Genomic DNA, 72,089 nt, shown 5'->3' on the forward strand with positions numbered 1-72,089 from the left:
ACATTCACTAAACAATGAAAAAAACTCCCACTTTTCTGATAAGACTCCTTTAAGCTTCAAACTGATATCAGTTCCAGACTTTGCAAGAGACTATTTACCACATCAAAATGTGAGATATTCCATTATTCACATACAAAACCATCCTGGTTACTTTCGTATCCTCCTTTCCCTGATGGAGGTACTGAGACGTTGTGTCGATGTAGTGACACTAGGGGTCACCCTTGGGAGCCCCAAACACCTCTGATCTTTGAGAAAAGGCCAATGGAAATTGGCGAGTGGAATTTGCATGCCACTCCCCCGGACAAACGGGTATAAAAGGAGCTGGCTCACAACCACTCATTCAGGTTTTTTGCTGAGGAGCCGAGACAGGGTCCCGGCCATTTCAGCGGATAGTTCAGTGTTGTGGCAGGAGGGACACAACATCTCGTTCACTCCATCAGGGAACGGAGGTTACGAAAGTAACCAGGACGTTCCCTATCTGTCACTCACACGAAGTTGTGTCGATGTAGTGACACTAGGGATCCCTATACGAAATGCCACAACTAGCTGAACTGTGTTACGTGGACTGGCGGTGTGAGACAGGCAAACCATTGCGTGGTTCATATAACCTCCCCCAATGCTCCTATGAGCGTTGTATGGTCCCTTGCACCTCGGGGACAAGTCGACTGCCCAAAATGGCCACAGGCCGCCCCAGCCGCGGCCTCTTCTCTTCTTTTTTCTCCCCAAAAAAGAGTGGAAATCGTTCAGCTGGGGGCCATAAATGTCCACATCAGGGGGGTGTCCTTTCCCAAAAGGAAGACACCGTGGAGATCACACCCTGCCCGAAGGGGAGGCAATTGTGTGGAAATACGTCACATGGTCTTACCGAGTCTTGTCGACACTGTCGCATGTGGAGAATTCCCCATGGTACATCATACCCAGAGGGGATGGAGCTCTACAAACATGATAACCAGTGGCAGAGGGGGACTCTGCCCAAGGAAGACACGGGTTTACCAATGGGGAAACCGTCTCGTGGAAGATACATCACACGGGTTTATATACAGGCAACCAGCACATGTGGAGCACCTACCCCAGAACAGGGCCTATTAGCACATGTACTGGGCCGGCTTCGAATTTCTCCATGAACTCACCTGCCACAGGGCTAAGGAGGAAGGACATCCAGGGTCCACGACCTTGTGAACATGGCTTGGGGGAAAATAGCGCACATCTTCTCCTCCAGGAGGGGAAAGGGACTGTATGCAAGCAGTACACCTGGCCAGTTGTCCTGCAAACTTACCTGTTCGTACCTGACAACACAGGGAACAAAACCAGCTCAACCCGGAGATTGTAGAACCTCACGAAGGTATTGGGTGTTGCCCAGCATGCTGCTCTACAGATGTCTGCTAAAGAGGCACCATTGGTCAGGGCCCAGGAGGCCACCACACTCCTGGTAGAGTGTGCTCGTAGCCCCAAGGGGGGCGGCACGCCCTGGGCATGATATGCCAAAGCAATGGCATGAATGACCCAGTGGGTGACCCTCTGTTTGGAGACAGTCTAAAGCTCTGTTTGCGATCCAAATAGATGTGCAAAGCACGCATCGGACACAGCAACTACATGGCTGGGTCTTCTTCCTCCCGGGGCAGCGCTTGCAGGTTCACCACCTGATCCCGAAACGGGGTCATGGGAACCTTGGGCACATAGCCCAGTTGGGGTCTCAAGACCACGTGAGAATATTCCAGACCGAACTCCAGGCATGTGTTGCTGACAGAGAATGCCTGCAGGTCCCCTACCCTCTTGATGGACGTGAGCGCAGTCAGGAGGGCAGTCTTCAAAAAGACCACCTTTAGATCCCACGAGGGAATGAGGCGCGGTCTGGGAGGATTCAGCCTCCTCGTGCCTCTAAGGAACCTGATGATCAGGTCATGCTTCCCGAGAGACCTACCATCAACTGCATCATGGTGCGCTGCAATAGCAGCCACGTACACCTTCAAGCCGCCCCTTCAAGCCACCCCTCCAGCCTCTCCTGCAGGAAGGAAAGCACCGACCCAACTGTGCATCTCTGGGGGTCTTTGCGTCAGGAAGAACACCACTTAGTGAACAGACAGCACTTCAAGGCGGCACTACAGGAGCCTCATAGAGGGAGCCTTAGCCTGAGTGATCGTGTTTACACCATGGGTGGTAGGCCACTTAGGTCATCCACGTCCCATCCAAGGGCCAGACATGGAGATTCCAGAGGTCTGGTTGCGGGTGCCAGATGGTGCCCCGTCCCTGAGAGAGGAGATCCCTCCTCAGGGGAATTCGCCAAGGAGGGGCTGTCGCGAGGAGTGTGAGGTCCGAGAACCAAGTCTGGGTGGGCCAGTAGGGTGCTAATAGGATGACCTACTCCTCATCCTCCCTGGCTTGCCTCCGCAGCACCGTGCCTACCGTAAATGTGCGGTGTCCGGCAATTGTGATAACGACAGCTGTAAAGACCAGGTGTGTGACCCAGGGAATGAGGAAACTGCTCTATTTCGGAAAATGTGGGTACCGCAGCCCCTCGGGCATGCGGCAAAATCAAAAGAAATGGCAACAAAAGATTCTCCTCCCGGCCCTCCACAGGGGGATGGAGTGGTCTGCTTACCACCTCCAGGCCTGTAGCGGGTCTCCACATCCCTGGGTTGCCCATCTTAGGGGCGCTTAGAAGCCTTCCTCAGGTCCTTGGCGGCGGGCCGTGAGACGGGGACATCTGATTTCTGTGGAGCCGGTGTCATTGGTGCAGGGGGATGCCCCTGGCAACAAGCAGACGGGGTGTGGTATCTTGATCCATGCTGGGGCAGGATATGCTGGATGGCCTCCATCTGCTTCTTAACCGCCAAGGACTGCTGTGCAAAGTCTTCGACGGTGTTGCTGAATAGGCCAACCTGGGAGATGTGGGCATCAAGGAACCGTACCTTATCAGTCTCTCTCATCTCGACCATGTTGAGCCATAGGTGGCACTCCTGGACCAGCAGGGTGGATGTCGCCTACCCGAGAGTCCACGCCGTGACCTTCGTCACCCAGAGGGCGAGATCGGTTGATGAGTGCAGCTCCTGCATCAATCCCAGGTCAGAACTACCCTTGTGCAGTTCTCTCAACGCCTTGGCTTGGTGCACCTGCAGGAGAGCCATGGCGTGCAGAGCGGAGGTGGCCTGTCCAGCGGTACTGTAAGCCTTAGTCACCAGTGACGACGTAAACCTACGGGCCCTGGATGGGAGTCTCGGATGGTTCCGCCAGGTGGCAGCGTTTTGCGGGCACAGGTGCACCGCAACTGCCTTATCCACCTGGGGAATCGCTGAGTACCCCCTGGCAGCCCCACCATTGAGGGTAGTGAGAGCTGAGGAGCTCAGAGATCAGGTCCGGGCAGTGAAAGTTGCCCGCCATGACCTCGTGAGCTCCCCATGCACCTCCGGGAAGAAAGGGACCAGAACGGGGCGCGGCCTTGAGTGGTGCTCCGAGCCCAGGAACCAATGGTCAAGCCTCAAGGGTTCAGGGCAGGGCAGAGGGTTCCACTCCAGCCCAACGCTCGCAGCCGCCTGGGCAAGCATGGCCAGCAGCTCCACATCGGCCTGCGACTGGGCGACCGCACCCGAAGGTGGGAGCCCAGTCGAGTCCTTGCTGTCAGACTGGACCAGCCCACTCTCCGATGCTGCGATCGACAGCTCATCCTCTTCGCGAGCCCCGAAAGAGACCGCGAACTCACCCTGAGACTAGGCGGCAGTCTCATCCCAGAACTTGACCGGGGCGAACGAGCATGCTGGGGAATGGGAGGTCCGTGGGGGGTTACCCGGCAGAGTGGCTCCCATTGGGGTCCCCAAATCGCCCCCAGTGCTAACCGACGTGGCCTCATACCCGTAGGTGGAAGGACCGAGGCGGGGAGCTGCTTGGGTGGCTTTCCCTCTGACGAAGGAAAGCCACGACCGCAACATTGCAATGGTCATGTTCTCACAGTGAGGACATGACCCGTCCATGAACACTGCCTCCGCGTGGCCACTGCCCAAGCATGTAAGACAGCGATCGTGGCCATCGAAAGCGGAGAGGTAACGACCGCAACCAGGAATTAAACACAGACGGAAAAGCATCTTTAAAAAGATGCTCTCCATCAGTGCCACTCTTTTAGTAGGAAAATATACTCTCTTAGACTGCTGAAGTGCTCAGGGGCATTCTTTGCACTCAACCGGTGCACAAGGGGGAGAAACCGCTGTAATGCGCCATAAATCCAACAGCTTTCTATCAGAGATGAATGAAACAGCAGAGGGATTCAGCTCGCTGAACACAACCGCTCGGCTCCGAAGAAAAAATCTGAATGAGCGGTTGCGAGCCAGCTCCTTTTATATCCGTATGTCCGGTGGAGTGGCATGCAAATGCCACTCGCCAATTCCCATTGGCCTTTTCTCAAAGATCAGAGGTGTTTGGGGCTCCCAAGGGGACCCCTAGTGTCACTACATCGACACAACGTCTAGTGAGTGACAGATAGAGAACTCATGTCAAGATCCACAGCTTAGTACAACCCTCTTGTTTTATGAGAAATTCATTGGATCTAAGGCATTGGAAAGCCTCTTAAAGTGATTGTTTAAATTCTCCAGGAATCAAGCTTTGACTTAAATTCAGCATATGGCCATGTTTCTGTTTGATCGCTGTCCATGCCATCTGCAATAGATCAGTCAGACTGCAGAAGTGTATTAGGCTGCATTTTCCATGGCAGTGTTCGCAGCCATATGCGTAGGCACACAGGGCTTTTTTGTAATGAATGAGGTCTATAGTCCAAAATGGCACTAGTTAAAGGTGTGTTTATTGGAAATGCAATATCAGTCTGTTTAGGAGTTTTAATCACTGATGTTAGGATAACTTGCATAAGCAATACACACATATCTTCACAGAACACAAACAAAAATAATCACACTGACACATACTTTCCTGCTCTTCAGACAGTGTATTGTGGCTATGTTGGTGTGGCTATCCTTATGAGGACTCTCCATAGACATAATGATTTTTTACTGTACGAACTATAAATTATATCCCCTAACCCTACCCCTAAACCTAACCCTCACAAAAAACTTTTGGGTTTTTACATTTTCAAAAAAACATTGTTTAGTATGTTTTTTTAAGCGATTTGATGGGGATACTAGAAATGTCCTCATAAACCACATTTATAGCATAATACCCTTGTAATTACCAGTTTGAAACCTTAAAATTTGTCCTCGTAAACCACCCAAACCTGCACACACAAACACACACACACACACATGCTGGTGCGGCTATCCTTATGAGGACTCTCCATAGACATAATCATTTTTATACTGTATGAACTATAGATTCTATCCCCTAACCCTACCCCTAAACCTAACCCTCACAAAAAACTTTCTGCATTTTTACATTTTCAAAAAAACATTGTTTAGTATGTTTTTTAAGCGAATTGATGGGGACACTAGAAATGTCCTCATAAACTACATTTATAGCATAATACCCTTGTAATTACCAGTTTGTAACCTAAACAAAAGTTCTCATAAACACCCAAACCCGCCCACACACACACACACACACACACACACTCACTCACACATACACACACACACACACACAGATGAGATTTTGTGAGCAATGTGGTATAATTTTGTCAATGATGAATAAAGATGAGATTGATATGGCCAAATTGATCATGGCCAAAAATCATTAGTTTGATTTTTCCCCAAAATTTGGATAAGATCATCTTCAGATATGCCGTTCAAACGTTATTACTATAATGCGTTTTTATTTCTGTAGCTGGTGGGTTGAAAAGAATCACCACAGGATAAAATATATATATATATATATATATTTTGGGCTTTTATTCTGATGGCTGTTAAACAAAGAAAAAAACAGCGGTCGATAGGTCTACATAGAAAAAGAGAACAAAAAATTATTAAAATATAAAACTGTATTTTGTACTTATTTGAAGGATGAAAAATTGGATTACAATCCAGGAGTTTTCTGATAATTTGTAAATGTGACTCAAAAAGAACAATGTCCCAAATGAGAGCAAAAATTATTCAGTGAATTTCAGCACAATTAAAATCAGTGGAATGACATATGGTAGAGGCTAATGTCAAAATAAAACACAAACAGAGCATTAGCCTACCCATATGCTTCAGCGTACATGACCTTCATACAAACATTCACAGCATTTTATACATTAAACACATGCTTAAACACTCCCAGTATTTTATGCATTTAACACATGCTTAAATCACTTAAAGCATTTCATGCATTTCCAACCAGACTTTAAGGACATATACAACAGTTTAGAACAATACAGTTCTCATTACACGTGTTCTCTCATTACACAGGTTTTCACATATATCACGTATTACAGTTATTCACTAAACTGGAAAACACTCTGGGCAATAAATCATTAATGATGCAATATGTAACAATTTTCATGTAATATTCGCCATTTTTTTGCCAATGTGTGAATGGCTTGTAACACAACTTAAAAAATGAGCCCTTCCCGGACTTCCTAAATTACTTATTAAAGCCTGTAGACTGATTTTCATGCGAAGGGAGCGGGTTGCTTTTGCCAGGAAAATCCAAAGGATGTGACGTTTATGCGTGCTCCCGAGAGCCTTGCCTCAGTGCTTCCGCTATTCAACAGTGACAACAAACTGCAACACTAGGTAACATTATCTTAGAGATGGAATTCAGCAAACATCCGGCTCCCAGCACAACACCGACTCATACACAAATACCATTTGAATTGAAAAAAAAAAAAAAAATACTGAATCCCATCTGGCTAAGCAGGAACGTGATCGTGGTCGAGCGAAAACTAGAGTGAACATCGGCAGGGCATTTGATTCCTGGAGGGACCTTCGTTCGGTTTAGAGTATCAAAACCGACCCTGAATTGCCGTTCTTCTTATTGGACAGGTAAGCTTACATAACTGCAAAGCATGTGAAATATAGTGCCATCAGGATTGATCTGTGTAATTTTAGCTAACTTGATCTTGCCTGCTAACGCCGACGAATTGCAAGCTACTTTGCTTCGTAACATTCAAATAATTTCAACGATCTTCTCTTTATACTAAAAGTCAGATAACAGGATAAAGTAAATACACTGGTTTCTTATTCGTAGTACAACATATGACATACAAAACATACAATAGTGCAACATAACAGTGCAACAGTAAACTGTCTTGTATTGTTCGGTAATATGTAGCTGTATGTGTGTATCAGTATGCTATGTTAGCTGATAAGTAATTTTAGTTTAGTCTCAAAATTTGTAGTAAAACAATCATAACTGTAATTTTAATAATGCATCTGTCAGCATGATGCCGGTGAATCACGTTCAGCCTCTTTGTACATTACATCATTGTTTTGGTCGATGCTCGCTCGCTTGCGTCACTATGGAGTGTGTGCACAAGCACGAGCGTGAGCACGAGCAACAGGTAGCTGGCTGCAGTTCACTTAATGGCCACAGGTGTCATTAATAACAAGGGTTTCTGAATCTTACACACTGCACCTTTAAATGAGATATGATTTATAATAAATGTACATACCCAGTCCTACCTGTGTGCACAACCGTGGTCAAACTCCACACATGCAATCCATATGCATCCCAAAGAATAATAAACCGATGAACAAAACCGGGATCTCTCTTGCCCAATGGATGCTCTCATGTTCTAACCAGCACACGTGTGCAACACAGCGGGCGTTGCAAAACTCTTAAAGGGGCCACTTCCAATTTATGACCAGAGTTAAATTAAATTACATTTCTCCACTTGGCTACATTTGTAAATGGTATAACACTGTCAATAAGAATGCATATTTTACTAACTCTACCCTCTTACCTAAACCCTAAACCTAACCATCAGTGGAGTTAAAAGACAACCTCCGTTAATGTGAACATGAGTACTTTCTGATTCTCACGGGACCATAACCCATGTTTTGAAGGTTATGCATTATCATTAGCACTGGAAAATGTGTTCTAAATTGAAAATGTCTGATAGGGGATGGCGCTTGTCAGTTATTCCCGTGTGATCATGTTGAAGGGTGCCATGACCACACAGTTTAATGCAGTTTTACAAGGTACTGTATATACCACAAATCTACTCAACATTACAAGTATGATGTGTAAGAGTGCTTGCCCCCCTTAATTGCTGCTTGTAGATATACTTTTATTTCTAAATTTAAGTTCCTAAATTTAATATAATTGACTTGTTCATTATCACACATACAACAGAGATACAACAGCTTGTAAATTTGTGAGGTTGCGGATAAATCACCAATACAAAAGAGCACATTATTTTTAATTACCGTGTGCACACTGAATGATACACAATTAACTTTTAGTTGGCACAATGAGCATTGGGTGGTTGTGTTAGTGTTACTAGTTGCTTATTTATCAAATGTTTTCTATAATTATTGCTGTGCTGATTCTGCAAAAACTATCAGGAGAGCAGCCATTGGCATGTTCATTCAGCTAGAGGATACTATGGACTTACCCCTTTGGAGACTGAAATGTGCACATATGCACAAACAGTTCAGGAGAAATAAACAATTCAGACAATATATGCTTTCAGTGCATTTAGATACTCTTTGTAGACAGCTAAGACATACATATGTGTATGGATATATAGGATATGTGACTGACTAAGATGCTCTTTCATTATGTACTAGAGTAGATAATTTGAATTGAATGAGTCATGACTCTTGAATGTGTGTGACTCAGTACAAACTAAAAGTTTAAATATTTGTCCACTGAGTGCATCATTATTCACTCTATGCAACTGTAAGTGACTACTAAGTAAAAGTGTGATTCTATATATGCAATTCCTAAAGGGAATTAACAGTGCTTACAAAGAAGCAAACATTAGCACCAGGCAGGCCAGATGTCCAAAGGCCATAAAGACATCATGACTGGCCGTTGAATTTTGAACGCTAAACACTCGTGTAAGTCAATGGATGATTTAAAACCATAATTTTACATTTAACTCTTGACTGTCAGCCCATCCTGGGAGTTTAATAGCTGAACAGCTGGAGGGAGAGATGTGATACATGCCGATGGCCAACGGATAAGGAGTATTGCCATGACTGGAATGACATGAACACGTACCACCAACACTAAGATTTTTTCATATTTAAATGGTTTATTCAAATGTCTTTCATCATTAAAATTAAATTATTTATGTTGTATTAATCATGGAGGACACTGCCTTCACTTGACAACACACAGCATGGGCGTTTCCACACATTTATTTTCTGCAGAGTCTGTCTTAGGTTTATCACATCAGATAAACTCTCAAATCCAAACCACAAATGATGTCAAAAGCAAATACCAGGAAAGGTTTGTATGAGAAACCCCACCAGATGGCAGTACTGAATAACAGAGAGAGACAAAAAATAATTTTGGTTCATTCAACAACTCTTGGAATAAATTTAAGATGTTTCAGTGGAAATACAAGTTATTCGGTTTGGTCTTGGCAGACTAGATCTGCTTACACTGCTGTTGCAGACCAAGTATGCTGACTTACTACTGCTAGTGCATACACACATGCTGTATTTAGCATGTAGGACATGCTGCACAATTAGACATGCATACAATCACCTTGAAGCAGATACGTGAAAACGTGTAAAGAGAGAACACGTGTAATGAGAACTGTATTGTTCTAAACTGTTGTACATGCCCTTAAAGCCTGGTTGGAAATGCATGAAATGCTTTAAGTGATTTAAGCATGTGTTAAATGCATAAAATACTGGGAGTGTTTAAGCATGTGTTAAATGTATAAAATGCTGTGAATGACTGTATGAAGGTGATGTACGCTAAGCATATGGCTGAACCATGACTGAACTAAGAATCATTCTGTTTTAACTTTGTTGGCATTTCAAGTCTTCTCAGTAGAACCACTTCTTAAAACATTAGCTTTTAACTCTCTCATTAAGACACAAGACAATGCTGGAACATATACCATAATAAAGTATACACTTTCCCTTATACATTCCTCTACAACCTTAAATCTTGATGTTGATAAAAGAAAACAGAGGACTGAATTCATTTGAAATATGTCTGGATGGATTCAATACATTATTTGATTTGGTTGAAGACTACTTTAGCTTCTACATTAAATCCTGCTGGCTTTCTTATTGCTTTCAACCATCCACAAAAGGTCTGTAATGTACATTACACTCCCTGTTTTAAAAGAAACAGCAAACATTGTAACTCAAGGCAAAGTTGTACTTGTCCCTGAAACAAAGTAACTTCCGAACAGAGGAGATGAGGTCCAAACAGTTGTTTGATTTGATTTCAGAAACCTCAGCACTGTTATTTTCCAGATGTGTTGGCCACTGTATATCACTAGAGTGCATCCTGAATACAGCAGTGCAAAATCTGCTGGTGAAAGTACAAGCCACATGCACAAACCTCAGCCCAAATAACAACCAGAGCCTTGTACTGACTGAAACAAAGTACTTTAAATGTACATTCACTGGCAAACAACACAGTTATTAATTGTCTTTTTAGATCTGTTTTGCAATTTGATATGACAGAGCCACAGTCACATGAAACATGAAGTCTACTGTGCACTGAATTGCCCTTACTGTGTACGCAGTTTCATAACTCAGAGATGATCTGTATTGTAACTAGCATTTCCAAACGTAATATTATAATATATAATATTGTGGCCAATCATTCATTAGAGGGCCGATATTACAAATCTATATTCTTTTGGTTGTTATAAAAAGCAGTGTTTGCAATGAATTTCCAATCTAGAATATTTCATGCTGCAAGATATCAAAATATTTAAACGCTTGACAGAAAAGATGGATAACTGTTTTGTTCTTCTGTAACATTGCATAGAGTATACCATTTGAATTGAAAAAAATTAAATAAAAAATAAAATAAGCTGTAATTTTATCTAAGATATTCCAATATCATTTTGTTCAGACCAGTAATAACAAAATGCTAAATATTGGCCAATAACAGTATAGTCACCAATTTATCATTCATCCTACTTGTTTATAATGTAGTCATTAGTTTATAATGAAAAGTCATTCATGCTCCACAGTAGCAGCTATGTGGGTGAATAATGTTAATAATGCGTTATTAATAAGATAATAGCACCCTCTACTGGAGAATTCATAAAGTACAGGCTTTACAAGAAATTTACAAGCATTAGTGTCTTGGCTTAAATGCACCACTGTTGTAAGACCTTTTGGTGACAAGTCATCCATTAAAACAGGATCAATTCTCATTCTCTTACACAATATGAGGACCATCTTAGGTGTCCATAAAGAGACTTTGCCACTAATTAAACCACTAATCTCAATATTGGCTGGGACATATGCCCCTCAATGTCTATGGTGGTTAACACCCCTTGATTCTTCATATTCCTTCAGGTTACTGTGGTGGCCTCAGAAACTCCCAAAGCGTGTTCTTCTCTGGACAAAGATCCAAAGGTATATTTGATCGTTTATCTTTCACAGCTTGCAAGGCTTTCACCAGTAGCTCACACACCTCCAGATGGCCCTGCTCAGTAGGCTGTGCGCACATACAAACCCAAACTCACTAGGAAACTTACACAATCAAATAAAGTTCCACACACTAATCTTAAAGTGATAATGATAGTTAAATTCTGTCATCATGACCTGTGGAATATGAAAGGACAAATTTAATTTAATTTATAATTCCATATGTGTTCCATGCAAGAAAGACAAATGGATTGTGGAATGTAAACGATGACAACATTTTCATTTTCTACAAACAATCCACTGCATATGCTATAAAATCGATTAATAATAAAATCTAGCTGTGTTCATCAGTAGTACCTTATGTAGGGGTGTAGCTCCATCATCATCAGTCAGGCAGGAATCGGCACTGTGGTGTAACAGTAGCTTGACCACATTGCAATGGCCGCAGTAAGCTGCCCTATGAAGGGGGTATGCACCACCGTGGGTCTGGACGTTAGCACAAGCTCCACAATCCAAGAGTAACTCGCACACTGACAGGTGGCCTGCTCAAGCCGCATAATGCTTCAACCACAAAGAAAGAAGATCTGTAAACTGGGTTGTGTGTTATGAGATGATCAATACTACAAAAGGGTATTGTGAAGGATAATTATGTTAGAATAAAATCTTTGGCTGATTAATAAACAATGTCAACAAGTCAATGCAACTGCACAGGTAAATGGCTCCATTGTTTTTCATGAGTGTTCTTTAGGGAAGAAACTTGTAGATTCAGTTTTAGATGTGAGAAAAGACTCAGTGGTGATTTATAAAACGCTTACAAACCAAAGCAGTGTAGTTTGCCTGGTCTCCCATATTTGGATCAATCCCTTTTTTGAGAAATGATCTAACTCTCTCCAGATCTCCAATCTCCATCAATAGCAGCTGACCAAATACATGCAAACAGACAGTTCACATTGTATTGTGTAAAAGGATATATAGGAATGTCATCAAAACCCAGAACATTCTAAACTAACAAAAGCAAAACGTTATTACCATTTATTTATTTTTACCATGGAATACCATGGTTCTTTGGGCATGTACCATTGTGAAAGTACCTTAGACCCCTAGGGAGCTGCAAGGGGGTGATAGGGGGTCCGCAGAAAATTTGAGAGAAAGTTAAATGATTTTTCAAAATGTTAAATATATATATTATTTATTTATTTTTATTATTATTATTAAGTGTTAATTTGTCCTTCCTTGCACTGTAGATATGTTTATAAATAGATATTAAAAATAAACAATTAAAAAATATATATCTTATATTCTAATATTGGGTGGAAAATAAATGAACATTTTGTCAAAAATTAATTAATTAATTAATTAAATACTTCCACGTGACATTTTAATAAAGTGTTTTGGCTTCAGAACAATAAAAAATAAAAGCAATTATTTAATTTTGGAAACAACATTGTCTTAAGATCACTATTTTTCCTCAGAGAGTAAAAATGTATACTGTAAATGCCTTTATATTTTAGAAAGGGGGTCCTGGCATTAAAAGGTTGAAAAGCCCTTCCTTAGATTACCATGTAAAAACCAAGGTATATGAATATGATAATCAATCAACACCATGGTATTACCATCTGATACCATTAATGTATAATGGTACCACCACAATGCTTTTGTTGTTAGGGCAGATATGCACCTCTCTCAAAGTCCATCTCGTCCAGGGTTTGATGGACGCTTGGTGTTGAGCGATGAGCGCTGCAGGTGCACTGACTGCCGTGGGAATGGCATTTGGTTTAAGTAAACAAGCAAACTGTTGAATAGAGACCAAACTCTGTGTAAAACTGCCATTACCTGCACACGAGCTCAGGGTAAATAACGAGCCATGATGGTGAAACTAGTTTTTACCATAGAAAGCGCGTAACGGTCAACTCGCGTGTTACGACAGTAAGTCACTGTGTGCGGATACCATACAAATTAATGGGGAGAGCCGTAAACTAAAACCTACCTGTCGCAAAATTGTCTGTATCTTCTCTTATAAAACAGCAATTTTACTTTCCATATAATTTATTCTAAAAGGATTGTTTAGTGTAAAACATGGTGAAGATATCATGTTAATCAATTCATTAAGTGACGAGCTGTTTCCTCACAAAACCAGTTTATTCAGGGCACTCAAGAAGTCCTCCATAGACATCCATTGACAGACAGAGAGAGAGAGAGAGAGAGAGACAGAGAGAGAGAGAGAGAGAGAGAGAGAGAGAGAGAGAGAGAGAGAGAGAGACTTTTTAACTTTTTACATCTCTTTGTTTTCAAAAAATTAAAAAAATAATTCACATCCTTCATCTATATGCTTTCATGAAATACAAAATAATACACACATATATATATACACATATACACACATATACATACACACATACACACATAAAAATAAAACTTACATTTTGCAATGATCCTTCGTTTAAACATTGATCTTCAAAAAAACCATCAGAGTCAATTTCACAAATACATTGGTTTACTACCATATATTAATAAAGGTTTCCAGGTCTTCAACCAAACGATAAAAAGCAAATTCCACTTTTAACCTTGCTTTTATTAAACCCTTTAAAATTAAGACAACATCAGTTGACCCCTCACCATTAATTCTATTTTTTATGTGCAAATTGCCATTTTGGCTTGTCCAAACAAAAAATGTATTAAAGCATGAACCTCTTTTCTACTCCGATTATATTTGGGCCCGTAAATAAAAAACACAGGTGAAAACACTTCCCCAAAAATCTGACACCACACTTCTAATTGAAAAAAACAATGGTTGAAGTCTCACACGATGAACAAATAAATGATAAACAGTTTCTGGACACTCCTCCCCTACCTGTGGATCAAGGTGTGCTCTGTGTCTGTTTGTAGGTATTATACCATGCACAGTCCTCCACTGAAGGTCTCCGGACCTTTTCTCAATGGGAGGCGTGTACAAGGTCCTCCAGCTACCCCTTGGGGAAGTATCTGATCTGAAAATCTCCTGCCATTTAGATTCCTTAAGTCTCTCCAAAGAATGAAGATGTGAAACCTTAACACACACTGTATACAGTGCTTTTTTCCCAGTATCACTAAAAATTCCAGTTGAGGAGTTCTAAAGGTAAGCAAAGCCCCCTCTGGTTCTTGAAAAGTCCCAACAGCAGGTGCAACTCTTATCTCTGGGAAGAAAGAGTCTCTGTCTTCATCAAGTGTTTCCAAAGCAATTTTAAAATCCAGAGGTAAAAATTCTAAAAACTTTTCAACAGTCTCTGTGTTAGGCGGACTGATCTAACACCAAGCTTAGCAGCCAGCGTCTCAGCAGACATCCATCCTTCTGTTGTCATCAAATGTCCAATTTTGGTAACCCCTGCACTTTTCAGAGCATTCCTCATAGGTGACTGTAAAATCTCCAATTCCACGACAGGATTATACAACAATGGTTCTTATTTCAGCCAAAGGCTTTGAGTATCTTTAAGATTCCTTGAAATACTGAAAATCCTCCATGCTTTCATCAATGAATGATAAAAAGGTGATAGTCCAGTCAAATCATAACTTTGATTGTCCATAAGGAAGAGATGTCGGTCTAGCCCCATCCTACACGCTCTCTTCAAGAGGGCACAGGCTACCCCCGACCAGCTTACATTCTCTCCATAAAGGAGTCTCTTAGCTATCTAAAGTCCGAAAGCCATTACTCTGCTAATGTCCACTAATCCTTGACCTCCTTCTTGTCTGATGAGGCTACAAGGTTGTTACAGACCAACACCCTTCCCCTGTAGGATAACTGGGGCAGCAGCCATTGCCAGCAAGACAACCGAGCACACACCTTCTCTGCCAGGCCCTCCCAGTTCTGTTTCTTATACTCTTCCCTTCCTAAAAATACCCACAACTACTTAAAATCAAGTCATCCCCACTGCAGTTTACTTGGAAGCAGAGGTCTTCTATCATCCAAGCCACACCACAATGCATCACTTTTATCCCAGTTTACTCTCTAACTCTCTAAAATCCCTTTCAATAAATGAGCATCTTTTCTTATAACAACTGTAATATCATCAGCATATGCTGAGACTTTTATATCATCACTTGAAATTAAAGCATTTATTTGTATGCCCATTAACTCTTTTCTCAGTTTACAGAGGAGGGGTTCAATGGCTAAACTATAAAGCTGCCCTGAATGTGGGCAACCTTGTCTTATACCCCTCTGCACCTTAACAGAGACACTAAGCCCACCCGCCATCTTTATCATACACGTGGCATCATTTTAAAGTGTTTTTATCATTGAGATAAATTTATCTCCAAAACCAAAAGCCCTCAGAGCATTAAAAAGAAAATTTCAACTCTGTCAAAAGCTTTTTCTTGATCTAGTGATAAAATTCCCATGTTGATGACATCACCTACCAAGTGCAAATTATTGGAATTATATGTCTTTTATACAGTATGATTGATCTTTATGTACAATTTCATGTAATACCTTGTTTAGTCTGTTGGCAAGACACTTTGATATTGTTTTATATTCTGAACATAAAATTGCGACTGGTCTCCAATTCTTCAATAATGTGAGATCACCTTTCTTGGGCAGTAATGTTAAAATTGCCCGTTGACAGCTCTTAGGTTGAAACCCTACATGAAACACTTCCTCTAGTACTTCAAATAGATCAGTTCCAATAATAGTCCAGAAGTGTTTATAAAACTCGTCAGGAAGTCCATCTATACAAGGAGTACGACCTGAAGACAGTCCCATTATTGCGGCGCTCACTTCTTCAAAGGTGGGTCCAGACTCTAGAGCTTGCTTATGCTCAGATGATAAACAGTGAAGATTCTGTAATAGTTCGTTTTGACTCTGCACATCTGTGTTTTCAACAGCATACAACTGAGAATAAAAATCCAATTGCTGTATATACAACTCTGTTTCTCATATTGTTTGATAAATACAGTCTATCCAAATGTGCTGCTGAGATCCTCCCATCATTAACCTTAACCCAAGTGTATTGTTTTACCGAGGGATTATTTTCTCTCCACATATCTGAAAAATTTAAAGTTTCAATAATATTAGCTAAAACAGTAGATGATTGAACACGTGGTTCTTCTCCATTTCGATCAACAGAAAAGTCAAGTGTACAGTTCCAGTCCCCCCACTAGAATGATTAAATCACCATCCTGCTGTTGTTTTAAAAAATCTCGCAATTTGTTAAAAACATTAACCCTATCAGGCCCTCTATTAAGTGCATAGATATGAACAAACACAACATCAACAACAATAAAAAGACCATTAACCTCAGCTCTAACTGCTAATAATCTCCCTGGCTCAATTTTTTTTTTTTTTGACAGAATTTTTGGTTTAATAAATGAAGAAAAAAAGAACTGCAACTCCTGCACTCAAGTTCATCCCGTGACTAAGAAAACAATCATTCCTCTACCACAGTCCCCAATCTACCTCATTATTCATGTCACTATGGGTTTCCTGCAAAAATATTACATCTAATTTTTTCAAATTAATAAAATGTAACAGTGTGTCACTCTCCTTCCTATCCCTCATCCCATTAACATTAAGGGATCCCATCCATAAAACCTCCATAAGGAAAAGAAAGATAAGAAGAAAACAAGTCAGGAAGAAAGAGAGCATATTAACCGTAGTGATTAGTTAATTTTTCCCCTCCTTAGCTTCACTTTTCCATTTTTTTTTTCCTTGTCGAATTGCAGTAATATATTTCTTTAACCTGAATCGTTTCTGCTGTGAAAGCTCCTCAAGACTACTTACTCTCTTTGCCCACATTATAGTTCCAAAAATTTGTCTAAATCTAGAAAAAAATTCACTCACTTCAATGCTTTTGCCCTTTGTTTAATCAATAAATGCATTGATTTAATCCACAGTGTACAGGTCTCCTTTTGTTACTTTTGTCATCTCAGACCCTTAAGACGAGCAAATCTTCAACACTCATGCCGGGCTCTGGCACACACCTGCACCCATTACGAAGGGACAGGTGTGGCGTTCCTTGTACAGGATCAGATGCCATGCCGGCTCACGAAGATTACTGCGCAGAGCGCGTCCAAAAACACACAACTCTTCCTTACTCTATATTAGTATCAACTAAAGAGAGGAAAAAATAAAATTTAGAAAAACACCACAATTTTCCACATTCGCTCTACCACGCTCCACACTCAGATCAACCCACTCCCAGCATGCAACAGAGAGAGAGAGAGAGAGAGAGAGAGAGAGAGAAAGAGAGATGTAGACATCTATATCTCATCTGTAGAATACTGGGGTAAGCCATCTGGACCACCAAAACACCTCACTTTATTTCACAATAACTTCTTTCACCATAAGCTCTTGGAATATTCAAGGCCTCTACTCCACAATCTGAGGGGCCAAGACTTTAAAAACAGAGTTTCTGAAAAACATTTATAACCAGGACATCATTATTCTACAAGAAACATGGTGCAGATCAGACGTGGACAGTCACTGCCCTTAGGATACAGGGAAATTGTATTGCCATCACTTAAAAACTGTAACGTGAAACTCGGAAGAGACTCTAGTGGGGTCATCATTTGGTACAAAGGGTACCAATCATGAAAAAAGACTCAACACATGTTTGGCTTAAACTCAAAAAAGGCATCATAGACTGCGATAAGGACTTTTACATCTGTGCAGCCTACATACCTCCATCAGAATCTCCGTACTACAAGGACAATCATTTTGATCAGCTTCAGATGGAAACCAGCCAATTCCAGGCCCAGGAGAATGTGATGTTATGTGGGGACCTAAGTGCAAGGACAAGATCGGACATTATAGATACCCATGGGAATAACCACAAACTGAAAGCCAACACACATCTATCCCCCACCACTACAACACGGAACAATTCGGAAAGTACAGTCAACATAAACGGTAAGGAGTTAGTGTGTCTCTGTCGAGGCCTGGGTCTGTATATGCTCAATGGTAGGAACCGAGGGGACTCTTTAGGTCGATTCACATACTGCTCAGCTCTTGGGGCTAGTGTAGTCGACTATGCCATTACAGACATAATGTCTGTTCATAATGTCTTGTTAAATGCTTATTTTATTTTATATTGTATAGTGTATATTGTTATTATAGTTTTTATTTTATTTTATTCATTACCTGGCACCTTATTTTAATTCTATTTTTATTGTTATTTGTTACGGTTTTATTATTATTATTTGTCTTGTCATTATCTGTTTTGTGTATTAATGCTTTGGCAATATTGTATGTAAACACAATCATGCCAATAAACTACTCTAAATTGAAAAATGTAATTGAGAGAGAGAGAGAGAGAGAGAGAGAGAGAGAGAGAGAGAGAGAGAGAGAGAGAGAAATGGCCTCTTGTCTTCTGGCTAATGTAACTATACATTGCTCTGCTTGTGGTTTTGATAAAAGGGCTCTAGCAAAAAGCGACCTTTCATAATAAAAGTCCTGAGTAGTGTTATGCCCATTTTTCCATCAGAATGATATATAATGTATATGCTATTTTAAAAACTAAAAACAACATATAAATGAAACAAGAAAGGTAATATTATTATCATTAATTGTAGTAGGAGCAGCAGTAGGCCTTTTTAAATGATGGAGATAATGATGGTTAATAATAGTAGTAGTAGTTTTGGTAATAGTTTTATAAAGGGTAATTAAAGGTTTCACATGCAATACTGGAGTGTTTCAATACGCTACTGAAACATTATTGAGAGTTTTGATTGCTCTAGACCAGTAGCCTATATCTATATTTTATTTGCCCAAAAATATTTATTTTACATATAATAATTAAACATTACCAAATTCAAATTCAAGGTTGGAAGCCAAAATGTACCCTCAGCATAAGAAATATAATGCAAACTGTTCTTATGCTAAATGTTGTCTGTAAGTTATATTGTACGTGCAGATATAAATTTACACAGGCAATTCCAAACAGCTCAAATATGTGCACTATAAATATATATATATATATATATATATATATATATATATATATATATATATATATATATATATATATATATAAATATATACACAACCGGTCAAAACCTTTTAACCACTTGACTGAAATTTTTCTCATGACCTTAAAAATATTTTAATCTGAAGGCGTCTGCTTAAATGTTTGAAATTAGTTTTGTAGACAAAAATATAATTGTGCCACCATATTAATTTATTTCATTATAAAACTAAAATTTGTTTAAAAAAAATAGTTTTTGAAATTGATGACTTGGACCAAATAATAAAGAAAAGCAGCCAATAAGTGACCAACATAGATGGGAACTCCTTCAATACTGTTTAAAAAGCATCCCAGGGTGATACCTCAAGAAGCTGGTTGAGAAAATGTCAAGAGAACATGTCTACAAATTCTAGGCAAAGGGTGACTACTTTGAAGATGCTAACATATAACATAGTTTTGAATTATTTTGGATTTAGTTTAGTCACAACATAATTCTCATAGTTCCATTTATGTTATTCCATAGTTTTGATGACTTTACTATTATTCTAAAATGTGAAAAAAAAAAAAAAAATGATAATAAAGAATGTGTAAGTGTTTCAAAACTTTTGACCGGTAGCGTGTATATATATATATATATATATATATATATATATATATATATATATATATATATATATATATATATAAATAAACTCAGCAAAAAAAGAAACATCTCACTTTCAACTGCTTTTATTTTCAGCAAACTTAACATGTAAATATTTGTATGAACATAAAAAGATTCAACAACTAAGACATAAACTGAACAAGTTTCACAGACATGTGACTAACAGAAATGGAATAATGTGTCCCTGAACAAAGGGGGGTGGGGTCAAAATCAAAAGTAACAGTCAGTATCTGGTGTGGCCAACAGCTGCATTAAGTACAGCAGTGCATCTCCTCCTCATGGACTGCACCAGATTTGCCAGTTCTTGCTGTGAGATGTTACCCCACTCTTCCACCAAGGCACTTGCAAGTTCCCAGACATTTCTGGGGGGAATGGCCCTAGCCCTCACCCTCCGATCCAACAGGTCCCAGACGTGCTCAGTGGGATTGAGATCCGGGCTCTTCGCTGGCCATGGCAGAACACTGAGATTTCTGTCTTGCAGGAAATCATGCACAGAACAAGCAGTATGGCTGGTGGCATTGTCATGCTGGAGGGTCATGTCAGGACGAGCCTGCAGGAAGGGTACCACATGAGGGAGGAGGATGTCTTCCCTGTAACGCACAGCGTTGAGATTGCCTGCAATGACAATAATCTCAGTCCGATGATGCTGTGACACACCGGCCAAGACCACGACGGACTCTCCACCTCCAAATCGATCCCGCTCCAGAGTACAGGCCTCGGTGTAACGCTCATTAATTTGATGATATACGTGAGTCCGAACATCACCCCTGGTGAGACAAAACCACGACTTGTCAGTGAAAAGCACTTTTTGACAGTCCTGTCTGGTCCAGCGAGGGTGGGTCTGTGCCCATATGCGACGTTGTTGCCAGTGATGTCTGGTAAGGACCTGCCTTACAACAGGCCTCTCAGCCTATTGTGGACAGTCTGAGCACTGATGGAGGGATTGTGTGTTCCTGGTGTACCTCGGGCAGTTTTGTTGCCATCCTGTACCTATCCTTCGGATGTACCGATCCTGTACAGGTGTTGTTACACGTGGTCTGCCACTGTGAGGAAGATCAGCTGTCCTTCCTATCTCCCTGTAGTGCTGTCTTAGGCGTCTCACAGTACGGACATTGCAATTTATTGCCCTGGCCACAACTGCAGTCCTCATGCCTCCATGCAGCATGCCTAAGGCACGTTCACGCAGATAAGCAGGGACCCTGGGCATCTTTCTTTTGGTGTTTTGGTGAGTCAGAAGAAAGGTCTCTTTAGTGTCCTAAGTTTTTATAACTGCGACATTAATTGCCTACCGTCTGTAAGCTGTTAGTGTCTTAACGACCGTTCCACAGGTGCATGTTCATTAATTGTTTATGGTTCATTGAACAAGCATGGAAAACATTGTTTAAACCCTTTACAATAAAGATCTGTAAAGTTATTTGGATTTTTACAAAATTATCTTTAAAATACAGTGTCCTGAAAACGTCCTGGTTACTTTCGTAACCTCCGTTCCCTGATGGAGGGAACGAGAAGTTGTGTCGATGTAATGACACTAGGGGTCACTCTTGGGAGCCCCAAACACCTCTGCTTTTTTTTTTTTTAAAAGGCCAGCTGTCCCGGAACTTACCTGCTCGTGCCTGCCAATATACGGGATGAAACCAGCTCAACCTGGAGATTGTAGAACCTCATAAAGGTGTTGGGTGTTGCCCAGCCCACTGCCCTGCAGATGTCTGCCAAAGAGGCACCACTGGCCAGGGCCCAAGAGGCCACCACACTCCTGGTAGAGAGGGCTCGTAACCCAGCAGGGGGTGGCACGTCCTGAGCCTGACATGCCATCACGATGGCGTCAATGACCCAGTGAGCGATCCTCTGTTTGGAGACAGTGCTTCCTTTCCGCTGTCCCCCAAAGCAGACAAAGAGCTGCTCGGAGCTTCTAAGGCTCTGCATGCGATCCAAATAGATGCGTAAAGCTCGCACCGGACACAGCAACGCCAAGGCTGGGTCTGCCTCCTCCTGGGGCAGTGCTTGCAGGTTCACCAGGTTCACTCCAGGCATGATTCACTGACAGAGAACACCTGCAGGTCCCTTACCCTTTTGATGGAAGTGAGCACAGTCAGGAGGGAAGTCTTAAATGAGAATGCCTTAAGCTCCAAGGGCTCAAAGGGAGCTCCCTGTAGACCCTGAAGGACTACAGAGAGGTCCCACGAGGGGGACGAGGCGCGGTCTGGAGGGATTCAACCTCCTAGCGCCTCTCAGGAACCTGATGATCAAGTTGTGCTTCCCCAAGTACTTACCATCTACTGCATCGTGATGAGCTGAAATAGTGGCTACATACACCTTCAAGGTAGAGGGGGACAGCTGCCCCTCCAGCCTCTCCTGCAGGAAGGAAAGCACCAATCCGACTGCGCATCTCTGGGGATCTTCGCGTCGGGAAGAACACCACTGAGCGAACAGACACCACTTCAAGGCATACAGGTGCCTCGTAGAGGGAGCTCTAGCCTGAGTGATCGTATCTACCACCACGGGTGGTAGGCCACTTAGGTCTTCCACGTCCTGTCCAGGGGCCAGACATGGAGATTCCAGAGGTCTGGTCGTGGGTGCCAGATGGTGACCCGTCCCTGAGGGGTCTGTGCAAGTAGGCTCACTGGGGGAAACGCATATTTGCGAAGTCCAGGGGGCCAGCTGTGTGCCAGCGCATCTATACAGAGAGGTGCCTCGGTCAGGGCGTACCAGAGCGGGCAGTGGGAGGATTCTTGGGAGGCGAACAGGTCCACCTGTGCCTGCCCAAATCGACTCCAAATCAGCTAGACCACCTGAGGGTGGAGTCTCCACTCTCCCCTGAGGGTAACCTGCCGTGACAGCGCGTCCGCTGCAGTGTTGATGTCGCCCGGGATGTGAGTGGCTCGCAGCGACTTGAGATGCTGACTCCAGAGGAGGAGACGGCAGGCGAGTTGACATACAACGGGAGCACAGACCGCCTTGACGGTTGACATATGCTACCGTTGCTGTGTTGTCTGTCCGAACTAACACATGCCTCCGCAGGGCGAGCAGAATTGCCAGCAACTCGAGGCAGTTGATGTGCCAATGCAGCCACGAGCCCGTCCATAAGCCGGCAGCTGCGTGCCCGTTGCATACAGCGCCCCAGCACATTTTGGAGGCGTCTGTCATAACCACGACGCGCCTGGAGACCTGCTCTACGGGAACGCCTGCCTGTAGAAATGTGAGGTCGTTCCAAGGGCTGAAGAGGCAGTGACAGATCGGCGTGATGGCCAGGTGATGTGTCCCGTGGCGCTATGGGTCAGGCTCTATCACACCCTTCCGTAGGAGGGTAGCGATCTCCGCGCACAAGGTAGCAGCATTCTCGCACTTCACCGAGGTGAAGTGGATACCGCTGAACGTGGGTCGGACGGTCCGGATCAGCCATCGCGACGGATTGGAAAGCGCAAGCCACGCGTCCAAGTTCCGGGCGAGGGGGACCAATGGGACAATCTCGTCGGACATACCGGTGGGTGGGGCCTCGCGGCAGGGCGGAGCCTGAGGTGCCACGCCATGTTGTGGCCGGGCTGAGTTCAGGGACATCAAAGCACTTACCTGGCTCCTTGTGACCACCCCCGGAACAGCCTGGGATGGGGGAGGAAGAGGCCTGTCCTCGTGACCCGTGGAGACTGTCACATCAGGGGCAGATTTGTGCCACAACTGGGCGCGCAGGGGCGGGGAGACCACCGCTGGAGCGCCAAACTTGCCAAAATGGAATGGTGGACGGTGGTCATGATGACGGCCGTGCACACCGGGTATGTGACCCAGGGAACAAGGAAACCGCTCTTTTGCTGAACTGTTGGGTACCGCAGCCACTTGGGCATGTTGCGAAATTAAATGAAAAGGCAACAAGATTCTCCTCCCGGCCCTCCACCGGGGACCAGCCATGAGACGGGTGGCGTCTACTTCCTGCGGTGAGCTCCACCCCGAGGCTGGGCCGAAGGGGCAGGCTGCGGCGGAGCCGGTGCAGTCACTGAGGGGGACGCCCTTGGCGACGAGCAGGCGGGTTGCGGGATCTTGAGCCGCGCCGAGGCAGGATGTGCCGGATAGCCTCCGTCTGCTGCTTCACCGTCGAGAACTGGGCAAAGTCCTCGACGGTGTCGCCAAATAGGCCAACCTGGGAAATGGGGGCAGCAAGGAATCATGCCTTTTCAGCCTCTCCCATCTTGACCAGGTTGAGCCAAAGGTGGCGCTCCTGGACCACCAAGGTGGACATGGCCCGCCCGAGAGACCGCGCCATGACCTTCGTTGCCCGGAGAGTGAGGTCGGTCGCCGAGCGCAGCTCCTGCATCAAATCTGGGGCGGAACTACCCTCATGCAGTTCCTTTAGCGCCTTGGCTTGGTGGACTTGCAGGAGAGCCATGGCGTGCAGGGCGGAGGCGGCTTGTCCAGTGGCACTGTATGCCTTGGCCATCAGGGACGACGTAAACCTACAGGCCTTGGACAGGAGCTTTGGGCGCCCGTGCCAGGTGGCGGTGCTCCGTGGGCATAGATGCACCGCGATCACGTTATCCACCGGGGGAATCGCCGAATAGCCCCTGGCCGCCCCACTATCGAGGGTAGTGAGGGCGGGGGAGCTGAAAGATCGGGACCGGGCAGTAAAAGGTGCCTCCTATGACCTTGTCAGCTCCTCGTGCACTTCCGGGAAGAAAGGAACTGGAGCGAGGCGTGGCGTGGCTGCCCAGGAAAGCTGTCCGTCATTTCTGCGTCAGCTTGTGACTGGGCAACCGTACCCGAGGTGGGGAGCCCAGCTGAGGCTTCTGCGTCCGACTGGATGAGCCCGCTCTCCGATGCTGTGCTCGAGAGCTCTTCAGCTTCGAGGGCTCCGAACAAGAGGTCGAACTCGACATGAGACGAGCCGGCGGACTCATCCGGAAGCCCGATCGGGGCAGACAAGCGTGCTGGGGAATGGGAGGTCCATGGGGGGGAACCCGACGGAGGTGGTCACACTGGGGTCCCCAAATCGCCCCCAGTGCTAGCCGCGCTGGCCTCATACCTGTAGGTAGAAGGACCGAGGCGGGGAGCCGCTGGGGTGGCTTGCTTTCATGGTCATGTTCTCACAATGAGTACATGATCCATTCACGAATGCTGTCTCCGAAAGACAGCGATCGTGACCGTCAGAAGTTGAGAGATAACGACCGCAACCAGGAATAACACACAATAGGAAAGGCATCTTTAAAAAGACGCATCTTTAAAAAGACGTTCCATGTGTGCCGCTCTTTTAGAGAAATATACTCTTTTAGAAAAATATACTCTCTTATTTCTGCCGAAGCGCCCAGGGGCGTTCTCTGCAGCGCACCAGTGCAGAGGAGGGAGAAGCCACTGAAATGCGCCGTCAGATCCAGCAGAGGTGAATGAACAGTCAGCTCAGTAAACATCGACCGTTCGGCTCCGAAGAGAAAATCTGAATGAGTGGTTGCATACCAGCTCCTTTTATACCCGTATGTCCGGGGGAGTGGTATGCAAATACCACTCGCCAATTTTCATTGGCCTTTTATCAAAGACCAGAGGTGTCTCGGGCTCCCAAGAGTGACCCCTAGTGTCACTACATCGACACAACATAGAGTGAGTGACAGATAAGGAACTAGAAATAAAGCACACAAGTCATATGGTCTACTTTTATGGTCCTTTTTTCGTCATTTTTGGAACTTGACAGATGTGGTTTCTATGAACTGTTGATGAACTGGAAGATACATTTCTCCTTTTGTGTTCCACAGAAGGCAGTATGTCATACAGGTTTGTAACGCCATGAGGGTAAATGAATGATGACAAAACACATTTTTGGGTGAATTATCCCTTTAAGAAAGGCTTCATATGAATTGAAGAGGGCCAGAGAAAAAGAAACAAGAGAGATGTTGAGCTCACATCTAGGTTGGCTCCAGACAGGTCTGCTCTCTCCAGGTTTGAGCAGCAAAGGTTTGCATAGGTGAGATTACAGCGACTCAGATTCACCATTTTAAAATTAATATACCGCAAATCCAGCCTAGAAAGATCTGCTCCAATTAAATTTAGACCCTGAATGGGAAAAAGCAAGAGAGGATGAGTAAAATAAAATAAAACCCAATTACCAACCCCTGGGAGATCTTGGAAAACATGATTAGACAAATAATTCAAGGACAATGTCCTCTATCTGACAGCGCAGTTCTGATTTGGTTGGTGTAGCCAGAAAAAACCGAACAAATTCCCTCCGAGAGAGTGGAGAATGGTCTTCAGGTGGATTAGAACTCTGTTGTTAACCAATGGAATTAAAAATGAAATCAAATATAAAAAGGAGCAAATTTATAACAAAGCATAACATTGCTATACTATACAGTTTGCAAGAAACAAAACATTTTATTTAGAGGTTGAACTACAGTGGATTTTGCTGACACCCATAACTAAGGTGATGGAAAAGGCCAGTAGCCGTTAAATCGGTAGATAGTTGTTTTTATTTCTTCATTTTTCCTTACTATGACGGGCACAGACATAAAGGCTACAGGAGTCAAAAATAAATAAAATCCCAAATGCCGTTTAATGTTCAACCAAATTCCCAATAACAACCAGAAACATTTTTGATTTGGTCCAAACAAGCCCGCAACAAATCAGGGTCTCTTGTTTTGAAATTGAAAATTGGCTCCATTACAATGCTCTATATTTATGTTTTTACCAAATTAAGCCTTTATAGCCTATATATTCACCAGATGAAGGGTTTTGTATATGTATAATTCACCAGATGAGGTGATATGAAGTTGGAGACGGCAATGTATATGTGGACGGCCCTTGCTTGCTTCAGTTATGAAAACTTGATTATCTAATCAAAATAACAAAATATGCAATGAAGTGAGAATAAAAATACAGATACATATTGTCAATGATGACAGATTTAGATGCAGCAAATCCCAACATGATTGTTTTATTTTACCTCTATAGGCCGCTGTTATACTGTAAGTCATTCTAATTGTAGACTCCTCCAGCGCCAGCCACAGAGGAACTAGGAATAAAAATGTTTTATTTTTTAACTATTGAGAACTATTGGCATAAATTTTAGCTGATAACTGATAGTTAGCAATTATCAGCACCAATTAATTGGTAAAACCGATATATCAGCCTACCTCTAATTATATTACCTTAATGGCAACCTCTAGCTGTTCAGCCAGCTGCTCTATTCCAAAGAATCGAGCTTCTTCCAGTACTCCTAAAAGTAACATACTAATATTCCATGAACTGAAGAATAGATCATATTTAAGGTAAATCATCATAAGTTTAGCTGAAATGATAGACACTATTACATTTAATACTACAATACTGACATATAATCAAATAAATACATGTAGTTTTTGTTCTAAAATCTAATTGGAGGAGAAACGTTTGAAGGCATCGCAAATTAATAATAAGCTGATATACTGTATGAATGATCTTTGTTATTTTGTTTACATTCACTTATGTTGATGTATGTTGTGTTTGTGTAGGCATATATGTATTCTAGTAATATCTCTGAATGCATACACAGCAGTTGTTTATTTAAATGTATTTAAATATATTAGACTATATTAGACAAGCCAACTTGTAAAAATTTGGAAATATTTATTTATTTTTAATAAGCAAATGTTATTATTTGAAGAGGTTGTACTCCAATGTGATAATTATATTTAACATGCAACAAAAATTGCATCCAGCCCTGAATGTGTAGCTGATAAACTAGACACAAAATTATCAAATAAAATAATAAATAATCAAGGGCCTTTCGCAGATACATTAGATGAGACTTGTTCATCAGGGAATGCCTTTGGTGCTATCTGAGTTTCACTCACCCAGTAAGTTTATGCCTTCATTGACAATGATCTGGCTGTGCCTTTGGTAATTCAGAATGGGCTTGAAGTACTCTGGGCTGTGATCAATGAGGTAAGCCCCCCTTTCATCCTGCGTATTACCCCATACATCTGCAGTTCAAGCAGAAGAAAAAACTCTGTTCCAAACTGATGAGCTAGCACAACACACAATCCATGAATCAGTCAGTGTAGACTCAATTAAACTTACTCTCTTCTCTAAACATATGTGCCAGCATACTGTCAGGCTCCTTACTCACAAGAGTACTCCTGAAGCAAAAGAAAACAGAAAGACCAGACTTTAAATAATGTCATGACAATGTCTAAAGAGCAGACCGCCAAGCATCTCCAGAAAATGCATTATATTTACAATTATATACAATTATAGATTCTTATAAAACAGATAGTTCTAGTTCTGATTGATGACCAATGTGTGAAGAGCTGTTGTAATATAACCAATTTGTTTGCCACGTACCAAATTTTGCTTGGCAAACATCAACAGCCTATTTTTTTTTATTATATATTCTCCTCCCTGTCCAGTAGGTGGCGATATGCATGAAGAATGTGAGTCATCAAAAACAAAAGAAGAAGAATGTGAAAGTGAATGTGGAGATTTATAGTAAAAAAGAACTTAAATATTGAACTGTTTCTCACCCACACCTAAAATATCTCTTCAGAAGACATGGATTTAACCACTGGCGTTTTATGGATTACTTTTATTCTGCCTTTATGTACTTTTTGGAGCTTCAAAGTTCTGGTCACCATTCACTTGCATTGTGAGGACCTACAGAGCTGAGATATTCTTCTAAAAATCTTCATTTGTGTTCAGCAGAAGAGAGAAAGTCATACACATCTGGGATGGCATGAGGGTGAGTAAATGATGAGAGAATTTTCATTTTTGGGTGAACTGTCCCTTGAACATTAAATAAATAGATTTTAAAAACAATCGGTAGCTTAATTGGTAATCGGTCTTTTCCACCACCCTGGTTATCGTATTGGCAAAATCCACTATCGGTCGACCTCTACTTTTAACCAGGGTAACATCATTGTAATGCACAGCCTTTTTATGGCTTATTGTTTTTTCCCCACCCACTTATACTGTACATTTATCAATTAAAGTAACTTTTGCAGTGTATAAGAACTTGCTAATAAATCTCAGTAAATATCAAGCCAAAAGACAGCAAGGCTTCCCACATGGTTACCCAGTGGTTGTGAAGAGATGCCCACCAATATTCAGCATCAGCCAATCAGTGTGCAATCCTGAGTTATCATCAGACATCTTCCCATCACTTTGAGGATCTTAAACACAGATATAGTGATAGTATCACACACCGCCCTGTATGAATGGTTTAAATTTAAATTTGAGGAACAAAATCACAGCCTGACTATACAAGAGTTTCAAATATTATAGCGACTCACCAATGAAGGCATCTCCTTCCGACACATATAGCACATCATCACCTCTGGGGAATACATACACAATTAGCAGCCAATATTTCCAGTCACATGACCTATATGACACTAATTTGTCTGCCCCACTCAATAAGTACCAACTAGCTCACCATAATCTTGACAAGCTGTCATATATTCATACTGAACTCATGGAAGAATAATAGAAAATAGAGTTATTAATCTCACCGGATGAGGACAATGTCATCTATAAGACCACCTTTCCCATTATATAGGTTACTAGCCCTGATTCCCAACTTATTGCTGGCGACTGTCAAAAGTTCGGACAGAGTCCCATAAACTGCTACAGCCTGCAAAATAAATAACGGCATGGTGATACTGATAATGCATTGCATTGGCAAGCTGTCTAGATTAAATATTTATTAAATATTTAAATAAATATAATTGAATATTTAATCCTTACGAATAAAAATAATGTAAATATTAATAATTTATAAATGATTATACTAGTTATAGATAAATCAACATTATAATCATCATCAAATAAAATCAACTAGCATTTACCTATTTATATTTATGTACAAAAGTATGTAATAGATCATATTTATACATTTATAATTATTATCTAGTATTATCTAAGAGCCTAGGTAGGTAGGTATTCACTCACCTTGCCATTTTTGGAGGTTCCGTTGACAAAAAGTGTAACCCTTCGCATGCTTTGTTTATAAAAAATTAATATAAACGTTTTGCCGTATCAATATATTTACAGCTCACGCACATATCTATGTTTTAAAATAATATCCACGTAAAAGGAGGAGGAAGAAATCATTGTATCAAAATGACGAAGCAACTGTCCAATCAAAACGCGGATACTGTAACCGAACTCGGCGATAGACCAATCACAGAGCGTATATCACAGACTGGTGTTGTGGTTCGGACCAATCAGACACTTTTGTGGTGGAACCCTTTTTAAAGAAAAACTTGTCTTGCGAGAATGGAATTTTGACGGATGAAAAATGATTATTTCATTGACTGTGGGCTGCTCTACCAAATCTGCTCATTAATTTTAAAGTTATATGACTACGGGTCTCTGGCAGTCAACGCTTAAACAAAACAGTAAGCACAGTAAACAAAATGTGAAGGCGAAATAAAACATAATGTTCTATTGCAATAGTTAGAATTTTGAAAACCTCGAAAAACGTTTAGAATTGCACCTTTTGCAGTTTTATGTCTGAAAAGGTATGGATCAGATCATTTTGACTTTATTCGAAGCTCCATGAGCAGCAGCCTTTTATACACTAGGTGGCGCAATAGGATATATGCATATGCTGTAACATTTGACTAATAAAAGTGAGCAAGATTCCCTGAAAGTCACTGAAAAAAAAAAAATGACTAGTAAGATTTAATTTTGCACAAGTAAATTTACTCAACTTTATGCCATAATATTGATGAAAGTGAGTGAGTAAATTAATACAAGATTTTTTTACTTACAAATCTGATGTGCATGGTACTTGAATAAACTTGAAATATTATAATATTTAAATGAACATTTCATTAGAACATTTTACACTTTTAACTTTACTTATTAACATGTTTAATCATGTACCGCATGGCAAACAGAAGCCTTCCACGGGGAAGCTTGATGCACACTATGTTGTCAATTATACAACATCACTATGCATTCCAGTTAAATGAAACAATATACAGAGATGTGCACATAGGCCTGAACGATGTAGGTAACAATCAAGAGATCATTTTTTAAAATCATGAACGGGTAATTTTGAGCAGAAAAATAAACTTCAGACTTCACAAAACTATTAATTACCAAACGCAACAACAAAATCAACAATAAAAACCGTGTAAATACTCTTGGAAAGAGTGAAAACATGCAAGCATATTACAGTAATTATTCAAGCCCAGTGCATGCTGGAAACACCAGCTTCGAAAAGTTAAGTTATTTATTGTTATTTATTTATTAGCAAATAAATATGACAGAGTTTTCTACTTTAGGATTGGTGCATGATGATGCATTGTAAAGATAACAAACAATCATAAACAATATTTACTTAAAAGCAAGATCAATCATTTTGACATTTTTGAATTGAGTACAAATGTAGAATTTACTTAATATTTTCAAGTTCTCACTTAAACTAACTTATTCAGTGTAGAAAGTACTTAATCTTTTCTGCTATATTTACTTCAACACAAAATATTTTTTCAATGTTCATGGTGTGAAGTTGCCACAAAAGTTATTTGTACAGTAAAGCCACACATTATATATATATATAAAAGTCAAACCAATTTGCATTTAAGCTATTTGATTGAAAAAGAAGTACACTTTTCAGCAAAATATTTCACACACACACACAAAAGTTTGTTGGGTTTTAAAGGAACAAAATCAAAAGATATTCTATTTAAAAGAAAGAGTATCTGGACTCTTTCTGGTTGTCAAATGTAAGCGGAACATGACATTGCTAATTTGGACAATTCATACATCCAGTAAAAATCTCTTTGATGCCAGTTTTTAAAGGAATGACAAAAGAAAAAAAGGCATATCATTATGAGAAAAGGTCTAGCATAATTTGTTTGCGGATGCTGCTTGGTTTGATATTTTCATCTATTGCAATTTACTTCACAATTTAAGTGTGGCTTAATTGTCCAAATCATTTTTGGGGCTATTGTATTTTTGTATCTTAATATATTCTGTCTATAAATGTCTGATCTGAGAAATGTATTTGCATATATATTCATAGTCAGAGTCAGAGTAGCTTATACTGTATGTTCACTAAGTTGTGAAATCTACTACCATAATTAGGATCTCATTACTGAAAATGCAATTGGAAACTCGTAATCCCAGCATTACATATGCATATTTAATGTAACTTCAATAGTATTTTTGAATCAACAGTAATTAAAAAAACTTGTTTCACATAGGCTTTTAATAATTATACTTGCCAACAGATGTGTTTGATTATGAAAAAACGGAAATAGGGCATATGTAGAGTCATTGATAAGATGTAATCAATATGGCTGCAAGTGATACTCCTGTTTATAGCTGACTGATTCTGACATGGTGGCCACAATCTTATCTTTTGTAAAAAATAAAAATAAAAACTTTCTTCTAGAATGCTCACCATGTCTGTAACTGCCCACATGCTCTGCAAACAAACAGGTCCGATAATCACTTGTCTTGCAGACTACACTGTTGACAAAATGTCCTCTAGGTGTGTGGGGAAGTTTCCAGTTCTCCCATGGCTTCATGTTTGGGTTATTTGGGTTGAGTATTATCATCTTGAAAAATAAATTATATAAGGGGCCATCTGTACACACACTGAATAGAGTGTTTATTCTTTACACACGTTAACAGAGATAACACTAATACATATTTAAAGTCACTCTCAAGGTATCATGCCGCACAACTGACCTTACAAGGCTTATAAGCTGTGCTGTTAATTGGGATGTTGCCCAGATTCCATTTTATCAGACTGTGTTTGACTGATTAAACACTTGGTAAATATATTATGTGTGTTGAATGGAAGCCCAACTGTAACTGTAAGTCTTTGACTCCAAAAATCAAAATGACTTGGCAGCATACACCAAATCCATTCCAAAGCCTCCGCCTTACCCTCTCTAAACATTTAGATCCAACAATGAACATTAAAAGTCACATTATCTTCCAAATTGGACTGATGGAGCATGACAGCAATAAAACTTTAACCTTAAAAGGATTTGGGAAAAGATTGAAACCATTTTTTTAGAGAAGTAATGGCTTTGGACTCTCTGCACAAAATACAACACTAAAGGCCTCTTGAGGTTAAAGGCCCTTTTGATTTTCTTTTCTCAGAGAACACTAAATAGAAACAAACACCACCACAGCATTTTTTAAAACTCCTGTTTGTCATTATGCACTTTTTAAATTTCTTAACGTGCATCTTACCCCAAGGGTCAAACTTAAACTTGTCACTTCAAAATAAAAGAGACTGCAAAGATATCAAATAAGAAACAACTGCAGCCTCAAATATTTTATCTTATAAATACACCCTAGTACTGATCTCACAGTGAAATTGGAAAGTAGGTTAACTTTCTTTAGCTAAAATCGGTCTGTGCTTACTGAAATTCGAAACACTGCCCCCAGTGGACAACGCGGTAAGTGTTGTAGGGCATATGGACACGTGTGAGCTCCATTTTCCAGGTAAAATGTCCATGGAGGGGCACCAAAAGTGAGTTGTGAAGTGAGTTCTTTCAGCTGTACAGGATACAGTGTGATACAGTGAAGAGGAATGCATATTTTATAATCTGTACCCCCAACCCAACCCAAGCCTAAACCTAACCATCAGATGAGTTAAACTGTAATGTTAGAATGGAAAATGAAACCTCCAGATCACACTCATCACTGATTATGTGAATGCAATTACTTATTGGTTTCAATGCAGGATCTGAACCCAGGTCTCCCACACTGCTGATGCAACTTGCTTCTTGTCACACCACAGGGGAAGTTAAACACACTGGAGCCGACACACAAATGTGGCCAGAACTCAGAAAACAACATGCCGAATTCCTGTGTGATCATGTTGCAATCGACTATATTGTCTTTTTTTTCTATTTTTATTTCACCCGTGGAACATATTTGTTCATATTTGTACGGCAACCCGGTCTCATGACAAGTTCTAATTAATAGTACATGATGGCGAAATCATAAGAAATCGTATGAGCTGGCTCGTACAAAAACGTCTTTTATTCCCAAAGGAAAATAAATGAACCAACGAACAATGTTATTTCCTAATTTTAACCCCTAACCCAAATCTAAACTTAACCATGAACCCCGTACCTAAACTTTAAACCTAAACCAAGGTTTTACTTGGAAAATCACTGTTTTTGAATCACGGAAGAAAGAATACATTGGGGCTTGAACGAGCTGAGAAAAGATTATTACAGGTTGTTGACATCCATCAGTCCTTCGTATTGCAGAAATAAATATGAAATGACATTTGTCTTATTTCTTAAAATAAAGTGTTTGATATGAGGCTAGTTTAAATTTGATGCCTGTATTGCATCAATTTTAAATTCTGTTTGTTGATTGTTCGTCTCTATGGTATTTAAAGACACACCTTTTTGTACAAGTGGGGTCGTATAATATCTTATGATTTCACCATCTCATGCATATTACGAGTTGTCATGAGACTTTGTTGCCCTTTTTATTGTGTATACATGGCAAGACCTTTTGTATACATGGAAGATTGCTATATGGACATAAATGTTTTGTATGTTGTATATTTTATCCTTGATGCTATATTGATCTCAATAGATTTTTCTGTTCAGTTTTCATTCAGTTTTAAATAAATGTTGCCTGAAAAACAAAAAATAATTTTTGTTTACCAAACAAAATGACAAAATGTAGCAAAATGTCCTAACCCTCCTGGTTTCTGACAGCAGTCATAGCCAGTCTATAAAGTGTTTTGAGTGGTGAGAAAGGAAAACCTGTGATGAATATTTTATAAGGTGCGATCATTCAGCAAGTTTCTGTGCATGACAGCTGTGAGGACTCCTGTGCTCTTAAAGCATCTTTTCTGTCAAACAGAATGACATACAGGAGAAGATGATAGTAGTACTATGCAGTCTTTGTGGATTCAAACAGCAAGAGGGATCTTTAAGTTTAGTGTCATGCTAAGAGACTTCCTCATCAGAAACCCTCTCCAAGTCTTCTCATAAAGAGAAAGTTGAAGTAGCACATACACATGCAACATTCATTCCACAATAAAATTCAATAATGTCTATTGATTTTTTTGTTTGAAAATCTCCCTCCACGGGATGTAATATGATAGAAACCTTAAATTAGAGAGCGTGTTGTTCTCTGTCAAGGGAGTTTTATGTAATGCAATATAAGACTTATACGTTGGAAGCTGTAGTATCCCAGAAATCATTATAGAGATCATGTCCATCGCTTGTATTGGCTGACATATCAGACTGAGAGGCAATAACCGATGATGTATGGTGGCTCTGTGTGCCTAATCCTGATATTCATGACTGTTCTCAATCATTAAAGTGATAGAAAGTCTGCGTTCCAGTTAAAAAGAAACATACCCATACCATTTTGTTCTTAAATATAATTCATCATGAGCAGTTTCAGTGGCAGGCCATTTGCCTTTTATGTTCACATGATGGGATACTGATTTTCGTCTGTCTCCTAACTTCTTAAAATACATTTGAAGGTACTGTAACTCATTCAGAAATGTTTGAGATTCAGAATGTTTGATAAAGTTTACCTCTCAGGAGGCAATGTTTTGGAGGGGTTAAAGCAAAATTAAGGGGGATTTTGTGTCATTGATATGAGCTTTTAGTTTGAAGGCCTTGTGCTGTAATTTAGTCCTTAAAGACAACACAAACAGAAGTTGCATTATAGTAAACTGCCTTAATGTGACGTATTTCTGAGTGAAACAGAATATTTAGTGTGAAATAAGGTAGTATGGGACTTACATTCCATTGGGATTTGATTTGATATTATGAAATATTTGTAATAATATAATGTCAGTAGTTTGTATGTTAATGTAATCTTGTATAGAAGAGGTGAACTTGTTAATTTATTTGGCTTGCTGTCCATATACTGGAGGGCTCGGAGCTCGAGACTCAGCTTGAGTCCTGATTACCCCCCAGACTTTACTTATTTCGATAAATGATGAATCTAGAGAACCTGTGCAGATGGGGTGGAGGAGGGATGTCAGGAGAATTGTCACGGGAAGCAGGTAAGCAGCTAAGCAGCTGCTTATATACTCCTACTCGCGGGGCCGTGATTTGTCAGATTAAAATTAAAATGCTCCTCCCGAACCTCTGTTAATTAACTCCATAATATTATTGGTTAAAAAAACCAATTTATTTCTATTCTTTATATTATATATATTCTTAATATACAGTACTGTGCAAAAGTCTTAGGAACATAAGATGTTTCACAAAAGCATTTGTCTTAAGATGGTTATTTATATCTTCAGCTTTAGTGTGTCAATAGGAAATATAAATGTTAGACTCCCAAACATTACTTTTGCAAATAGAAAATATTAGAACAGAAGAACAGGGAGCCCTGCAACAGATGTCATGGCCCCCACAAAACCCCCCACTGAACATTGTGTCTGTCTGAGATTACATAAAGAGACAGAAGCAATTGAGACAGACTTAACAGAACTGTGGCGAATTCTCCAAGAAGCTTGGAACATCCTATCTGCCAACAACCAAGAAAAACTGTCCAGGTGTACCTAGGAGAATTGGTACTGTTTCAAAGGCAAAGGTGGTCACACCGAATATTGATTTAGCTTTTTTTATGTTTACTGGACTTTGTATGACATTAAGTGATAAATGAAAACTATTTATGTCATTATATTTGAAGACATCCTCACTATGCAACATTTTTCACAAGTGCCTAAAACTTTTGCACAGTACTGTATATATATATATATATATATATATATATATATATATATATATATATATATATATTATGTAGCATTGATGAGTACACCCCCTCTGAACATAAAGATATACAGTATATCTTTTTCTAAATGATTACTATTACAATTCATGTGAAGATGACAAAATAAAATGTATTAAACACATACTTAATTACAAAATAGAAAGATATGTTATAAATATCAGTAAAATAATTAAATTAGGCAGCTTTGCTTAAGTAAAGGGTTGCAAAAATGAGTACACCCTTGAATACTGTAAATTCAAATAGTGTGCAATATTTTAGTACTTAGAAAGTCCTCCATAACTTTTAAATACTGCTCTGACCCTTGTTGACATCAAGTGTACAAGTTCATGACTTACTGTCACGTCTATCCTGTTCCACTCCTGGAGAATGACCTCCTTGAGTACTTTGATGTTTAATGAGTGGTGATGCTCGACTTGCACCCTACAGGTGCTCAAATAGGGTTGAGGTTGGATGACATACTATCTTGTTTATCCATAGGAATGCAGCAGTGGCTTTGGAATAATGTTTAGGATTGTTGTCATGGCTAAAAATGCCAAACAGCCCATGGTGGGGAGAGATGGTGGCATCTTCTCTTTTAAGATTTTGCTGAACATCTGTGAATTCATGATGCCATTAATTAAATACAATTCCCCCACACCTTCAGCACTCATAAATCCCCAGATAAGAACTTTACCACCACTGTACATCACTGTGGGTACCATGCACTTCCCACTGTACTCCTCCACATGTGACGCCATGCATTTTGGATTCCATCAAGTACAAAATAAAATAAAATAAAATAAAATAAATGACTTTTTGCTCATGAGACCAGCTTATAGATTCTCAAAGGTCAGCACCTTTATCAGTATGGGCCTTGGCTAAGGCTAAATAAGCGTTTTTTTATGCTTTGGGGTCAGCAGTGCCTTCATGCGTGGATGACAACCATGCATTCCACTTCTTTGCAGAGTGTGTCTTACTGTGTGAGATGAAACAGTCACTCCAGTATGGCTTCCCAAATCTTTTGCCAGCTCTGAGGCACGTATTTGGCGATTGTTAGCAAAAATCGCTCATCATGAGGTGAAAGCTTACAGCAACTTTCTGAACATTTCAGGAAGCTTGTCACAAGTCCATCCTTTATAAATTTCTATGTCACTTTTGCTACTGTGATTTGACTCAGTAGCAGTGACTTGCTAATACTCTTGTTCTATTGTCCCCTTTTATGCAATTAAATCATTTTCTTTCTTCATTTACTTGACAGTTCTCTCCCATCATGTGGTCCATTTGTTGTCAGCATTAAATCTGAGAGTGTTTCAATGGGTTAAGTAACACTTTTACACTTCAACCAGTTAAGTCTATTTGAGTGTGATAGTTCAAAAGAATAATCTCCTGATCAATATCCCTCAGCTAGCACTAGACATTTTTTAATTATATTTTATATTGTTACTATCAGGAGGATGTACTCATTTATGCAACATAAGCTTTTATCATTTTGATAAGAAAGTGTTTTTTTTTTCTTGTTTAGTATTGACATGTTTCATTAGTATCTGATAAACCAGAATTGCTTAAACATTACATTATATATGAACACCAAATATGTCTTATTTGTAAAGAGAAAGAGTTGAATTTGTTAGGTTTCAGAGGGGGTGTACTCATTTGTGTTATGTACTTTATATATACTGTATACTTATAAAAAAAAATATGTCCAATATGTCTCTGGAATGAGAAGGCCTCTCCCCCTAATACACAAAAAAAATATTTTAGCCTATTTTTAAGATTTACGCATTTCAATGTCGTAACAAATTTCAATCAAATGGAATGGAACAAAATTTAATGAACAAAACTTAAAATATTTATTTTTTTATTTTGTTTTGTTCAAGATTACTCAATTCAATTTGATGGAAATTTGTTATAAAATTAAATTGCATAAATCTCAATATATATATATATGTTTTCTGAGAGTATCACCTGCATCCTAATAGCAAGTAGCAAATCATGGTAGCAAATCAAGTCCTTCAATATGTGCCACCCCAACTTCTGTTTCAATAGGAAATACAGTACATCAATACAGAAAAGAAATGTGGTTGTCAAGCCATTTTGTGTGGGGACATATTTTTAAAGACAGTGAATTGAGTCAATTTTGATATCATTTTGTCTTAATATAGGAATCACAGAAGTCTGTTGTTGATGAAAATCATGTTCATATGCAAAAAATACTGTTGGCTTCAGCTGGATTGTTTTATGGATCAGTGGTGTCTGGGCATCTCTGCATCTCTTGTTTTCAATTTACACAAGCCTTCATTCATCTATCAACACATTAGGACTCTGTTCAGCAATGAGTAAGCAGCCAGGGTACTTCACCAACTTCACCAAGTCAAATGTGGTCAAGGACATACAAAGCAAAATGTTCAGGACTTTTCCTAGAACCCCTGTAAAAAATGTAGCACAATCTCATTTCCAGGCTAATAGACACCCTCTTGTGTTTTATTTGTCATGCTTTATTTTCATGTTTATCTGTTTTCAGCTGGGGCATAATGAGTCTAAGCTTGTTTTCCACTTCTTCTTGTATGAACATTATAACAGACGAGCAACATTGATCAAAAGTGCTTCTTGATAGAATGAGGTTATACGCATGAACCATATCAAAAGATGAGGATAACATCACTTTAGTCTCAGCCTCAGATGGCACACCTATAGACCACCCACAGTCCATGGACTAACCATCTGATGCATATTGCACACAAAACTGGAAAGCACATTCTCAATCTGGTAAGGTCTAATCTGATTCCGTGAGTGAGGAAGCATATATTTTTTTATCAGTCTACTTGGACACAAGTGAAAGGAATAGGTCACCCAAAAATTATAATTCTGTCATCATTTACTTGAGACGTTCCAAACCTGTATAAATTCAATTTTTCTGTGGAACACAAAAGGAGATAATTTAATGAATGTCTCTGAATACATTTGGCCTAAAAACAATGGGGCGAAAGAGAAGCACATAAGTTTGCTGCCATTGAAAACTTAGCTAAACGATTTACTTATTTATTTATTTGTAGCAAGTTGTTGCTCACGATGACGTCACAGTGACGTCATTTTGCTGTTTACAAAAAGTTGTTGAAATTCCCCCAAAATTAAATAAGCTCTGGGCTTTCCTGGTTTAGGTACATATAATGATTGAGGTCACTAGCCGTTTAAGCCACTTGGCCAAGCAGGTCCAAGCACACATAGAAATTGACTTTATTAGCATTATGTTATTTGGCCAGTGGCCAAGGCACCAACATTGCTAGCGTACACTCAGTGCACATGGCACTTCGGAGCAGCAGCATTACACAAATCTTGGTGATAGATCTGCTTCATTCAGAGGTTGTGTTTTGTATTATGCCTTTTGTGCAGCTTCCATGCTTTTTGGGGGGATGGTCTATTTGTGCAGTAGCATGTGCAGTAGAGAAGTGCTGTCATATCTACCGCTCTTAAAAACAATCACCACAGTTCGTAAAGAAATATTGTCAGCTCATATTGCACATCTCAGGCAACAAAAGAGAATTCGATGATGGAAACCAAACATTCAAAGAAAATGTGAAGAAAAGTTTGTTAAATGGGTGTGTCTCATTCAGGGTCTGTAGTGATCAAATTAAAAACTGATAACGTGAAACTGAATGGCAAATATCCTAATTATATTTGGTTCTATTATAGGCCTACAGCTGTGAGTCAGCCCTCTTAATCATGAACAGCATCAACTCAGATTGTTTTTCTTTTGCCAGTGATTATCTACCCAAATATCTGGCTGCTGTACTGGCTAATGTGTGTAAATTCACAATATTTGCAGGACAAATTTAAATATTTCTCCTCAGTTATCATAATTTGTAAACAAAAGCCTTAAAATGTTAAAATGATCATTAAGGTGATACTTTTTAGGAGGGCCAAACAATTGCTCCTGTCTATGTCGCAATAAGAAGTAAATCTGGTCCTGCATCAACTGTCATATTATGGATGAGAGCAGCTAGGACATTTCGCTAAACTTCTCCTTTGGTGTTTCAAAGAATTCAGAAAGTCACAAGGGTTTGGAATAACATGAAGATAGAATTTTCACTTTATGGTAAAGTCCATACAATTCAAAGTAACCTCTCCTCCCTCATAGCAAAGATCTTGAAAACAAGAAGACATTTATCTGAAAGAATTACAGATTGCAAGAGAAACTGACTGTGTTTATGTGAAGATCTCCAGGATTCTTGTGAAGTCCAAACATGTTCATGGTAACACTCATGAACCAGTAGCTTCACTGCTGTGCGATAAAAAATATTTAATGTTTGGTGATAAAAATGTCTACATGCTCTGTGTCTCTGAGTCCTTTTATCCGCTATTAACCTAGGAGCATGTGTTTTGGTTTACAGTGGTTTATACTCCTTTCACATTATGCCAAATGGCCTTAAATGGATACAAAAGAGCATGTTTTTGTCATATGAATAATGCATGGGTTTCTCAGTGACGATTTGTTGATAAAAACAGGTGAGAACTGAATCTTAAGGCAAATAAAGTGGAAATTGGTGCGAAGGGAAGTGGAAGGGGAAAATCATAGAATAAGCTGGGAAAACAGATCTTATAATAGGTATGGACTGGTGGATGAAGAGAGAGAAAAGGAAAGAGAAAAAAAACAAAAGTGACAGAGGCTCATTAGTACAGCTCATTTTGTTGTGTCTGTCCTGTCAAGCCTCCTTCCATTATTCCACAAAGCTGTCAGATTATTAGTCTAAATCTCAGCAGGGGTTACCTGAGGTTCCATTCACACTCATTAGAAGTGGAGTAAAAGGCTACTGCTCTGACAGGGCATGTCACATCCTGTAGGATGTAGTATGTGTCCATGAGAGGTAAGGAACATTTAATTGAAAGTGAGGTAGATGTATGAAACAGGATGGCTCATAGAGAAGGGGAACTTTACTGAGTCACTGTTCATTTCTTTCTGCCCTGCCTGAGTCATGCATGACCTGATGTACTGTAGATGACGTCCTTCAAAGTTCATTCATTAAAGTACACACATACATCAGCTGAGAATATCTCATTCAAGCCCTCATGCCTTTCTTTTCTTTCTATCAATCCTTTAGTTCAATTTAAATTTATTCAACTGTTCTCTCAATACAATACATGAATACATACAATTCATGAAAAATTCAGTTTTCTACTTTTGGATTTTTTTTCAATGCTCCATGGCATTAAATTAGATGCATAACAGCACTGTCAAAAGTGCACATGCAGTTGTCGCATGATAAAACAATAGTTTGATATTTCACTTTTTTTTCACACATTTTCTATATTTAACATTTTTACTGTTTACAAATTGTTTTGTGCTTCATAATTTTTTTGCTGAAACACCTTTAATAGAGTATTTAATGGGATGTTCCTTGACAAATTTACCCTATACAGTGATTCAACATCATTTTTCATGGACAATAACAGTGGAAAACTATTTTTTTTATTTTATTTATTTATTTATTTATTTATTTTGTAGCCTAGATTTAAAAGCATGTTACTATACAAAAATAGACTTTCAAAAACAAACTGGTCACTAGAGTGAGAAGTCCGACATCAAGCAAAATTATTTAGTGATATAACAATCTCAAAGCAAATCTAGCCTGTATCAACCCTGAACTGACAGAACTGTCCTAAGGGTTTCAATCCTCATGTCAGTAATTATGTATGAATAAGTGAATCTGACTAACATCAATATGGAGGAATATTCTGAAAAGAGAAGAGATTATTGTGAGATCATTTATATTGACTCTATGTTTTACATGTTTGAGTGATTTATTTGCTTCTAGTGCTTTCTCTCGAAGACTGTGGCTTTTTTATATGTGAAGCTAATTCATCCCTTTAAATAGCAGTGAGAACTACAGGGTATTATACACATGGTTGGGAGGGTTACTTTTGAAATGTATTCCACTACAGATTACAGAATACATGCTGTAAAATGTCATTTGTAATGTATTCCGTTAGATTACTCAAGGTCAGTAATGTATTCTAAATACTTTGGATTACTTCTTCAGCACTGGTAGATTTTTTCACTTGTTTTGACTATAAAAACTCTGCCAGTACAGTAAGACAAAATACACATGTTAAAAATACATTCTCTGAAAAACCTAAATATCTTATGCAGTGTTGTTTCTAAAACAAGATAAATCAAACTGATCTTGTTTTAAGGATTGTTTGATATTTTTGCAGGAAAACAATACAAAAATGATTATCAAGAATACGATTTTTGCCCTAATATCAAAAGGTCTTACAAGAAAAAAATTAATTATGATCCAACGTGAATTTTCTTGATAAAAAAATATGATCGTGCCTGGTAACATGTGCATGTAAAATGGCTAGAAATAGCATTTTAGCTTAGCGTAAAGCTGACAATTTACACAAGGTTTATTTCTGTTTCTTCTGCTCCAAACTTACTTCAAACTTACTTCTCTGTCTGCTCGTATGAATGTAACACATCATAAGAAAGTGTTTCACCGCTGTTCAAATGCACTTTAGATCGCATCATTTATATGTATAAATGTTTTCCATCTGAAAGGACTAAATATTAAATGAAACAAATGACAATAAAATGCAAAGTAATCTCTTCAATAATCAAAATTCTTTATGAATGTAACTGTATTCTAAATACCAATGATTTAAATTGTAACTGTAGTGGAACAGTTACTTATATTTTGTGTTTTAAATACGTAATCCCATTACATGTATTTCGTTACTCCCCAACACTTATTATACACCAAAATTAAAACCTGAGTTTGAGAATGACAAAAGAAATGCAAGACATGAAGATGTTAAAGTCATTTTTAATATATATTAAAGTACATTCAATAATCGAGGAAAAACATCAATACCAGTTCAATAGAAACTTTGGTCCTTTTTATATTTACATCATTACCAAATATTCAATAATATTAATAAAGTACAAATTATTCCACAGATGATTACAAGATTTGTACAATAGATGGTCTTTGTTAGTCTTCCTAAAATCTAAATTACCTTTTTCAAGCTTTCTTTTGTCTTGTTATTTCAAGGTGATACTGACAACACTTTGTTCCTATTGGGTACTGTATAATTAGTAAAATAATGCTGTATTTCGTACATTCTACATTCTCTAAACTAGTTAATTTGTAGAAATGGTATAAAGACTTGTAGTTCATTATGTGAAATGTGTATTTCTTTATATTGTTATATATATATATATATATATATATATATATATATATATATATATATGGCACATTCCAATGTCCAGCATTAAACTACATGGATATGCAATGCAATTATCTAAAGGTGATAATGTTGAAAAATAGGCTTCCTACATAGCTAGCTGTCCAGTCAAAAAATTGAGAGAGAGAGAGAGAGAGAGAGAGAGAGAGAGAGAGAGAGGAAAATTACTGATCAGACTTTAAGCTTCAGAATGTACTGTATAACACCATAAATATCTTTGTAAATGATGACTGAATGTTTGAGCTTTTCCAGGTGAATGGCTTCAATGTTTTTATAGCAACAAATCAATGCCTGACTCTTTAGAATCTCTCAGTGCAACCATGATTTTGGAAAATCTAATAGTTCCAACAGACAGCTCCTCAAATCATCTAATGTCAAATTCAGTCAAGTCCTAGGACAAGATAATAAGTACATGGAAATGTAATCAAGTTTTAAAGGTGCAGTGTGTAATTTCTTCACCACTAGCTGCAAAAAACATTACACATGAAAAATACAACATGATCACACGACATGACAGGTTGCTACTGAATATTCCGGACCCTGACTTACTGACAAGTGCCATCCCCCATCAGAAATCTTTGCATCAATTCAAATGTGTTTACCTTTTCGTGTGGTGCTACTGATAGTGGGTTGTGCGAGGAGTCTCAGAGACATGAGTTCTGGTCCCATGGAAATCAGAAAATAATTGTGTTCACATAATAATTGGTGAATGTGATTCCGAGGTTGCATTTTCCCTCTAAGATTAAATATTTAGGGTTGAGGGTTTGGGTTAGGATGTATGGTTAATAAAATATGCATCCCTGTTGACTGGATTACATAATTTACAGCTAAAATCAATTAGCTTTTGGCCCCACTCTGTGGACATTTCACACGGAAACTGGAGTTTACACTTGTCTGAACGTTCAACTACACTTCCAGCTTCAGCCACTGGGGGCAGTGATTTGAATTTCGGTAAGCAAAGACCGATTTCAGGTGAAGAACTTTAGATCTACTATCGCCAAATTCACATTGAGCTCAGTCTGCAACTTCATGTCAAATAGATAGTCCCATCCCAATCTCACACTGTTGGTTGAGTCAGTGTTGCTATGTTGGTCTAATCATGATGCTCAAACAAACAGAACAGACGTTTTGATAGTGCCACAAAGCCATAAGCCTAGTGTTTCCCACACTTTTCGAGGAAGTCATCATATGAATGGCTTCCTTATGTTTTCTTTGCATATTATTATGGGAAATTGGGAATGGGAATTACACTTCACCTTAAGTAAACAAATGGTATAGTCAATAAAAACTATGTTAGAGCTTAGTTTTTGACAAGTGCTTTGCCTTGGCTGTGGTTATATGTCTGTAATGGAACTTTGGAACTTTTTATAAAAAATAGATCAGCATTATTGCCTCATTTGCCAGTAAAAACAACAAGATACACTATTTACTTGATAAGCAAACTAACCTGGTCTCATCATTTTCACTCGTTGTACACATCTCATCAGTTTCCTGGTGAAATGAACACTAGAGGCGCTACAACAAAGACTTTTATTACCTTTCATACAAATCACAAGTAAAACGGCAGATTATCAGTTTATAAACATTTAGTTTTTACCCTATTCCTCACACAATGATGTCTTATAACATCAAAACACTTTTACTATAGTGCATTACTTTACCAAGGCAATACAAGTTTGACATTTGCTTAACATAACTAACTCCATTCATAAGCTTGTTCCAAATGTGATTAAATTGCATACTAGCTCAACTGATTGCAATGCAAAGGATCGGGGTACGCGTCCTGATAAGCATGGAAGCCGATACGTGAGTTGAACGTGTCATAGAAGCATCACAAAATAATGTGGTTGCTTCAGGAATTGCATTTTTAATGTCACATTTGTTTTTATGTCACTATATGTTTAGGTAAAAAGTTTAGGGTAGGAAGGTAGGTTGATTTAAAACTTGATAGAGCATTAACTTCAAAAATCTCTTCTGTTTGAGGGAACATTAAATAGAACTTCACGTCGGAACTGCCGCGACACATGCAATGAATGACCGCATCAAGTCATTTTGCAAATATGTCACTTCAGTTAAACATAAAACCCAATAAACTAAAGATTTTTCTGAAAACAAAATTTCTGCTTCTTAAGTATATTGTTTTAATAATGTTTAGAAATTGTTACTGCAAAACAAGACAAAAATACTAAGAAAATTATCCAGCAATCTATGCAACAACACAGGCCCTATTTTAAGAATGCTAGCAAGTCAATGGGCATGGCCATGAAGTTGTGGTATTTTCGTGCAAGCAAGCCAAGGCTTTCGTGCGCTAAGTCTAGGTGCAAATGGGTTTGGTGAAATCATGCGCGCAACATGCTAATGGGCTGGGTCCAGTGCAATTTACTTCGGAGGTTCTTCTCCGGTTATTGCACCATCTGCTTCATATTAAAGAGTCCATTCCCTCAAGCACCAGCGATATATAAACAAAGACAGCACATTCATAGGAAGGAATAGAAATATGGACACACTCCCTTTATATGCTATTTTCAATCAATGCTATTTTGATGTACGCTCTGTTACATTATATGGAATGTAAGTATTATTAATAATTTTCATCTACTAACACACAAATCATGGCTAGTTTTAATAGTGATTGCATCAGCACGCACTTCACTTCTACTGGTCGATTTTGATCAATTAAATACATTTTTTGAAACACGAAAAAATTATACCAAAAATATTTCTAAATTCAAATTACACTTCAAACAAAATGAAAATATAATCAAAATAATGAAATGGTCAAATATATATATATATATATATATATATATATATATATATATATATATATATATATAATATTTAATGTTATAAAATGGATATCATTTTATCCTCTCCAACTTCTTTCACCAGCCCCTTTTGCAGTGACTTAAAAATCACTTTATGACAAAATGTGGAAAAATACCACTACAAATAATAATAAATTCAATTGTATATGTAAAAATATTAATAATAATTTAAAAATAAACCATGATAGTTTAACAAAAATGTCATACCTTTTAGTTTCATTAGATGGCTACAGCTCTGATCGTCAGGGACATAATTTGATGTTCCACTGTATTTTCAGAGTTTGGACATGAACTTTATTACCACCTGGTGGATCTCTAAACTGCAAATGTAGGAACTGAATTAAGACTTTTCCATTAAGACAAGATCATAGCAGCATGTTATGGTTGGCAGTGATAACCCAGTAGGCTATATTCTAAGAGACATGCCACAGTAGTGCAGCAATTAAAAAAAACAAAAACAAAAAACATGTAAGGACTTTTAAAATGGTAACATTTACATGTACTCTTTGTATAAGGATCTATGTAGTAGTGTACACTAAGCTTAGTGCTAATTTAGATTCGATCAAATATATAATAAAATACATCAGTGATCAGAATACTACTGTTGTTTAGAACTTCAAAATAAGTCAGGCAATTAACTATTCTATTTGTGACTAGACACCTGACATTTGAAGAGTGCTTCAGTGTGTTATTATACTTACTGGTGATATCATGATTTTTTTTTACATGAACTACTTAGAATATGCACATTATTGTTCTGAACCACACTTCAGTAAAAATATGCAAATGAGGCATTAAATCTATAATTCACTTGTATAGCTTTGCCATGTATAGCCATTCAGCCACAAAACACAGTGTATACTCTGATATCAATTAAAATTTAGATCGGTGTAAATTTGTAAATCTTAGAACTACATATCAGACGTGGCAAGCATTCTAATCACAATCAGTGAAAGAGTGCTGTGCTTATACAGTTCTAGTCCTGCTAATTATTTTAAATGTACACATTACACACAATGCTACCTCTCCGCTTTCCTGTAATAGTGACAAGAACTAAAAAAGTACATTTCTGTTTCTATTACTAATATTCTTGCACAGGCCTACCCTGAAGAAAGACATTGAAGAACAAGGCCTCTACTAGGTATTCAACATCTAGTTATTAACCGATCAGGAAGAGCTTGCCCATCAAATTTGCCAATTAACTGTAGAATATTTAAACTGCTGCTTACCTCTCCCTGATGAAAAACCTATCTGGCAATCCTCCACCTCCACCTCCACCTCCCCATCCTCTTCTCTACGAAATCCTTCCCTATAGCTATCTCAATAAATTTAGTAGTCCCATAGGGGGGTAAATTTGAGCTTGAGTCGAGGCTCATCCTTGAGCCCCTCCTTTGTGTACAGCAAGCCACATGCGTTTACCTTTACTACTAAAGATTATTTGGGCAGGTGAACTTGTGAATTGAAATTGTGGTTCTGTGCATCATTTGAGATCATACTCAGAATTTGCCATAAGCTGAGGAGACACAGCAACAAGACCAACATGCTGAATTTTTCACAGTCCATTACATTAGAGCTCATTTTAGCAGTTGTTAAAAACAACGTGAAATCAAAGTGGATCCTATTTCCTTTCTTAAATTCACATTCCTGGTCTTAATTATGCACGATTCATTTATGAATTTGGAATTTTCATCAAAATGTAATCACTGCCTCAGAAATTATCTTCTTTTTCAGCTGAAGACACATAGGCAGAAAGCCAAAGTTTTGTAGTTAATGCAGCCTTCCTAAAATCTTGCCAATAGTTAATTAAGTAATTTAATGCAGGTTTAATTGGGATACATCAAGATGCTCTCCAGGGTGAACTTTCAGCCTCCATGTCCCATTCAAAAGCCTCCTCAAAAGTTTGGTGCCAATGGTGTTTCAGGAGAGAAGTAGTCTTCCAAAAATTAACTGCAAACTTGCATTTAGGACCAGATCCAATTTGATATGGTACAGCCACTTTTCATGATCCAATAATTTTTTTTCTCATTGAATATCCTATTTTACTCCTATCCTGTGTATATCACATATACTGTATATGTCACATTGCAGAAATAAAATTGGTTGAATGGGTGTTCCGTGTTGACTTTAAAACATTTAAATTTATGAAAAGGCTAACAGATATTTGGTTCTCCTCTGCAGAGCCAAGCTACAATAAACCTTACCTTAATATTTTTCTGAACTGCGTTTAAAGATAAGTCAACATCTTTTAGCAATAAGAACCTGGAGAACACATCACACATTTTCATTACTTAGGATATTGAACCCTAAATTCAGCCATTAAAGATTTTTGAAGTCTTGTACTCATTGCACAGATTGGCTACCAATGTTCTCAAGCCACATTTGAATGCTTTATTGAAGCATAGCAAGGTACATTGCCTTGTAGCACATTTTTCGCACTTTAAACTATCTCTTTCTGTTCTAAACTGTTTTTCTTGTGTGGCTGATAGGCGTTGATGCTGACTGAGCCATTGCTAAGGATGGACCCCTTTGTAACGCCCGTACTGACGGTGGACAATGGGAAACTCTCGTAACTCTCGGGTGGCCCCCAGCAGCGGCATCTGTACATCAGCGATTTCAACTCCTTCTGGAAGTTATTGTTCAGGAATCCATATATCACTGGGTTGACGCAAGTTGACGCCATAGCAGTGAGGTGGCAAGCTGAGAAAATGGTGTCGTGCTGGCACACTGGAATTGCCTCATGGTTCCAATCAAACACTGTATTAAAAACATTTAGTGGCAACCAGCACAGGGCAAATGCAGCTACAATTGAGGCAAGCATGGCGTTGACTCGCTTTGAGCCTTTGGCCTTCTTCTGGCACCCACCTCGTGCTCTTTCAACCATATCTTTCCGTCGACTGAGGCGTAGAAATATGCGGAAGTAGCAGAGTAGAATTAGCACTAACGGTAAGCAGTACTGGAAAAGTAGTAATGATGTGGTGTAAGCTAGCCGATTCCCCTCAGATGGCCACTGCTCTATACAGATAAAGTGATCACTAAAAGGGTTAAAAGGAATACTGAGGTTGTGAAATGGCGAGTTTGTGAGGATGTTAAATGAGAGAAATGGAAGGGAAATAAAACAAGCTACAATCCAGATAACCGCTACAGCCAGGTATGAGTGTCTGACGATTGGTTTCCATCCGGTTGGGTGGATGATGAGCTGGTGTCTCTCCAAAGCGATGAGGACCATGGAGAAAATCGAAACCGTCACAGACATACACTGGACGAACGGCGTCACTTTGCACAGAGCTTCGCCCAGAATCCATCGATCCATGAGGGTGTAGATAATGGTAACTGGCAAACATACCAAGCAAACGAGGATATCGGAGCATGAGAGGTTAACGATGAAGATGTTGGTCACATTACGCATCTCTTTTTGTCGTGTAATGACTAAGACCAGGCAAGTGTTGCCCACCAAGCCCACTGCTAGCATGGTGCTGTAAGCTACAATGAGGAAAGTGGTGCTACTGAGGGAGGTTGGGCAGTCACCTTGTTCCCAGAGTGCATCTCCTAATAATGAAGCCTGGGAGATGTTGCTCAGATGAGACCTCTCCATGGCCATTAGGTGGTTCAAAGCAAATGGGTTGTTTTGCTGAAGTTCCTCTTTGCTGCTTTGAGAAAGTCTGGCTAGTTTTGACAGTCTCCAGGGAGGTGAAGAAATGAAGCAGAATTGTCCAATATAAGATAGTTCCCCACCAAGACCAATATTTCCTCTTCAGTTCCCAAGTTGACTCATCCTATTTTCTCTCATAACATAGAACTGTTGATCTGTGAAACCTGCGGACAGAAAAGAAAAGAATGGTTCTCAAGATCAGAAGCAAAAACCAAAATGTACAATATTAAATCCCATTTCTGCATGAAATCAACTAAAAACATAGAAAGCATACTGTCAGAAGAGTCATGCCCATTAAATCTTTTGAGCCAAATAGATTTTGAATGCAACTTTCATTTGATAATGACGTTTATTGTAGGTAAACATCAACAATTCACATTTCTAAATTAGGTCCAATAATAATCATCATTAAAAAATGAAATAAATAAATGAATTAAGGAGACAAAAATGTTGTTGTTTTTTTCCTAAACAGCAAAAGGAAATAGAGTAAAAAAGGCACTAAGACAATTTTCTTTTTCACCTTGTGAGTTTTTTCCCCGTACAAACTCAAATGCCATTTTACTTGGTTCATTTAAAATACATATGCAGTATACATATATGCTATATACTGTTAATGTATAGTGTTAAGCTGAGATTTATACCACAACCTAAATGAAAACTCTACCATTAGACTAAGATGTCATACACTTAAAGTAAGAACTACTAAGATATTTAAATATGTTTTTATTTCTTTGTTCATGTCTTATCTTGCCAGGATCAAGGTGATATGTCAAGCTTGAATTGCTCAGATGGTAGGAATATTACTTATTACAGAATTTACATTGGGGGCATGATTGTGTAATTTTTTTAACACTTTATTTTTCATATAATTAATCGCATGAAATTAAAGATTACGTTAAATCGACAGCCCTATGTACAGTACATATATATATACACAGTGCATTCAGAATATATTCAGACCCCTTCATTTTTTTCACATTTTGTTATGTTGCAGTCTTATGCTAAAATGCTTAAAAAAAAAAAAAAATCACATCAATCTACACTCCATACCCCATAATGGCAAAGCAAAAACCAGATTTTTGATAATGTTGCAAATGTATTAAAAAGAAAAAAAAACTGAAATATCACATTGACATAAGTATTCAGACCCTTTGCTATGACACTTGAAATTAAGCTCAGATGCATCCCATTTCTCTGGATCATCTTTGAGATGTTTCTACACTGATTGGAGTCCACCTGTGGCAAATTCAACTTATTGGACATGATTTGGAAAGGCACACACCTGTCTATATAAGGTCTCACAGCTGAAAATGCATATCAGAGCAAATCATATCAAGTCATGAGGTCAAAGGAACTGCCTGCAGAGCTCAGAGACAGGATAGTGTTGAGGCACAGATCTGGGGAAGGCTACAAAAAATGTTTGGCTGCATTGAAGGTTCCCAAGAGCAAAGTGGCCTCCATAATTCTTAAAGGGAAGAATTTTGGAACAACCAGGACTCTTCCTAGAGCTGGCCGCCTGGCCAAACTGAGCAATCGGGGGGAGAAGGGCCTTGGTAAGAGAGGTGAGCAAGAACCCGGTGTTGACTCTGGTTGAGCTTCAGAGATCATGTGTGGAGATGGGAGAAACTTGCAGAAAGACAACCATCACTGCAACACTCCACGTTTTGGGCCAGAAGGAAGCCTCTCCTCAGTGCAAGACATGCTAAAAAGCACCTAAAAGACTCTAAGACTGTGAGAAACAAGATTCTCTGGTCTGATGAAATGAAGATTGAACTGTTTGGCCTCAATTTCAAGTGTCATGCCTGGAGGAAGCCAGGCACCGCTCATCACCTGTGCAATACCATCCCAAAAGTGAAGCATGGTAGCATCATGCTGTGGGGGTGTTTTTCAGTGGCAGGGACTGGGGGACTGGTCAGGGTTGAAGGAAAGCTGAATGCAGCAAAATACAGAGATATCCTTAATGAAAACCTGGTCCAGAGCGCTCAGGACCTTAGACTGGGCGAAGGTTCACCTCCCAACAGGACAATGACTCTAAACACACAGCCAAGACAACGTAAGAGTGGCTTAGGGACAACTCTGTGAATGTCCTTGAGTGGCCCAGCCAGATCCCGGACTTGACCCCAATCGAACATCTCTGGAGAGATCTGAAAATTGCTGTGCACCGACAGTCCCCATTCAACCTGACAGAGCTTGAGAGGATCTGCAGAGAAGAATGGCAGAAAATCCCCAAATCCAGGTTTGCAAAGCTTGCCACATCATACCCCAAAAGACTTGAGGCTGTAATTGCTGCCAAAGGAGCTTCAACTAAGTACTTAAAGCACATAAAGCATTTTAGCATAAGGCTGCAACATAAGAAAATGTGGGTCTGAATACTTTCCGAATGCACTGTATATATATATATATATATATGTGTGTGTGTGTGTGTGTGTGTGTGTGTGTGTGTGTGTGTGTGTGTGTGTGTGTAGCCAAGTGAAGAAATTTCATAAAATTTAACTCTTATCATAAATTGGACGTGGCCCCTTTAAGAACCGGAGTTTTGCAACTCCTTCTTTCCGGCACTCCTCATGTTGCACATGTGTACTGGTTAGAAATGTGAGAACATGCGCTGTGCAAGTGAGCTCCTTGTTTTTTTATTGGCTGAGAATTCTTGGGTGAATTTCACACAAGATGCTTATAAATTGCATTGAATATGTGTTCAGAAGGGTCGTATGTTAAAATTAAGTGTTTGTTATGGATCATTTTTGAAGGATGCATATGGATTGAATGTGTTGAGTTTGACCACGTTTTATGCACATGTGATGGCTGGGTATGTAAATTTTGAATTAATCATATTGTTTTATAGCCCATAGTGTTTTCCAATTAAGTGAACATGTGTAATAAGAATTTTATTGTTTTAAACTGTTATACATGTTATACAAAGCCTGGTTAAAAATGCATAAAACGCTTTGAGTGATTTAAATATGTTTTAAATGCATAAAATGCTGTGAATGATATAAGCATGTATTAATGTAACCACTCCTGCTTGACCCACTCCAAGCGGGATTCAAACCCAGGTCTTTGGAATGAGAGGTGGGCACGCTAACAAGGAAGCTAAAGGCTACCACCACTAGTGTCAGATACTAGTGTACCTCTTGAGGCCAGGGGAGTGAGGTTTACACACACTGCACAGCCATCACATACCAGCTGGCTCCCATTACACTAAGTGTATGTTGAACTATATGGTTAAGGTAATGCCCTGTTTGTATTTTATTTGACATTAGCTTCTACTGTATTTCATTTTTGCATTTCATTTTTGTATTTTATGTTTTGTATTTCATAGTACCGTATTTAATTTTTTTATATTTTCTTTATTCTTTATATATATATATATATATATACAGTTGAAGTCAGAAATTTACATACACTTAGGTTGAAGTCATTAAAACTCATTTTTTAAGCACTCCACAGATTTAATATTAGCAAACTATAGTTTTGGCAAGTCGTTTAGAACATCTAGTTTGTTAATGACATGAGTAATTTTTCCAACAATTGTTTACAGACAGATTGTTTCATTTTTAATTGACTATATCACAGTTCCAGTGGGTCAGAAGTTTACATACACTAAGTTAACTGTGCCTTTAAGCAGCTTGGAAAATTCCAGAAAATGAAGTCAAGCCTTTAGGCAATTAGCCAATTAGCTTCTGATAGGAGCTGTACTGAATTGGAGGTGTACCTGTAGATGTATTTTAAGGCCTACCTTCAAACTCAGTGCCTCTTTGCTTGACATCATGGGAAAATCAAAAGAAATCAGCCAAGACCTCAGAAAAAAAATTGTGGACCTCCACAAGTCTGGTTCATCCTTGGGAGCAATTTCAAAATGCCTGAAGGTACCACGTTCATCTGTTCAAACAACAGTACGCAAGTATAAACACCACGGGACCACGCAGTCATCTTACCGCTCAGGAAGGAGACGCATTCTGTCTCCTAGAGATAAATGTGGTTTGGTGCGAAAAGTGCAAATCAATCCCAGAACAACAGCAAAGCACCTTATGAAGATGCTGGAGGAAACAGGTAGACAAGTATCTATATCCACAGTAAAACGAGTCCCATATCGACATAACCTGAAAGGCTGCTCAGCAAGAAAGAAGCCAATGCTCCAAAACCGCCATAAAAAAGCCAGACTACAGTTTGCAAGTGCACATGGGGACAAAGATCTTGCCATAATGACCATTATTATGTTTGGAGGAAAAAGGGTGAGGCTTCCAAGCCTAAGAACACCATCCCAACCGGGAAGCATGGGGGTGGCAGCATCATGTTGTGGGGGTGCTTTGCTGCAGGAGGGACTGGTGCACTTTACAAAATAGATGGCATCATGAGGAAGGAAAATTACAACATTTCAAGACATCAGCCAGGAAGTTAAAGCTCTGTCACAAATGGATCTTCCAAATGGACAAGCATACCTCCAAAATTGTGGCAAAATGGCTTAAGGACAACCAAGTCAAGGTACTGGAGTGGCCATCACAAAGCTCTGACCTCAGTCCGATAGAAAATTTGTGGGCAGAACTGAAAAAGCATGTGTGAGCAAGGAGGCCTACAAACCTGACTCTGTTCCACCAGTTCTGTCTGGAGGAATGGGCCAAAATTCCAGCAACATATTGTGAGTAGCTTGTGGAAGCCTACCCAAAATGTTGACCCAAGTTAAACAATTTAAAGGCAATGCTACCAAATACTAACAAAGTGTATGTAAACTTCTGACCCACTGGGAATGTGATGAAAGAAATGAGAGCTGAAATAAATCATTCTCTCTACTATTATTCTGACATTTCACATTCTTAAAATAAAGTAGTGATCCTAACTGACCTAAGACAGGGAATGTTTTCTACAATTAAATGTCAGGAATTATGGAAAAACTGAGTTTAAATGTATTTAGCTAAGATGTTGTTACACCCTTGGATGCAGACAGCTTCCCCACGTCAGGAGCCGCTCAGGGGGGGGCTCTGTTACACCCTTGGAATGAGTCACTTCTCCTGAATGTCACCAGAGGGCTCCTTCACCCAAATTCTAGACAACTTGGCTATGTTTGCATGATCCTGACATTTCCTGGAGGGAAGGACAAATTTCAAGTTGGTCTCATTACTGCTTCCAAAACTAAGAACTTTTGTACCCAGACAAAACAACACCATCTCTGTGACATCCACTTTTGTTGAAGAAGTTCCAGGGCTTCCTGCTGAATACAATGATCTCACCGAGGCATTTAGCAAAATCAAGGCCACTCAACTTCCACCTCACTGTTCTTGTGACTGTGGTATAGATATTCTGCCTGGCAGTACTCCACCTTGGGGACGCATCTACCCTCTGTCAGAACCAGAATCTAAGGCCATGGAAGAGTACATTGAGGAGTCATTAGCAAAAGGCTTCATCTGTCCATCCACTTCCCCTGTCAGCGCAGGCTTCTTCTTTGTGAAAAAAAAAGATGGAGGACTTCGAGCCTGTAATGATTACCATGGATTAAATGATGTAACAGTCAAGTTTTGATACCCTCTTCCGCTAGTACCCGCAGCTCTTGAATTGCTTTGTTCAGCAAAGATCTACACCAAACTAGATTTACGTAACGCATATAACCTCATTCGCGTCCGGGAGGGAGACGAGTGGAAAACTGCATTCTCTACCAGTACCAGACACTATGAGTACCAGGTAATGCCCTTTGGGCTATCCAACTGTCCTTCAGTATTTCAAGCTTTTGTTAATAAGGTCTTCAGAGACATGCTAAACAGGTGGGTCATTGTCTACATTGATGATATTTAGATTTTTTTCATCAACATTAGAGGAACACATCAAACAAGTCCAAGCGGTACTGCAACGTCTGATTCAGCATCAGCTCTATGCCAAAGCAGAGAAGTGTGAGTTCCACAAGACAACCATCGCCTTTCAAGGGTATATTCTTAGTCCAGATGTGGTAGCTATGGAGGAATCTAAAGTCCAAGCTGTTCTTGACTGGCCACTACCAACTACAGTAAAAGAACTTCAAAGATTTCTAGGATTCTCCAACTTTTACAGGCGATTTATCAGAAATTTCAGTTCTGTAGCAGCACTTCTCATGTCAATCCTCCAGAGGTCTACTAAGAAGCTAAAATGGAATGCAGAGGCCAAGAGGGCTTTCGAGGTATTAAAGAAACGTTTCACTACAGCTCTCATTCTTCAGCATCCCGATACATCTCTACCTTTTGTGTTAGAAGTAGATGCTTCGGATACAGGTATAGGAGTGATACTTCCTCAATGCCATGGCTCTCCAGCCAAGTTATTTCCATGTGCGTTCTTTTCTCACAAACTCTCATCTGCAGAACAGAACTATGATGTGGGCAATCGAGAATTATTGGCCATGAAGGCAGCCTTCGAGCAGTGGCGCCATTGGTTAGAGGGAGCAAGACAACCCTTCCAAGTTCTTACAGACCACCGCAACCTGGAATACATCCGTGCAGCCAAAAGACTGAACCCTCGCCAAGCAAGGTGGGCATTATTTTTCACAAGATTTGATTTCAGCATTTCTTACCATCCTGGGTCCAAGAACATTAAAGCGGATGCACTTGAGAAGATCAACGAGGATCATACCAGTGAGACGATTCTTCCTTCCTCAGTCATGGTTGCTTCTGTTCGATGGGAAATCATGGAGGAGACTTCACGAGCCAATACCGCACACTCACCTCCAAACGATTGTCCTCCTCACAGAATTTATGTACCAGTGGTCTTACGACCTCGTGTGATACACTGGGTCCATTCTTCCCTGTGTTCCGGCCATCCTGGCATTCAGGCCACCATCAGACTTCTTCAAAATCAGTTCTGGTGGAACACTTTGGTGCAGGATACAAGTACCTTCATCCGTCAGTTGTGAGGTATGCGCTATGTCAAAATCATCTAATTCAGCACCTGCTGGCCTCCTTCAACCTCTACCGATACCTCAACACCCTTGGTCTCATATAGCTTTAGACTTTGTTACAGACCTACCCGTGTCTCAAGGAAACACTGTCATACTTACAGTGGTTGATCGTTTTTCCAAGGCCTGTCACTTGATTCCCCTACCCAAGTTACCCACTGCTCTTGAAACTGCGGAATTATTATTCCAATATGTATTCAGATTGTATGGACTACCTGAAGACATTGTTTCGGACCGAGGTTCACAATTCACATCCCACTTATGGAGGGCTTTTTTCAAACAGTTAAATATCAATGTAAGTCTCACTTCTGGGTATCACCCTCAGTCAAATGGTCAGACGGAATGTCTCAATCAGGAACTAGAAAGATTTCTACGCTCTTACTGTCATCACAATCAGTTTGAATGGAGTCAATATCTACCTTGGGCAAAGTATGCCCAGAATTCCCTCCACAAAACTTCTACTGGCACAACTCCCTTTAAATGTATTCTGGGTTTTCAACCTCCATTATTTCCATGGGCTGGTGAACCTTCAGATGTTCCTGCGGTGGATGATTGGATGCGTCGCAGTGAGGCTGTATGGGATTTAGCTCATGTTCACCTTCAAAGGGCTGTACGTCGCCAAAAGTTACAGGCCAATCACCATCATCGACCAAACCCCGATTACCAACCTGGACAATGGGTTTGGCTCTCTACCTGGGATCTTCGTCTTCATTTGCCATGTAAAAAACTGAGTCCAAGGTATGTTGGTCCATTCAAAATTATAAAACAGATTACTCCAGTTTCCTATAGACTTCAGCTCCCGGCTAATTATCGTATTTCTCCTACGTTTCATGTGTCCTTGCTTAAACCTGCTGGTGGTCCGAGGGGGAACGATGTGACTCATGACCAGAGACCACTCCCCCTGATGATTGACGGAGAGGAGGCATTCAAAGTTCACAAGCTTCTAGACTCGAGACGTCGTGGTCGTGTTTTGCAATATCTGGTGGACTGGGAGGGTTATGGACCAAAGGAGCATTCTTGGGTCACCACCAAGGATATCCTGGATCCAACCCTCATCATGGAATCCCACTGAGACCATCCTGATCGTCCTGCTCCCAGAGCTCAAGGTAGATCCCGATGCAGACAGCTTCCCCACGTCAGGAGCCGCTCAGGGGGGGGCTCTGTTACACCCTTGGAATGAGTCACTTCTCCTGAATGTCACCAGAGGGCTCCTTCACCCAAATTCTAAAACTGTCACACCTGTTTCTTCTTAATTGAATCACCTGTGGACTATTTAAGCACTGAATGCTATAGGATCAGTGCGAAGTATTGTTCTGCCCTGGCAAGCATTCTGAGCGTTTATTATATGACTTATATCTTCTGTGTTTGACCCTGCTGTGTTTTGGATTCTGTTTATTCGGCCTTGTGATTTGGATTTGATTTATTGATTGGACTGATCTCTCTGTGCTTTGATCTCTCGCCTGTCTTCCGATATTGGATTATTTACCCCTTTGGACTGATTTCCCTATGTACCGACCTCTGCATGTTTCTACTGTTTTGGATTATTACCCTGGACTGTTATTAATATATATATCCTCTGTTGTTTACAATAAATCTGCACATGGATCCTAATACCACTCCTTCTCCATCATTACAGGTGTATGTAAACTTCTGACTTCAACTGTACAGTGCATCCAGAAAGTATTCACAACGCTTCACTTTTTCCACATTTTGTTATATTACAGCCTTATTCCAAAATGGATTAAATTCATTATTTTCCTCAAAATTCTACAAACAATATCCCATAATGACAACATGAAAGAAGTTTGTTTGAAATCTTTGCAAATTTATTAAAAATAAAAAATGAAGAAAAATCACATGTACATAAGTATTCACAGCCTTTGCTCAAATACTTTGTTGAAGCACCTCTGGCACCAATTACAGCCTCAAGTCTTTTTGAGTATGATGCTACAAGCTTGGCACACCTATTTTTGGGCAGTTTCTCCCATTCTTCTTTGCAGGACCTCTCAAGCTCCATCAGGTTGGATGGGGAGCGTCAGTGCACAGCCATTTTCAGATCTCTCCAGAGATGTTCAATCAGGTTCAAGTCTGGGCTCTGGCTGGGCCACTCAAGGACATTCACAGAGTTGTCCCGTAGCCACTCCTTTGTTATCTTGGCTGTGTGCTTAGGGTCATTGTCCTGTTGCAAGATGAACCTTCGCCCCAGTCTGAGGTCCAGAGCGCTCTGGAGCGGGTTTTCATCAAGGATGTCTCTGTACATTGCTGTATTCATCTTTCCCTCGATCCTGACTAGTCTCCCAGTTCCTGCCGCTGAAAAACATCCCCACAGCATGATGCTGCCACCACCATGCTTCACTGTAGGGATGGTATTGGCCAGGTGATGAGCGGTGCCTGGTTTCCTCCAGACATGACGCTTGCCATTCAGGCCAAAGAGTTCAATCTTTGTTTCTCATGGTCTGAGAGTCCTTCAGGTGCCTTTTGGCAAACACCAGGTGGGCTGTCATGTGCCTTTTACTGAGGAGTGGCATCTGTCTGGCGACTCTACCATACAGGCCTGATTGGTGGAGTGCTGCAGAGATGGTTGTTCTTCTGGAAGGTTCTCCTCTCTCCACAGAGAAATGCTGGAGCTCTGTCAGAGTGACCATCGGGTTCTTGGTCACCTCCCTGACTAAGGCCCTTCTCCCCCGATCGCTCAGTTTGGCCGGGCGGCCAGCTCTAGGAAGAGTCTTGATGGTTCCAAACTTCTTCCATTTACGGATGATGGATTTCAAACAAACCTCTTTCACGTTGTCATTATGGGGTATTGTTTGTAGAATTTTGAGGAAAATAATGAATTTAATCCATTTTGGAATAAGGCTGTAATATAACAAAATGTGGAAAAAGTGAAGCGCTGTGAATACTTTCTGGATGCACTGTATATACGGCCCCATCGACCGCTGTTTTTTTTTTATTTTTTATAAACAGCCATTAGAATAAAACCCCAAAAGATATTTTTGTATCCTGTGTTTCTTTACAACCCACCAGCTACATAAATATATATATATATATATATATATATATATATATATATATATATATATATATATATTTATTTATTTGTTCATGTCTTATCACACTTAGGGTTAGGACTGTAACTAGTGCCCCCTTAAAAAATTAAATGCATACTGTTATAAATCAGTAAAAAAACATAGCATTCTTGAAGTGACCTGAGTCCAAAGCAAACCAGATCTCTTTTCATACCACAAACCAAAGTTAAGTGGGGAAAAACCATTCCCTTATTTGAGCAGTCGGACAAAAACAGACTAAGGCACATTGTTCACTACTTTGATTTTCTCTTACATTTCTCTTCTCTTTTTTACTTGAGTTCTTTCATTATTTGTACCAATTCTCTCAATCTCCCTTTCTGTATTCAGCACATGCAGCATTACATAATATCATTAACCATCACAAAAAAAACCAAACAAAAAAAAGAAACCATCCCAGTTTAAATTAGATGTAATTACATTCTCCGGTAATTACTTCTTATTGGACAATCTACTAAACACCCATAAGTTACTAAAAAAAAAAAAAGACAATCACACAGACAACAAGTGTCTCATAAATTTTAATTTCTATGTTGATTGCTATAAATAGATTTGTTTCAGCTTTGCTTGTGAATTTTAATGAAGCAACAGTGAACTGCAGCCAGATGAGGATTTATGGGAAGAACATATCCACAAATCCCCACTCCTAGCCATCCAAGAACACTGTAATAACTCACAGCTCAACAGCTGTACTAATGAGAATGCACACATATATACTTGAATGAATGCCTATATGCTTTGCAGCAATTTTTAACTCATTGCCTTTTTAGTAAATTTAGTAACTTTAAACTAAAAGCCTATTTGGGTGTCATTTACACTGGAGTGTCATGGGCTTTTGGAAACATTAATAATAAGACATAAGTTACAGTTCCACTGGGAAATGCTAGTTTAAGGTTGGCTCAGTGTTAAATGGCAACATGTCGTGGCATGAAACTAAAAGAGCATGTATTTCTGTAAAATTTAATTTTACCATTCCACTTATTCATTTTACCATTCTATTATCAAGGTAAGAAAGACCATCATATGACAGCTAATATATTGTCACCACCATTGACAGCCAATTTAGGCAGTTTATAGGTTGCAACCACTACATTTGAATAACTGCTACTTCTATGGAAGCAGATAATACAACAAGCTTAAAAAACAATATATGCCATAGATTTTTTCCTATTCAAACAGTGAATGGTAGGTTTTAAAGGCACTAAACAGTTATCAATGTTTTATACTGTGCTGTTTGTTGTCGCTTTAGCATCTGCATAGGTTAAATAACTACTTACTATATAAACTCGCTGGAATAATAAAGTACACAGAGATAGACATCCAAACCTGGAAAACTCATACTTCTCTGTGAAAACCACAGCAGAGAACTTGATAATTAAAGCAGCACTTGCTCACCCTCTATCTCTATTCATCTGTCTCACTATTCTCCTCCATCCACTGAATGGTTCATGATATGTGCTTTATGGTTGTGCAGTAATAGCCATTGAGCCTGCATCTAAGCACACTAGCAGGTCATGAATAGCCCTGTATGTGTTTGAGAAGGTTTAACGTTGGATGAGGATCTAATTATGAGCAAAATCCTGCTGCTTCAAACCCATCTGATTAACTCAAGCTGAGGTAATGCTTCATTAAAGCTAGCTCTAATGAGAAAAGGAATATAAGCATAAATCCTTTGAGTATGAGCCACTGCCTTTCTCTGATTTAGCTGAGAAAATGGTGAGCGAATCATTGTAATCTAAAGTTGTGTAGTATCTCTTATGCACTGTGAACATTCAAAATAACAAATGACTACAAAAGTAATGACTGTTTTCAAACAGGTATACAGTCAGCCTGGTCTCATGGCAACATTTTTCCAAAATGAAATTATGTGCCATATTACACATTTGGCTGCAGTTTCCCAAAAGCAAATGAAATGGTGTAGTAATTAGACAAGGTTTTTAAGGTGCATGTTAGATGGAGGTTTTAATGAGTAAAACTTAACTCCCTAACCTAAAACTTTAACCTATGCCAAACCAATAGTGATCTTAAATCAAATGCGAGGTAGACACAAAACAGACATCCTAACCCTTAACCAACACCTAAACCTAACTGACAGTGTCCAAAAACAAAATGAGAAATGAAAAGCAAATTTTCTGAAGCAACCACGTAATCTTGCGTCACTTCTATGACACGCATCTCACGTGTCAGCTTGACTGGTCTCGAACCGTGGACTTCTGAGACCAAAGTCCAACACTCTTTGAGATAAGCTACCACAGAAACTAATAACATTGGAATAAGTGTGTAAATATAGGTGAGAATAAATCTCCACTTTCACATTCTTCTTGTGTTTTTGGCAATTCGAATTCTTCGTGAAGATTTCCACCTTCTGGGCAGGGAGTATAATTTATATTTAAAAAGGAAATGACTATTGATCTATTTCTCACCCATTGTAACATGTTCTGTTGTGTCTGTGTCTTTGGACTCTTATTTTAAAAGTTTAGTTCCTGTTTCCTGTGTGTCATGTGATTTCCCTGTTTGTCATGTGACCCTCATGGTTCATGTATTTTGTTCTCATTGGTTAATAGTCATTGTCTTGTCATCATGTTCATTAATGTTGTCCTGTCATTGGTTCATGTTTCATACTCTTATTATCTTGTTTATTAGCTCCATCTTGTCATTGGTTGTCTTGTCAACTTGTTTCCCATGTTCATGTATATAAGCCCTAATGTTTGCCATTGTCCTTTGTCATGTATTGATTGTGTAACATTGCTCTTGTTTGTGGTAATCCGTCTTAGTCAAGTCAAGTCAAGTCAAGTCTAGTCTAGTCTAGTCTAGTCAAGTCAAGTCTCTTTGTTCTAGTTTATGTTGGTTATTCACATTGTAAATAAATACTGCACTTGGGTTCTCACATCATCATTGTATTCGTTCATTCCTGTCTTCAGCCTACCTCTACACTGGAGTCATATGGATTACATTTATGCTGCTTTTATGTGCTTTTTGGGTATTCAAGGTTTAGGTCACCACTGACTTGCATTGTTAGGAACTACAGAGCTGAGATATTCTTCTAAAAAAGAAAGAAAGTCATACACATCTGGGCAGGCCCGGATTAAGAACACACAGGGCCCTGGGGCTATAGCAATCCCAAGGGCTCCCCTCATGGTATATCTTGGTAGCCTATCTCAGCCCCTTTCACACATGCAACCAGGTACATTTATCGGGACCTCTGGGTGATTTGATGGTGAGTCCGTTCTGTTTGTGGCGTGTTATTTTTTCCTCATGTGTTTCCATGCTAGTTTATGTCACGAGGTTCAGTAATGAGGATGCGAGAGTTGGCGATTCCAACTCAGGAATGTCACTTTGTTTCAGCACAATCAACACGTTCGCTCATAGCATAATGGTGAAGCTTCCAAACAAAACTCAAAACAGTTGTGGCACGGCAGTGGCCAACACACGAGCAGCTTCTCAGCTGGGCTCTCTCTCTCTCGACTGCCGCTGTCTCCTCTCCTTAAAAGCCCCAATCACTCCTCACTGAAACACAAGACAGGTGTTAAGCACAGGTGGCAATCATTCACCACTCAACTCCCCACTTCACTCTCCACAGCACGGCGCTCTGCCAGGCCCCCGTCTCCACATACCCCCACCACCCGACTCAGGCCAGGGCACCGACCTCCCCCCCCCCCCACCCCCTCGCTCTGAGAGAGGAAATCAGCCACAGCCATCTGTGCCCCCAGCCTGTGGACCACCTCGAATTTAAAGGGCTGAAGTGCCAGATACCAACAAATGATCCACGTGTTAGTATCTTTCATGCGGTGGAGCCGTTGGAGTGGTGCATGGTCCGAACAGAGGGTGAAGGCCTTCCCAAGCAGGTAGTACCGGTGAGGACTGCCCACTTGATGACCAGACACTCCTTTTCTGTACAAAGTCTCTCTTACAAAGAGTTTCGTCTAATAAACAGCACGGGGCGCTCCTCACCCTCCACTACCTGGGAAGACACAGCCCCCAACCCCCTGTCCGATGCATACATCTGTAAGACAAAAGGGAGAGAGAAGTCAGGGGAATGTAACAGTGGACCACCACAGAGTGCGGCTTTTACTTGTAAGAAAGTCTGTTGGCACAGCTCCATCCACTGGACTGGGTCTGGCACTCACTTTTTAGTGAGATCAGTCAGCGGACTGGTGATATCCAAATAATTAGGCAGTGGCATACGTAGCGTGTGGTCGAAGGACCTTGTCCATGAGTCGCTGAAATGTTGCCGGGACCCCAAACAAACTGAACGGAAGCGTAATGAATCGAGCGGTTCGTCAATGCGAGGCATTGGGTACACATCAAATTTTGACACCATGTTCACTTTTCTACAATCCACAAAAACCAGACCGACCCATCACTCTTAGGGACTAAGACTACCAGACTGGACCAATCACTGTGGGATTCTTCTATTACCCCCATGTCAAGCATTGCCCTCAATTCCTCCCACACTTTTGTGTTTGGGTAAACGGTAGGGACGACTGCATACCACTACCCCTGGGGATGTTTCGATATGGTGCTGTATGAGATTTCTACGCCTGGGAAGAGGCGAGAACACATCAAAGAATTCTCCTTTCATCCTGGCAACCTCCGCGATTTGGGACGGTGAGAGGTGGTCTCCACAGGGAATCGGGGTGACTCAATCGGTGATTTTTTAAAACTCACCTCCAGACCGAGCTTCTCCCTCTCCGGGACCACTGTCACCAAAGTCACATGGACCGCCTTTCTCCATAGTTTTAGGAGGTTGAGGTGGTAAATCTGATGTGCTCCGCCTCTATCCATACATGTCATCTCATAATCGACTTCCCCGAATCGCCGTGTGACCTCAAAGGGCCCTTGCCACTTTGCGAGTAATTTAGAGCTTGATGTGGGTAGTAATACAAGGATTTTATCTCCCCTGTGTATATTCTTGTAGCTGAGCCCCCCGTAATATAGCCGGGATTGACGTTCTTGAGCCTGTAGCAAATTCTCCTGTGATAGCTGCCCCAATGTGTGGAGTTTTGCTCTCAGGTCAAGAACGTATTGAATTTTGTTTTTGCTGCTTGAAGGTCCCTCCTCCCAATTTTCCCTCATAACATCTAAGACACCGCGAGGCTTACGCCCATACAATAATTCAAATGGGGAGAACCCGTGGAGGCTTGCAGGACCTCTCGAACTGTGAATAACAGGGGTTCAAGCATCTTCGTGCACGAACTTACGCATCATGTTTTTCAGGGTTTTATTAAACCGTTTGACCAAGCCGTCCGTTTGCGGGTGGTAGTCGCTTGTCTGAATCAATTTAACACCGAATAATTTGAACAGCTCGCGTAGTGTATGTGACATAAAAGTAGTGCCTTGATCAGTGAGGATTTCTTTCGGAATCCCCACTTGAGAGATAATTCTGAAAAGTGCCTCCGCATCACTACGTGCTGAGATGTTGTGAAAAGGCACTGCTTCTGGATATTGCGTTGTGTAGTCCACCAGAACCAACACAAAGTGATGCCCAATCAACACATTTGCTCACAGCATAACGGTAAAGCTTCCTAACAAATTTCAAAACAGTTGTGACATGGCAGCGGCCAACACACAAGCAGCTTCTCAGCTGGACTCTCTCTCTCAGTTGCTGCTGTCTCCTCTCCTTAAAAGCCCCAATCCCTCCTCACTTAAACATAAGACAGGTGTTAAGCACAGGTAGCAATCATTCACTACTCATCCCCCCCTTCACTCTCCACAGCACCGTGCTTGGCCACGCCTCCGCCTCCACAGTTTACTTAGCCATGTGCTCATCAGCGCTGCAGGGTTTCTCCGCAGGTTTGGCGGGCTCATTATCATTATTAGTTTCACCTGTTCCCTATTTTCTCCTCTCCCATATTAAGCATTTGTGTTTGCTGTCTTGTGCCAGATTGTATTGTGCGTTCTCCATGCAATCAGCCCCTGTCAGTTGGTCTAGGTCATTGTGTTTTGTTTTGTTTGTTCAGTGTTTCTCCCAGATAATTCTTCTCATTATTCCTAGTACTCACCGGTTACCGCTCACTTACCTTCTCATCTGCTGCTGTTACTTACCTGCTCTGGATCGCTGCTCATAGCATTCATCACCCACCTTTATCGGTGTTCATCACCGGAAGTTGGATTTCCCCTCAGCCCCAGTCTGCAACCTCTGCTGCTCTGCTCCATTCTCTAGACTGTTTTTTTGTTTTTGGACTTTCTGCTCTATTTGCCATTGGAGTTCAATAAACTGTTGAAACGCTCTTCCTGTTTGGGTCCTCATACCAGTCTTTACAAAATTACAGGAAAATTGTTGGGTTGCCTTTACTGGCATGTGCTGTTCACACATAACATTTTTGTTACAATTTCTCATTAAAGGAAATTGCTTGAGCAAAATTGACCAGTATTTTCAAAAAGGCTGTGTTCACACATGACCTCTAACCTGAAAAAGGCAGTAAACTTTCTGGAAAAGGCTGTATGCATGAAAGGGGCTGTTTGCTACAGAGTTGTTGTTGTTTTATTGTTTTGTTTTTTACAAAACTGCATTTCACACAAGCAGTGCTTGTCAGGCACACAACAGCACAGCATTTATTACACATACTATTTCAGACACAGATGGAGCTCTCTCCTGAAGCATTTGTGACTGGCGATGTCAAGCATGGAAGCCTGCAGCATTTCATCTGAGGGTATGCACAGAAATCTGACAAAAGCATACCTTTATATCTAGCGGGGTACAGGGGCATGCTCCCCAGGTGAGACACACAAACCATTCGATTCTGGTGACTTTAAGAGAAGCATTTTTTTTCTAGGGTATGTGTAGCATTCCTGGAACTATTGGCTAAAGCATTTCTTAAAGAGAGTAACTTGTCAGAGTTAAGAGTAAGAGTTAGTGCGCTAAAAAAGCAAGACGCATTGCAACAAATAAAGAAGAATGCAGGTGTATCGAGGTGCGTTTTTAACAGTTTAATTTCTTTTTAACTTGACATGGCGTCTAAAAATGCAGCGCTCCATTGAGGGATGCTAAAACACAGAGCAATGTGATGCAGTTGTCAAAAAATATCCATCTAGCAAATGTTTGCATGGTAAATGACTGAAAAACAGTGCAAGCAGATGCAAAAACACATAAATACATAAATGCACAAAAATGCAGCCTTTTGTTTCAGTTGATTGTAGGTAAATATCCTCTTTATCCGTCCAGCACTGTTTGTTCTCTATGTTCGTAAATATCCCGGTACTGTTTTAATGAGTGAGAAACCGCTCCAAATGATTCCATGAGAGAGCAGTCCGAACAAACTGGAATGAATCATGAATCGATTCAGGCCGTTTTGCAAGCTCATTTGACCAATTCACTGAAAAGAACCAACTCAAATAAATTATTCATTTGCGAATCGAGCATCGCTATTTCTTTTAAACAGCCAACAGAAAGACGGGACACATGTCATTATTGCTGAAATATTCTGAGAGTAAATATTTCTAAGGTCAGTCAGAGCACTCTTTGTATGCATGGATGTTCGGACTGCTCTCACACTTTGAATATTTTTAAACTCCGCTATTTCAACACTGTGACGAGGATGAGGGCGGAGCCGGGCCACGCACGCCCCGCCCCACCCTCCTCCTCGTCACAAACACGTTCTAGCCACATTTCTGACGTGCCAACGGATAAATGAAAGAGGCGATCCCAGACGTAATTATGCAAGTTGAAAAGTAATTTTCATTGGATAATGAATGAAAACAGTCAGGCAAGTGTTCCAATCATCTCTTTTTATTTTTAATGTGAAACACAGACAAACCACTTATGATTTGTCAATCAAGAATGCAACCAACAGTAATGAAGGACTCCTGCCCTCCGCAGCCAATCACAGGGACCCCTTCGTGATTGTTCCCTGGCGCTTCAGCCCCACCTAGCCCCTATGTTAATCCAGCCCTGCATCTGGGATTGCATGAGGGTAAGAAAATTATGAGAATTTAACCCACCAACATATATAAGATCAAAAAATTGTCTTATGAGCATGTCTTTGTGTGTGAAATTAAGAGAAAGAATTACAGCAGAAAACATCCCAGGACTTTGATTCAACACAAGAGATTGAATTAATTTAAAGATTAATATGTACTGCATTCAAACGAACAAACAAATGACATTTAACACCAGGCACCAGATGCAATTATTTTTACATAAAGCCTGAGAGATTGCATAATTGCCAAAAAAAATTATGGCTGCAAATGCCATAAATAAATCATTAATTAGGCCATTGTGCATTTAAATATACCGTATTTATGATTGTAAACTGAAGTGTGTCATTTTTTTCAATGTTACTTTCGAATACTTTCTCGTATCCCAGCTTTTATTTTCAGACACAACTAAGCAAGCCTTTTGTAGGTTTATTTCTGTGGAGCTATCAAAAGAATTGTATTCTATTTTCGGTTTAATCTTCTCAACCAGCCCGACACAGCAACACTGGCTCAAATAATAGTGTGTGTTTTGGGCAGAACTTTCAAAACAGATCTTTTTTGAAAAAAGAAAAAAAAAAAAGAAAAGAAAACGTAAAAATACAGTATATGTAGATGTTTACTAGACTTTTTTTTTTGGTTAAACAGAACTGGGTGAGAGATTCAGTACATAAGATGACACCATCATTAATAATTAATACAGATCACAAGTGTTATTGAGGTTAATTACAATTGACAGTCAATCAATCACAGAGACTAAGCCCAGAGGTACTGCACACATGGCTGATAAGCGGTAAAAAAGCTCATTATTGCCAAACCAGCCACTCCATCTCTATACTCAAAAGAAATCCTCTCTATGGACACTTATTGTTTTCAGTTAGGAGACTTTTCCAATTGGTGATTTGTAATAAAGAAGATATTCTCTGTTCAATATCAGAGACAAAGATTACATAATGGCCATTGGTTGCACAAAAATTGGCAGGAGCTTGTTCTCTATAGAAGCAAGGGAGGCAGTGTCTCAACAACATGAACAGAATTTTCATTTTGAGGATAACTATTCCTTTAATATAGACATTCCATAAATGTTGTTCCATATGTCTTTTATTGTGTAAAGATCAAATGAATCTGGAACATGAATTTATATTTTCAGATGTCCACTACACATATGAGTGTCAGCTGTTCTGAACGGCGCAGACATTCTGTTGCATCTACTGCAGGCTTCTCTAAATTGGTGATGTCTCTCCAATATCATTTGGGGTTTTGCTGGCACAGTATCTGACGGTAGACCAGAAGTACAGGTATGAATTTTTAAGAGGCTCTGCATGAGATCATTTATTTGAAAGCAAATTGAAGCAATGCTTAAGCTCAAAGCTCAAAGAAAGCTGTGCCTTTCTTTTTGAAACATGAAAGCTCCTGATGTGTGTTTGTGTGTGTGTGTGTGTGTGAGAGAGAGAGAGAGAGAGCACTCACAAGGGGACATCAGCAATTATTTTTTAGCATAACATGCCACAACTTGCAGATTTTGCCATTACTGTCTTTGCCACTATTGTACTTCACCAACCTGTACATTAGCATGCATAACACAGAAAGTGCCTATATTTATAGCTAAACTCGCCACAGGCAAGCACACACTGTCACAGCAGGGGGGTTTGAAGATGAGCTTTTGCTTTGATAGTTCTCTCAATGCAGTGAAAATGAAAAACATCCCATAATCATGCATGTTGTATTGGAGTTAATGAACAGTGACGTGGAATAGTATGGAGTGTGTGCAGAAATTCATTAGCGGTTTTATAGTCTAAATGGGGAATTCAAATACAGCTGAGAATTTAGACGCATTACAGGTTTAGTTCAAGCTTAAATCCTTGCCAATAAGACATGTTAAAGGTATTTTAGGGATTTTCATAAATGTGACACTAAAGCGTTTTTGTAAATTTTTACTTTGAGAGACACTAGCTATTGCCAAATCTCTTGTGCACTAACATGATCACACGGAAATTAGGCAGGTTGTTTCCGAGAGTTCTGGTACCTTAGGATCGGCCATATTCTGCCGGCTCATGGGAAAGCGGCATCTCCTATCAGACATTTTTGCCATGGATTCAGCATGTTTACCTTTCCCTGTGGCCTGAGCAGAAGCGCTCTGCATCAGCAGCATAGTGGATCTAGGTTTGAATCCCGCATTGAAACCAGACAGTAATTGCGTTTGCATAATCAGTGACCTGTGCGATTTGGAGGTTGTAGTTTTCCCTCTACAATTACATTTTCACTCCACTGATGGTTAGGTTTAGGTTTGTGGTTTGAATTGGCGTGTAGAGTTTATAAAATATGCATTAATCTTCACTGTAGAACTCCAGTCTGTACAGCAGAAAAAACTCACTTCACAACTCGCTTTTGGCACCCCTCTGTGGACATTTCACCCAGAAAATGGAGTATCCCTTTGGCCACTGGGAGCGGTGTCTCGCATTTCGGAAAGCACAGACCGATTTCAGCTAAAGAAAAGTCAGCCTACTGATTCCAATTTCACTGTGAGATCAGTCTGTGTGCATATAGCCAACAGCATGAGGAAAATCCTGAGTTTATAGTTTTTTTCTTTGGTATACTTTTTCTCCCAAGAGAACTTTGTCTGAAAACTTCCTCTAGTGCTCCATAGAGTTATCCTTTCTCTTCCAAATCTTAGTTCTCACCATTGTAAGAGAGAGACAGCTTTAGATGAGCTTCAGAGAAGCAACCATCAACTGAATGTGTGAAAATGAAAGCTGGGCTATGGGAGCACCTACACTCTATCCACCTCCATCTCGCTCTCAGATCTTTTTTTACAGAGATCGAATCATAGCAGGGATTCATTTTCTTCATGCTTTCACATGCAATAATACTGCTAATACAGCACTCCAAGTGCAAACATCCAACAATTATGCTGTCAATCTTCAAGTAAATTTATTAAATATGTCAATTATCAACTCAAATTTAATTGTGCCACTTGTCAAGTCAGACAAACCATTTAGCAGGAAAAACCTACAGTAACAGGTTACAAAACCTGTTCCTCAGAGGCAATACCCAAAAAATACTGCAAAAATATACTGTAGGTTCAGTCTTAAGCTAATGTCAGGTTGAAATAATGTTTCTAATAAAAATAAATAAAAAATAAATAAAAATAAAAAAAACAGCACTTCCCCCTTTTCTCCAGCAAGTGTGAAGACATGTGAAACAAAGCTTTTTGATGCTTCAGTTTGATATCTCCCTTTGATACCCTGGGTTGTAAGGCATATTTGAAACAGCTATGAAAAGAAGAGGTGAGATAATTATCATAATGATTTACATCTTACATGCATAACATTCAAATAGTGAAAATTACCAAGAGCAGTCTTTGGTGGGTTTTTTTTTTGTTTTGTTTTTTTACAAAGCCGTGTACTTGTGTTAAGAGGTTGGCTTTTAAAGAGCCATTATCTTAACATGAGAATGTATTTAAATATTCTCAAAGTAATAAAACACATGAATATGCATAGAAGCATAACAGTTATTCTGTAGTAGCAGATAGTGGTGAAGTCCGCAGACATTCAACTTCTTGCTGTCTTGAGTGAGAATGAAAGGATGAGAAGACATATGGATCATTCACATACATAGCTTGAATATTGACACAAATATGCATATCCGAACTATGATCAATTACACAGAAATACTTTTATCACCTCTAGGATGCTGTTTATCGAATATTCAGATAAATTATGTAATGTACCAGTAGCCATTGTTAAA

At 39.8% G+C, this 72,089-nt stretch overlaps 2 protein-coding genes and 1 pseudogene across 2 annotated transcripts in view; all 3 read right to left on the reverse strand.

The window, feature by feature from the left end:
• Nucleotides 1-11,361: 11,361 nt before the first annotated feature.
• LOC127424580 (ankyrin repeat domain-containing protein 39-like) lies at nucleotides 11,362-17,437 on the reverse strand (annotated as a pseudogene).
• An 8,392-nt stretch (nucleotides 17,438-25,829) lies between these two features.
• On the reverse strand, nucleotides 25,830-29,969 carry LOC127424581 (BTB/POZ domain-containing protein KCTD9-like). Its single transcript, XM_051669936.1, has 9 exons — nucleotides 29,922-29,969; nucleotides 29,483-29,604; nucleotides 29,264-29,307; nucleotides 29,047-29,143; nucleotides 28,056-28,114; nucleotides 27,830-27,958; nucleotides 27,146-27,213; nucleotides 26,158-26,265; nucleotides 25,830-26,054 (listed from the first exon to the last, which is right to left on the reverse strand). Exons 1-9 carry the CDS (start codon nucleotides 29,967-29,969, stop codon nucleotides 25,830-25,832), a joined length of 900 nt encoding a protein of 299 aa, XP_051525896.1.
• A 16,864-nt stretch (nucleotides 29,970-46,833) lies between these two features.
• The window catches only part of LOC127423972 (neuropeptide Y receptor type 1-like), a 25,972-nt gene continuing 716 nt past the window's right edge, over nucleotides 46,834-72,089 (reverse strand). The window contains exon 2 of the mRNA XM_051668710.1: nucleotides 46,834-50,599. Within this exon, the coding sequence (XP_051524670.1) occupies nucleotides 49,224-50,384 (1,161 nt within the window). The 5' untranslated portion in view covers nucleotides 50,385-50,599 and the 3' untranslated portion in view covers nucleotides 46,834-49,223. The remainder of the gene's footprint in view (nucleotides 50,600-72,089) is intronic.

This window comes from Myxocyprinus asiaticus, chromosome 33, assembly GCF_019703515.2.
Source record: "Myxocyprinus asiaticus isolate MX2 ecotype Aquarium Trade chromosome 33, UBuf_Myxa_2, whole genome shotgun sequence".
Taxonomy (NCBI): Eukaryota; Metazoa; Chordata; class Actinopteri; order Cypriniformes; family Catostomidae; genus Myxocyprinus; species Myxocyprinus asiaticus.

What these genes read in the sequence shown, in the direction of transcription:
- LOC127424581 (XM_051669936.1), bottom strand. Translation starts at nt 29,969, where the DNA reads ATGCGAAGGGTTACACTTTTTGTCAACGGAACCTCCAAAAATGGCAAG. An exon ending in GATGACATTGTCCTCATCCG is followed by an intron (nt 29,308 to 29,482) that starts GTGAGATTAATA and finishes TGTATTCCCCAG; the next exon opens with AGGTGATGATGTGCTATATG. An exon ending in ACATATGTTTAGAGAAGAGA is followed by an intron (nt 27,959 to 28,055) that starts GTAAGTTTAATT and finishes CTTGAACTGCAG; the next exon opens with ATGTATGGGGTAATACGCAG.